The sequence below is a fragment of the Ricinus communis genome, chromosome 8 (genome assembly GCF_019578655.1).
Source record: "Ricinus communis isolate WT05 ecotype wild-type chromosome 8, ASM1957865v1, whole genome shotgun sequence".
Taxonomy (NCBI): domain Eukaryota; kingdom Viridiplantae; phylum Streptophyta; class Magnoliopsida; order Malpighiales; family Euphorbiaceae; genus Ricinus; species Ricinus communis.
Window position 1 is genome coordinate 18,213,600 of NC_063263.1, and position 60,948 is coordinate 18,274,547.

A 60,948-nucleotide genomic window follows, 5' to 3' on the forward strand; every position below is an offset into this window, starting at 1 on the left:
GAGAAAGTCATGGAAAATTTCAAAGGACACTCAATAGAACATTTTCATAGTGTTCCCAATAAACCAATATTTTTCACATTTATCTCTTGCTTTTGTTTCTTCTATATGATGCATAGTTTTTTTGTTTGGAAAAAGTATATAAAATCACTCTATAATTTAACTTGATGATATACTCAAGTGTTTTTTTTTTTTTTTTTTCCAGACATTTAAAGGCATATGTTTTAAAACGCTAGCAATTTTAAGTAAATCCATAAAACTCCATTAAAAAATGTTCACGTGTTGATTATATATCATATTATCCTTAATGCCACATGTTGTATTAGTCATTGAAACATATGATTTTAATTAATTAAAAACAATAAATGCATTTTTAGACAAAAATATTATCGTTGCTTTTGAAAAAGGTAAACAATTTTATCTTTATATTGTTAGAGATCTCACTTGTTGCGGATCATGCAGTTTAGGTTTAATAGGTTTGCTGAGATTGTTGATTTTGAACTAGGAAGAGATTGTTTTAGTGGTTTGCAGGTTTTGGAGCTTCTAATGAGTCAAATTTGTGGTGGGTTTCCTTTATAGTTAACCAAAGTCGCTTCTTTGACAGTGTTGGAATTTTCAGGGAATTTATTTTTCAGTGAGATACTGGTGGAGATTGGAGATATGTGGAGATTAGAATAGTTAAGGATGGCTAACAATTCTTTCAATGATGTACTTCCTGTAGAGATGAAACAATGTAGCTCATTCTGAGTTCTTGATCTTGAAAGGAACGGATTTTCGGGTGAAATTCTTGCATTCTTGAGCGATATAAGAGGTTTAAACAAATTGTCTTTAGAAGGGAATACATTCTTCGATTCAGTTCCAGCAACTTTTAGTTTTACCTAGCTGAAAACCTTGAGTTTACATGATAATGGTTTGAAAGCAAGCTTGCTAAATGAACTTATTATTTTAAGCAATTTAACTACATTGAACCTTAATGGGAAAAAGTTTTCTAATGAAAACCTTAGACATTAACAAAGAATATGAAAATTTTTACTAAAATGAAACAATGCATTTTACAGATACATATGAGTGAGCATCTCATCTCATGACTCATTTTTTTAATAGTTAAATACACATAAGCAGAAAAACACTGTGTTCTGTATCGTGGTGGCCAAATTCTATTTTAGTTAAGAAATATAAAGATTGGACATTTATGAGATAAATTTAATAGTACCCATTAAATTATTAAAATGTTAAAAATTTAGGTATTTTTGGATAATTAAACCAAAAGTAAAATGGAAAAGGTTTTGAAAAATTGAAAGTGATGGTAATGTCATTAAAAAAAATATGTGCAAGGACATGGTGTTTCTAATTGATGAAATCCTAAAAAGTTTCTAAACACCTCTAGTAATATGGACTCTATCCTGAGTTTTATATTTTAAATGCTATATAAAATTGCTCTATCATAAAAAAGTAACAAAAACCTTTATGGAATATTATACAACTTCTACCTCTATATGCAAACAATCTTCAATAATAGCATGAGTCAAATTACTCTTCTACATTTGACTGTATCAAAGACTTATAGATTTTTTTGTACTTTAAAGGAATGCGATAGGCAGTTGCGGTGTTGACAATTGTTTTTTCGAGCCAAAACTTGTCAATCACCTTCATCTCGATAAGTTTATGGTAAAGCCTCTTCCTCTTGTTCATTGCTCTTTTCAATCAAACACTCCTTCAAAAGATACTTGATGTAATTTTTTGCCAACCGAGTCAAGTCCTCACAGGTGATAATATAAACATATTGCAGTAAAATAATTCAATAATATATCAATTTACATAATAGAAGCCATTGTTTCTAGAAAACTTAAGCAATCCATAATACATTAAGGTGACACTCATTTTAAAACATATATATCAGGGAGATGTGAAATCTAACACAAGTGACTTTTGCAAGTGTAAGACAAACAACATAGCCAGATAATATTTGAACCAACTTGGATAAAATTTGTATAGTAAAACATATAAAACATACAAAAATATATACTGAAAGAAAAAAGCAGAAGAAATCAAATTATATATTCAAAGTGGGAAGAAAGTAATATGTTATCAAAGAATAAATAAATAAACTTCATTAATTAGAAACACCATGTCCTTGCAGATACTTTTTTAACATGATATTACCATCACTCTCAATTTTTTTCTCATTTAAGTATTAAATTAAGCTTAATAATAGAATTAAAAATTCATATTCTAATAATTTCCTTTTTCCAATGGCTTTTCTCCATTGACTAAAAGGTCAACTTAAAACAATTTATGATAAAAGATACATATTTTCTCTGTAAGAACAAAGAGGTGAATTATATACAAAATAAAGAAAATCTACTCATCATATAAAAGAAACAAAAGCAAGAGATAAATGTAAAAAATATTGGTTTTTTGGGTCTTATTTTGTTAACTTTTTCTTATATCAACACAAGACATTCCATACAACTTGCAATGCTAGATGGTGTAATATAGAGATTGCAGGTTATCTGAAACACCACAACAGGTAAAAGAAGATTTTATTAGCAAAAAGATAAAAACAGTGGTGGCCAAGACTACTTGAAGACTTTCATCCATGGTTCCTAGAAGGGCATCATCCTCCAATTCTCCAGCATCATCCCCACCAACGCTACTGCCACCATCATGAGGTGGGTTTTTTTTCTACTCTTTCCATCATAAATTTCTTGTTTTGTTTTATTAGTTGTCCTATATATTAGGATTTTAATCTTTTTTACTTGGGCTTACATATTTAATAACAATTATATGAATAACTGTTTTATGAGTGAGCTTATTTAAAGTGATTCAGTTATGTAGAGCCCATAAACTTCTAGATTTGGGTGTAGGTTAAATGGGTGGATACTGTTTTTTTTTACCCATATAGACTTAATGAGATCCTATTAGAATATAAAGACTCATTGATTATTGTTCCTAATACGTCAAATTATATAATAACTTCTATTTTCTACCCATTAAAGATAGAAGGCGAAAAAATCCAAAGGAACTTAGAGATTTAACTGATGAAAGTCATACTTCTTGATTCATGCACTCATTCATCATTCATTTTGCAAAAGATTTGATTGCAATAATGAACATAAGTATTTATGGCTAAACTTTCTTAATAATTATGACATGATCGTTTTGGATATTAAGATTTGATGATCAATATGGATTTTAATATTTATGATTTATATGTGTTTTCTTGGATGATTTATTGATCATTATTATAGTTAATAAAATCTAACAAGTGGTATCAGAGTACATATTATGTCAAATTATTAGGATTAAAAGTTGGATTTTTCACATAATTATGTTTGATTTGCATTATGGAGCCTTACATGTTCATCACGTTTTGAAGTTTTTATTTGATTGGTAAACTTTTAATGTATGTGATTTGCAAGTATATAGGTTGTACGACAATATTATTAGGATGTTTGAACTTTATCAAATATGTAAATTCATGGTTTTACATACACCGGTTGTTATCAAGATTTCAAACTCAGTTAATTGAAACATGTTACCAAAGTAGCCTCTATTATATAAAAATAATTTAATTTGAAACATAAACATTTTGTGTCTTCATTGTTTATACGAATGTTGATTAATCCAAAGGAGGGGTTAATATTTGGCTAACTAATGAAAACACTTGCGATGATAAATTATAGCCGGTCCAAAGAAAGGCTGTTTTTTGACAAGATTAATTATCAACATTTGAGTGTTGCGTTGAGAGTACCATTTACAATTGACATCTTTGTAAAAACACTGAATGTCAAATTGTGTTAGGTATATTATTATGTCACTTTTATGACATGTTTGTTAATTGTGTGATGTTTCTTGTTCTCTATTTAGTTTTAGCAATTACAAATAATGTTTCTGCTCAAATAAATGTCATTTCTATATTAAATGGTATAAATTTTAAAGTCTGGATAAAGAATGTGGAAATTGAACTCGGCTGTATGGATTTAAACCTTGCACTAGGGACAAAGTGACCTACTTTAGCTGAAGATGCTTTAAATGAGGCTAAAGTTGAAAAGTGAGATCACTCTAACCACATGAGTCTAATGATCATGAAACATTCCATATAGGAAGCATTTCAGAGCTCTATTTTTAAGAGCAATAATGCTAAGTAATTTCTTATGGCAATACAATAGTATTTTGCAAAGAATGAGAAATTAGAAATAAGTAACCATTTATTTGCTATGTTTTCTATGAGGTATAAGGGAGTATATTATAGAAATGTCAAACCGTGCTAAAATACTAAAGATAATAAAGTTAGAGATAAGTGCATCTAGTTCTTATTTCTCTTTCTACGCAATTCAATCAATTTAAGGTGAATTATAATACTCAAAAGAATAAATGGACTCTTAATGAACTCAGTTCATAATGTGTGAAAAAATAGGAAAGAATCTAGAGGGATAAGATTGAAATTATAATACCCGGAATTTTTTCTTTTTAATAATAATAATATTAGTAATAATTAATAACGATTTTTATTTAAATTAATATTACTTTATTTTTAATTGATTTAATTGGGATAATTCAAAATAGAATTTCAATACTATATAAAAATAAGAGAATTATTTTTCTATATCTAATTAGTTTGATTTTTAAAACGTAAATTTCTTAGAAAATAAATTATATTTTTTGTCACTTAATTTTCTCCCAATATGAATATATAACTTGAAATTCTATATTTGAGAGTTATGAAAGAATTAGTAAATAATATTTTATAAAAGAATTTATTTAGGAATGATAAATTTTAATTATCTAATAGTGTTGATTTTAATTGGAAAATAGTTAGAAAATTGATTAACTAAGTTTTAGGACTAAATTGACAATTAATTGTGGAATAAGGATTAAAATATAATTGTTTTAGATTGGGGTTTTAAATGAAAATTTGTATGGTTGGTAATTTTGTAATTAAATGTGTCGGTAAGGGTATTTTGATAATTTTACTTTTAAAAAGCAAGGGTAAATAAGTAATTCTATATTTTCAATAATTTTAGTTTGGCCCAAATTAAGTAGTTAGGGACTTAATTGAAAAGCTAAAGAAAAGTTGAAGGGTTAATTAGAAATTTTACAGGGCAAAATTTTTAGTAACTAAAAAGTTGAGAGACTAAATGGTAAAGAAGAAAAGTTTAGGGACTAAATACCGATAAGGAAAGAAAGGAAAAGAAAAAAAAGAAAAGAAGAAGGAAGAGAATTGGGAAGAGAGAGAGAAGGAGGAGAAGAGGGGCGATGTCCGGCACCGTGGGCGGCCATGAGTGCAAATGCTCGATGTGATGGGGAGAGCATGAGTAAGCGGCATCGACTTTCCGACGCCATTCCAGGCATTTCCGGCGTCCAATGGCGGCGAGGTTGGTCTCTTTTTGACCGGTGAGTTGAGAGCTTCCTTTTGGGAGTTGCAGCGTCAGTTTTGGTGGCCGGAGGAAGGAGTTCCGACGAGGTGAAGGCAGCCAGAATTTTAGATTTTTTTGGTGAGTTTCGGCGAGGGATGGATGATCGGATGGCATATCCGGACTCTCCTCAGCTCAAGCTTTCCAATGGCAGAGGTTTTGCGGCGATCGGACTCCGTTTGAGAGTCGATGGCCGAGATCGTCCGTAAATTTCTCCAGATGATCAGGGGTAAGATCAAAGAATCGAAAGCTGGAATCATCATCAGCGAGTTGTCTCGAGTCCGTAGGCTTGCTCGGATCGTCGATCAGACTCCAACGGTTGGAGGCGAGTTGACCGAGTGATTAAGCGTCTCGGTAATTCTTTAGACCATAGATTTTAAAGGTTGTTGATATAAATTATGTGTTTATTTAATTATGTTGAGCATTAGAAAAATATTGTGAGGATTGTTAGTTAAAATAATTAATTGTCAGACCGCCTACCAATAATCGTGTTTTATGTTATGTTGCAGAGTCGAAAAAATTATAGCAATTTTAGTGGTCCGACTGCTGTTAATTAATCTCTGTATATTTGAAGTATTTTCTGGCAGGTCTTGGACCCGTTATACGGGGGGTAGATGTCTGTAATTTAGGAGAGATTCTGCCGAATTTTGGATAGAATTCTTTCGAGTCAAGATTCTTAGATAATAATTCTGGGAGTCTAGGCCTAGGGTTAATTGCCAAAGGTTTTATATTTACTGATTGAATTGTTCCCGTGATTAGATAAATTCATCAGTTCGGCTCACTCCACTCGAGGAATCGGAGCAGGGCTAGGAGGTCGTCAGAACTGTGAGTTAAAATCATATATCTACTTCACATTTGTGTCATGCTAAAGTTTTTCCGGGCAGTTCTGATTAAATGGTTTAAGATTTTAATTATTTATTTAATTATTATTTATATATGTTTCATTTCCTGCATTATAGCTATTGTGATTCCATGTTGAATCGAGATGAGACGGCAGTAAAACATGCCACCTGATGGGTTGCATCAGGACCGCGTGCGCAGCGGTATGAATTTGAGTCAAGTAATAGAAGAATGGTTTAGAATTTGCCCTTGGTCAAGTTTAACTCTCCAGGCTGAATAAAGTGAGTTGCCCGAGTAAAGGTCCCTGGTCGAGCATTGCTCTCTGGGCACTTGCTTAGTTGGAAATTTAAGTGACCATACTAGATTTAAGGATCCTAGTCGAGTTTCGCTCTCTGGGCGCTAGTTATGTTGGAACGAGAGAGCCGAAAGGCTAAGATTGTTTAGTAATGGGGATTAGGGTTCTACTGAAGTATTCTGTCCCGTAACATGTGAAATTTATTTTTCAGAAGCATGGCATGACACATATTTTTGTATGACGTAATATTTTATTTTTAAATTAAATAAATGTTTTACTGAAGTGTTTGTGTTCGTTTTTGGATATATGATTTTAATTCACTCCCGAGACTAACAATCTCAATTTAACTGTTTTTCAGGTGTGGTTAGTTTTTCCGTAGTTTCTTTTCATCTAGCAGCCTGATTCCTTCATCTTCGGGTTTAACGTAATTGATTTTTGGTATATTTGACTTTAAACTTCTAGAATCTCCGCAGTAGAAATTTTAGATTTATCATTTTGAAATTTTATATAAATTCAGGTCTTGCCTATTCATGCTGGTAGTCTAAATTCTAAATATGTAGAATCTGATGGTTAAGGTTAATTGTGGATCAGTGCTATTGGATTGAAATTTGATCAAGTTAGTAAATAGTCAGGCTTACTACGGATTTAATGGCCTTACACCTATCCACTCCCTAGTGCCAGTCACGGGCCTACAAATCAGGTCGTGACAGAAAGTGCTCACTTAGCATTAATCTCTCAAAATAACACTAAGAATATGCAACTGAAACACCTTCATAGAAAAAGATAAAGAAGCAAAGTAATGAATTCATTTATTTTTTTCTGCAAAAAAGAGAGGACACATGAAGAAAGAGTGTTCTAAATACGCCAACTATCGTGCAAAGAAGGATAAAGTTCTCGCTTTAGTTTGTTCAAAAGCTAATTTGGCTTTTGTACCTATATAAACTTTATGGTTAGATTATGGTGCTACTACTCACCTAAGTACGTCTATGTTGGGCTATCTCTAGAGTCGACGACCAATTGATACTGAAAGATTCACCTATGTAGCCAATAGTTCTTGTGAAAGCTATAAGGCTTTTTAGATTAAGCCTAAATACTGATTACTATTTGGATTTAGTTTAGACTTTTGTTGCTCCATTATTTAAACGGGATTTAGTTTCTATTTTCTCTTTAAAAAAATATGGATACTTTTGTGGTTTTGGAAATAATAAAGTTAATATCTCAATTCAAGTTTTATTACTACTGATATTTTAGTTGATCTTCCTTATATGCTAGAAACTATTGCTTTCCGTAATGAAATCATGTACAGAGCATAAATTAACTGAGAAATCTGATTTCCTATGGCATAAGCATTTAGATCATATTTCTAAATAAAAAATTTAGAGGCTTGTGTCAAATGGAATTCTTGATTCTATTGATTTAACAAACTTTAAATTTTGTATTGAGTGCATTAAAGGAAAGACAACAAACATAAAGAAACCACGTGCCAATAGATGTACAAAAGTCTTGGAACAAATATATACAAATATTTGTGGTCCATTCCCTACATTAGCACGAAATAGTCAATAATACTTTATTGTGTTCATAGGCGACTACTCAAGATATGGCTACCTATATTTAATAAGTGAGAAGTCTCAATCTCTAAACATGTTTAAGTCTTACAAAGCTGAAGTCGAACTAACTTGGTAAGAAAATTAAAACTTTCAAATTTGACCGTGGTGGAGAATACTATAGCAAATATGATGGATCAAGTGAACAACGTCTAGGATCCTTTGCTAACTTTCTAAAACAATGCGATATCATCCTACAGTACACTATGCTGAACAAACCTAGCATGAATGATGTTACTTAAAGATGAAACAAGACACTTAAGGACACAGTAAGAAGTATGATCACTCATTCTTCTTTATTAGAATCTCTTTAAGAAGAAGCATTTATTATTATCTTCACAACCTCAAGAAGTGTTATTAAGGAGATCAACCAGATGATTATTACATATTCCTTCTAGAACAAGAAGATTTTACAGGCTTAGCGAAAGATGATCCAATCAACCTTCACGAAGCTCTTCAAAGTTCCAATTCTCAATGTTGGATCAGTGCCATACATGAAGAGATGAGATCCATGAAAGACAATGACATTTGGGATCTTGTAGAGTTGCCTAAATGTGCGAACCCATTAGTTTTAAATGGATATTTAAAGTCAAAGAGACTCAAACGCAATGTTAAAATATATAAGGCTCGTTTAACTGCTAAAAGAATTCACTCAAAAGGAAGGCATTGACTATTAAGAGAAATTTTCTCAAGTTTTATCAAACGACTCTTTTAGGATAATAATGACACTTATTCTCATTTTGATGTAGAGCTACATCAGATGGATGTAAAGACAACATTTCTTAATGGAGACATTGATAAAACGATTTACATAGTTCAGCCAGAAAATTCAAATCTAAAGATTCAAAGTCTATGATTTGTAAATTAAAGAAATCTATTTATAGTTTTAAACAGGCTTCTTGCTAATGGTATCATAAAATTCATCACGTGATTACCTCATATAGTTTTATAGTAAATAGTTGATGATTATGTATATCACAAGTTTAGTTGGAGTCAGTTTATCTTTCTTGTGTTGTATATTGATGACATACAGTTGGCTAGTACAATATAGGTCTTTTGCATGAAATCAAGAGATTTCTCACTAAAAATTTTGAGATGAAGAATCTTAGGGACGCCAATTTTGTATTAGGCGTACAAATATTATGAGATCGCTCTCAAGGTATTCTTCCTTATTACAAAAGGGCTATATAAAAAAAGTACTAAGTAGATGCGGCATGAAAGATTACTCATTAGGAGATATACTTGTAGCTAAAGGAGACAAGTTCAGTCTCAAGCAATGCCCCAAGAGTGACCTTGAAAAAAAAGGAGATGCAGAAGATTCCATATACATCAGCAATTGAAAGTCTAATGTATGCTCAAGTTTGTATTCATCTCGATATAATATTTGTAGTGGGACTATTAGGCAGATACCTAAGAACCTCAGAATGCATCATTGAAAATCAGCCACATGGATATGCGGTATTTATAAAGAACAATGAACTTCATGCTAACATATAAAAGATTGAACAGTTTAGAGATCATTGGATATTCTGATTCTGATTTTATGGGATGCCAAGATAGTAAATGATCCACTTCGGGCTATGTTTTTTTATTGGCTAGAGGAGCTATATCTTGAAAAAGTGTCAAACAAACACTCATAGCTTCTTCAACCATGGTTGTAGAGTTCATAGCTTATTTTGAGGCATCTAATTATGAGATATGACTACAAAATTTAGTCACTGGGTTGCATGTAGCTAATGGCCATTAAAATTATTACATGATAATAAGTCTACAGTTTCATATTCTAATAACAACAGAAGCTCTATAAATTCAAAATATGTTAAAATCAAGTTTCTGTCTGCTAAAAAGAGTTCAGAGTGCTCAAATTTGTATAGAATATATAGGGACAAACTCCATGATAGCATATCCATTGACTAAGAGATTGCCACCCAAGGACTTTCATGAGCACACCGCTAATATGGGTGTAGGCATATTTAGTGATACCCTGATTTATTGGAAGTTTCACTTTTGAATGTTCTATAAATTGATACATATTTATATGGTTACATTTATGCATAATAAAGTTTATGATTCATTTCATTTATTATACCTCTGAGTTTGTTGTGATTTTGGATTGATCTCTCTAAAGAATAAAGTAGAACCAGTTGGAAATAAGCATGTTTGGAGATCACATTACATGTAATTTTCATGCCACTCATCGATACTTGATCTATGTCATGAATATATTAATATGTTGAGCATGGGAGGTTTAGTCATGCCTGTATATGACGAAAGCTGCCATGATCTCATATTGATATAGAACATAGACTAAATTGTACCTAGGGAAAAGTCTAAAGAAGTTTGATATAATTGTTTCAGGTTTCATATGTAGCCCAAATGAGAGATTGTTAGGATTTAATCTTTATTTTGCGGGCTTACATATTTAATAACAGCTATGTTAATAACTATTTTATCAGTGGACTTATTTATAGTGATTCATTTATGTAGAGCCTATAGACTTCTGGATTTTGGTGTGAGTTAAATGGGTGGATACTGTTTTTGGACCCATATAGGCTCAGTAGGATCCTATTAGGTTAAAATGTAAAGACTCCTAGGTTATGGTTTTTAATATGTCAAATTATACGACAGCTTTTATCCTCTACTCATCAGAGACAGAAAACAAGAAACCCTAATGAATTCAAAAATTTGACTGAGAAAAGTCATACTTGTTGATTTAAGCTTCATACAACATTCATTTCACACAAAAATTGATTGGTATAATAAAGACAAGTATTTATGCCTAAATTTTCTTAAAAAATATGACATGATAATTTTAGATATTAGAATTTGATAATCAATATGGATTTTGATACCTATGATTTGTATTTATTTTCTTGAATAATTTTTTTTATCATTATAATAGTTAATAACAGAAAATGCTTGAATATATCAAGCTCACATCATCATATGTCATTAGTTTATGCTGGCATATAAAAGCTGGGGTCTCAAAAATACAATTTAGACTAAAGAGGGCATAATAGTACAAGTATATACTCTTACACAAAAAAGGAGACTAAGGATAATCAAGTAGAATATATCAAATAGACTACGCCAGTAAACTGGGTGTAACTCAGTTCACATCATACTAGGATTATATGTCTAAATTAAAAATTGATCTTATTTGAACTCAAAAATAAAAGTCCTAACTAGACAAGTAAATATCCTAAAAATATAACAAATTCGAGAAAATCAATCCAGAAGAGATTGGAAGTTACTCGTATAAACTATCCTACTTCGAGCAGGATTAGGATGATCCTAAGGGTCCTATATAAAGGCATCACTGCAAAGACCCATAATTACATTTATAATTCAATTTTTTTTTAATTTTCAGAATTTTTTTATTAATTTGATTATCAAAGTGAATAACCGGACAATATTATCTTTCAATATGCTAAACTAATATTTTATAAAAATATTAAAACTTCAACTCAATTAGAAAATCATTGTTGACAGTAACTAACACATGACCCATATAAAGTAAATTAGCTGAGAAGTGGCGATGAAATACGGGAATTTGCATGGACTCAAAATGTCAAGCCCTCTCTACGCATGCTGACATCATATTTATTACCATATGACATGGGAAACACGTTTTGCCAATTTTGTAAGTCTAAATTCTTATGTACATGGCTTAAGTCTAAAATATTGCATTTAGTTTATCAATAATGAAATATTAAACATAATTAGTTGATTAATATTAAATTATGTTAATAATTATTAAAAAATTTATAAATTTATAATATGATATCATATATATTTATAATACATTAATAATCAAGGAGTTGTTTTCAATAGCTAAATTGTCAAGTGCTGTAACTTCTCTTTTGTTGCTCGCTTGCATTCAGTATCCATACATTTACCATTCTTAATGTCTTCTTCCTAAAATTGTATTCTTCAATTAGAACATATGCTCTGCTATTTGTTTGTCCAAATTAGAACTGAGAGAGAGAGAGATCCAAACTTATTTGCATGGTGAAATGGGGTCCGGCTGTCATCGTATGTGTTGAAATAATAAGGAAAACAAGAACAGGTGGATTTAATTCTTACACTTGCATCCTGAAGTGGTTTTTCTTTTGAACGTTTTTAATGACGTAGAACACTTTGGCCGTATTGCATTTGCTCGTGAATGAATTATGTATATTTTAATATTTTTAAACTTTTATATATATATATATATATATATATATATATATATATATATATATGTATATATATTTTATATATTATAAAATTTTTAAAATTATTATTTAATACATTCTGACTTTTCAATTTTATTAAAATTCTTAATTTTCTTAATCTAATGTATTCCCCTTAATGACTTAGGTGTTTTGTAATACTGCGTTTAAGATAAGTGGTATGTAATTTAATTGCTTCAAATTTCTTTTAAACAGAAGATGAATCTGTTAAGAAGGTGAAGAAACAGACATAAACCATTAATTGCTGAGAAACTAGGAGCAATTGTAATCCAACTGTGGAATTGACACGATTAAGAAGCTACTCCTTTTTGTACTTGACTTGGGAAAGTTGGTCTGGTCCATAAATCTTTTTTAGGTATTATTTGATTGTGATGTTATATTTCCCATTAATAAATCTTTGCTAGCAATTGATTGCTTGTTCTTTCCCATTTTGCTTCTATTGCCTGTTGCATTTTACATATTTTCATGAGATAAGAGACATGTTAAAATGGTCAAGTTCTGAATTTAGATCTTCCAAATATGGAGTTTTAGAGGAAACTACCAGCACCCTCCTAAATAAGGAAAATATATCTCTAAACCAACATCACAAAACCCTCATATAGTTCATAGATTCAAACTGCATTTTTTTTAATATGATCTGAGTTCTTTGGTTATGCATTCTAAGTCTTTATTTAAGACCTTTTCTTTGATGAATGGAATGTAATCAATTTCATGTTGAAACAAAGGAAAAGAAGAATACTCATGTCCCATTCAACTAAGCAGCACCCAATAAAAAACAAAAATAATAATAATAATAAAGAAAGAATGAACAAGAGAAAAGGATTGGCAACATGTAATAATCAATGATTAAAGCAATCAGGGGGGAAGAAAACCCAAATTCTTACAATCAAACCATGATTTCCTATCTGTTGCTTTTATTATATTACATCAGCATTTTTGTAACTCAAAATATCACCATACACTCAATCAAATGACACCAAAAGGTATAAAAAGAAAAATTTAAAAAAAAAAAGATGTTAAAAATATAGGCAATAATTCACACAAATCTGTTAAATGGCTTTCTTCCAACAGTGGCAGGCATAGAGACTGTTGAATCCACACTCAAATCTCCTATGGAATGAGGCTGATGTTTATCTAAACCCTTCTGAGAACCTGAATCCTTGCCAGAGAAGAATGACCCTTTGTTCCACTTGAAAGAACCAATGCCCTGAGTTAGAGGGAATGAAAGCCTCCTCTTGTCACTGCTTGGCGTACCAGGAAACCTCTCCTTAGGATTGCTATTAGCTCTTGCTTTGGCTTTAGCTGAAACTGTTGGATTCATATAGTTTGGCACCGAAAAGGGCGGGCAGCTCGTGAGGCTATCGTCATCCTTCAACGGCAAATCAAATGGTGATTCACCTCCACTAGCTCTAGCTCTTGAATACTTTGACAAGCTTGGCGTGGCTGCTTGTGGAGTTCTATGTACTGGAGTTCGTGCCTGCCTTGTCGACATAAATGCAACTGACTTTGAGGATCTTGGTGTGGGAGTATCCATACTGTCAAATGCAAAATGATGTTGTTTGTTGTTGCTTGATGAAGGCCGTGGACTAGGCTTCAGTTCGGAATGCAGCCTTGATGGTGTAAGTTGAAAATGCTTAATGGCTTGGTTATCAGGAGTACTTGAAGGGGGTAGCTGACGTTCTAACCAGTTCCACCACCATGGGAACCCATTTGAACGGATATCTGCTAGAGCTGATTGAGCAGATTTTGGAGTAGATTTCCATAACTGTTGACAAAAAGAATAAACGTTAAGATATGTTCTGCAAAGCAATAGCAGGCTTTCTAGCATCAGTCACAATGACTTCCACCAATTCCTAGAAGATCCAGGGCATAAATTAATGTATCTAATGCCAAGAATGTCTCACATAGTTCACTGGGTGAATTTCAGATCTTGAAGTTCATATATCATGAAAAGTTTGCGTCTCTAGCTCATTGGTTTTGTACATGAAGTTTAAAAGAACACTTAAACTTTCCTGAAAGTGGAGTGACCAAGCTTATTATCTTGTAATTACCTATAAAATTGCTCTTAAAGTTGAACTGAACTTAAAACACCTTTGATAAGAAATCTTAAATGGAGTTCTATTAGATTTGAGCTCTTAAAAACCTGTGTTTTAAACGAAGCATGTTTTTATGCTTCCCCACAAATACTTTTATCCAACACAAACACATAAATCTACTGCAATCCCAGACTCTGCACCAGTTTATCTTTGTAAGTGAGAAATATGAGGACAACATTTCAATGAGAAAATACGAAATCACCCAGAAATTTTTTTCCATGCATGGAAAGTTGAAAAATGGTCTGGCCACAAAAGTCCTGAGAGATGATATAAAACATTCTTTATATAGTCGAAACCTAAAATCAAAAGTTGACTAAAAGAAGTTTAAGAAGTCAAGAGGGTTATATACTATAAATACCTGGTGGGAATATGCATATGCCATGGCTCTCTCTCTCTTAATAACTGCATTGACCTTTCTCTGCAACCTTGCTTCAATCTCCTCTTTTGTTAGCAAGCTGTCGTCCCAATCCTCATTGTTACCTGCCTCAGACTATATTACCAATGGCCCCAATTAGTATTCCTACTAAGCACAATAGATATTTGAAAACACACTAAACAACAGACATGGTACTAAATTTATGCCCTCTTAGTAAATCATCAATCAGTGGATCTACTATGCTACAATTATTAACTATCACGCCACAATGGGCCTAGGGAGTTGAAAGCAACATGATATGTCAATTTTTATCAAGCAACCAAGCCTCTAGCTATTACCAAGTTACAGTTAACAATCTGTTAAAATTGCTGCTAGCTACTAAATCAAACAGCTGATTACATTGAAAAGCTCATAAGATGAGCAAGATAACAGAGAGAAACACAATAAATCACATGAGGAACTTACTGCCATGCTCCATTTGCCCAAGGTACTCTCTACTTCTTTATCATTCCTGTATTGAGCTTGACGTCGAGCTTGGTTTTCTAGCATTTGGATCCTCCGTGACTGTATCTGAGATTGGACACGGACCAACAGCTGCATGTACTTCATTGCATTCGTTGTTTGCCGCTTCACACTCTGTCCTCTTACCACTCCTTGAAGTCTCACCAAACCCTTCAGAGCTCTAAAGCTCCTTCTTGCCTGTGTGACAAGAACCAGATTATGTCAGTTTGATATTAGCCGGACATCATTGCAGTATCCCATATGTTGATCACTCTTGAAAATGGAGTACCGCAAATTAAATCTCAGGTTTAAGTATAAGATATCAATCTTAGTAGCTTCTTGCATTGAATTATGTCTTGATATTGCAAACAGTGTTTTTCTCCAGAGCAAAAAGAGAAGCTTACAATATAGCCTCTATAGGCTGCTTGGATCTTGGTAGCTGAAGCATGGTGATTCTTCAAAGTAGGTTCTGGTCTGTAGTATATCTCCTTATGACGATGAGCATTCTTAGGAGAAGGTGCCCGGGGTGAAGCAACCTTAGGAGATGCAGCTCTGGGAGAAGAAACTCTAGGAGAAGCAGCCCTAGGAGAGGTAACTCTTTGAGAAGGAACCTTTGGAGAAGCAGCTCTTGGTACAAAAGGTGGTGTTCTCGGTTGCTCAGGAGGTGTTGGGGGCCTGAAAATTAATTTATGCTCCCTCTCTGCCTCATCCAAGATCTTCTCAATGCTACTTGGTTCTCTAAACAGGGGAATAAATGAATTGGTATCGCCATGCCTTAGTTTCCCTAGCCCTTTCTTCTTCTTTTCTTTAGTGCTTTTCCTATCTGATTCCTGCAATGTTGTGATAGTAAAGAAGCTAAGGCATCATCCTGCTATCATTTTCAATTATGCCCCTAAAGCAAAGAATAGTATCATTTGTGGTAAAGATACAAAATCCAAAAAAAGGGAAGCATTTAAAATGCTAAACACGAATGGAAAAACTTGAAATGTCATGAAACATGCCAGCAAATTCTCCTTGCCTACATATATAACAGAGACATAAAGAATCTATTGGCCAAGTATGAAAGTCAAGCAACTAATGCATGTCTTTCATCATTAAACCCAAAACAGTGCTTATCAATCACTTTTCACAATCTGTTCAAAGACCGTCCATATGAAACATGAAGCAATTCCAACCTAGCTAAGATATCTGCTCTTTCAGCATAACATGAATAAATCTCAGACTTCAAATGGTTTTTATAATATTTACATTTCTCACCACTAAACTTTTATTTCATCAATATCGATGTAAACATAATTCAGAAAATAAACCTTTTTTTTAGGTTTGAAAAAACTAATTTTCTATCGACTTACATTAGCTAGTTTCTCCTTGGGGTGGGGTAAAAAGACCTTCTTGATTGCAGAAAACCAACTCCCTTTCTTTCCCATGTTCCTAGCATTACTGTCTCCACCTGGATGGGGAAATGAACTGTAGAATTAACTGTCCGCAGCCTGCAGGTCCAAGAACAAAAGTAGTTCTTATCTGTGAATTCATGTGGTTATAAATGTATGTCTATGTATCACAGTTACAATCTTGACATATGACAAAGCATCAACATTGGTGGAACCATTCAGATGTGACAATTCATATAGTTTATCATGTTATTTCCAACGCCCTATTAAAAGCTGAACTGGTTAAAAGCACAGGTACAAAATACTCCCATATCAACTTGATGGAAATTCCTTATCTTTTCAGACCCTTGTCTTCATATATGCTGGTAAATGATCTACACGGACTCATTAACTACTAACATGGCTGAAAGAAGTTGAGTTTGAGGATGCAAAAATAACAGAAAAGATAAGAACTTGAAGAGACAAGTTGGATAACAAGATTCATAGTAATTGGTGGAGGAATATACCCAAAACAGAGGATAGGATAAGAACAAGATACAGGAATCTCTAAATTGGATTAAGATATTCGTACCATAGAAGAAAGACATCCTCCATCTATTTCATATCATAACCAAACAAGTAGGGTTAAATTCCAACTTGTTTGAAAATTGAGGGCTAAAATTAGAAGTAGAATATTAAAAAACAAACATATACAAGCAAGAAAGTACTGCCAAAGCAAAACTGTTTCTTAAAACACTAAAGAAAGATATATTTCTTGTTTTTTTATAAATTAAAAAATTAACAATCAAATCCTAATGAAGCTTGATATCCTTCTAGTGTACAAGTGTTTCCTTGTCCAAAAACCAAGAAAAAGAAAACAATTAAATTATAATAAAACCGCAAAACATAAGGATAGAGAGGTATGAAAAGATGAGGCCATGAGGAGTTGCAGGCAGTTCTACCTCCTGGTGCTAAAAATCATCTTAAAGACAAGTAGAATTCCCCAAGATAAATTTATTCTTTAAGAACTTTTTAAGAGACAATCATATAATATAACTCTCCAAGGAACCAAAACCAAAAAAAATAATTCTGACACTAAACAGACAAAAGTGGATCTAAAGCCAGAAGGAATTTAATAGGAAAATCACCACAAACTGTATGACCATAAACAGTACCAAGCTATCTCAAAAGAAAGAAAGAAAAAAAAGAGAAGGAAATTCTCAACTTTAAAACAATTCAATTGAAACCCTTTAACATAATTAACATGCAAAAGAGAAAAAAGAAATCACTTGATCCCATCATAAACACCATAATTGACAAGTATCCAGAAAAAAAAAAAAAAAGCTTCACCAGAAGAGTAATAAACAGCAGAGAAAAAAGAAACAAAGATAATATGCAAAGAATCAAAGTACCTTAGTCAAGAATCAAGACCCAGTTTTGCAAAAGAAAAAAAGAAAAGAAAGAAAAGGGAAGGAAAGAGCAGCAGCAGCCAGAGAAGACTCTGTCTTTAGCCTCCCTCTCCTTTCCTATAGAACAACATACTTGTTGCTGCTGTTTTGTCTTTTGAAATCTTTTTATTACACAAATTCTTCGATTACTTTGTTTATAAATTTTGTCTTTCAAACAGAATTTTTATTTTAAAACAAAAAAAGAAAAGAAAAGGACAACACTCCTCTCTCTCTTTTCTTTCTTTACTTTCTTGCTTTTCTTTCCAGTGAGAGAAAGAAAAGAAACAACCTTTGAATCAGGTTCTTGAAATTGTAATGAAATCACTTTTTCTTTCTTGCCACCTTTCACCTTTTGTTGATTTATAAATATATTTTAGTTTTTTTTTTTTTGGATGATGATGATGATGATGATTAAGAAAGAGAGCAAGAGAGAGAGATAACCACTTTGTCACTCAATTGCTATTGTGGGTTGAGGCCAACTTCAACAACTAACTTTACTTCAATGGGAAGACTATTTCACACACACCCTTCCTCTGATTCATAACGGTTAGGTTCTCGGTACCCTCTTACAATTATTCTATTTTAATTTTCTTAATCATTATCATTTTAATTATTACCAATTATTACTACGTCTGTATGATACGGGTTTTACACTAAATTTTTTAACATTAAACTAATATCATATTTTCTGAAAGAATAATTAACTCCACATAATAGTTTTCCTGAATTTTATACATTTCTCGTATAAAAAGTCATAAAGATTCTGTTAATATTGATGAACAGTAAATAATAAACTTAATATTTAAATATATTTTTAGTAATAGAGATTGAGGTTCATGGAACTTTTAATTTCTTTCTTACAGATTTGTGCAATGAATTTTTAATTTTGTTAATGAATAATACTGCTTACCGGATGAGTTCGAAAATTCTTATTTGCTAATTGATAATAATTAATAAAATATATTTAAAGATTATAAGAATATAAAAATATCTACTTTTTGTTGAATTTATAATTTTTTTTATTTTTTATTTTTTATTTTTATTGTGTTAAAATACCAAGAATATAGTTTTTTAATTTTGTAAATATATAATTTTTATTTTTTAACTAAAAATAATTACACCATAAATTTAAAAATATATAAAAGATACTTAAAAAGATTCACCTAATAAATTTTTTTATTAATTTTAAAATATTTTTAAAAAGATTCCTAAAAAGTTTATCATACCTACAAGATTTATTTTTATAATTAATATATGATGTTTTTATTCTGACAAAAATCTATTCTTTTCCTATTCTAAATATAAATTATAAAGAATTATTTTCCCTATTATTCCAAGCGTGGACTTATGATCCTATAGAAAAATGAAAATAAATAAAGTCGGCAGGCTTTCGTTAATCTAATGTGCATGTGAAAAAAAAAAGGCAATTTAATCAAATTGCTTCAGTCCCACGCTTAGCTAATTATGATAATATGTCAGATTGGATAAAACTCATTTCTTTGAGAAATTTGGATTGGGACGTAAAAAAAGTGTTTCTTATTATTTTTAATTTATTATTTGTAATTCATAAGGAATTATGCACATTTTTTGTTGTTAATAATATAACTCGAGTTTTGTTGACCTACTCTGTTCAAAAATAAAATTAAATCTTAAACCAGGATTCAAGTTTGGGTCTGGTCTATGCAAGTCGACTGCGCTTTGGTTGGTCTCTTTCTGACCTAATTTCCCACCTCTTTTAATTCTCTTTTGTTTTGTTGCCCATTTAACAGGGAAATATGTTAAATTCCATAAAAACTTTTTATATTCATTCACTTAAAATTAAATAAGTTTATAACTATAAAAATATTATAATTTAATAGAAATTTAGGTATTAAATCTTTTGTTAAATTTAATATTTAATTTTATTGATAAAATGATAAAAATTAAAGGTAAAATATATTAACTTTTTATTATATTATATAAATAAAACTGAAATATAATATATAATATATTTTTTAAAATTATATATATAAATATTGCTATATAGAAAAATATTTTCTTAACATAAGATTTAAAAATTGTATAACTTATTGCAATAGAGAGTTTATTCTTATTTATAATTGATTGAAATTGTGATCAAAATTTTTTATTATTATATACAAATTATTCTTATATTAAAAAATAATTACTGTATATCTGTATTTGAAGTAGGACAAATACGTCGTATGAACAACTAGTGATATATAATTTAAATATTTTATATTTAAATAACTAATAATAGATATTAATAAAATTAATAAAATTACACGTCTAAAATTAATAAATACTTTCATACTTCTTTTCGTATATTAATAAAGAGATTATATCTCTTATTACCCAGATAATTTCTGATAACTTGAATCACAACTACCATTTCTTTTTCCATTTTCTAGTTGGGAATGATATATGGTTGACATGCTTTTGATTACAAAGAGAATATCTTTTTATTTTTGCTTAATGTGTGATATCATTTCCATGTAAATGCAATTAAAAAAATAAATGTTTAATGAAGTCATGTTTTTTGTTTTCTTTGAAAAAAGAATTGTTTGAGAGATTAATGTATAAGGAAAAGTAAGTGATTTTTACTGGAATGTTTTTATCCTTCCTTTACTCCAAAACACTTGCTACCTTTATCCTTCGCTTTGAGTCTTTGACGAATAAGAAAAGGAAAAAAATGATTTGCTCCTAAATTTCAATTTTTTTATTTTATCTTTATTTGGATCTTCTAATTTCAAAAAATGTTTATTATTTTAAATTCAAATCATATACTAAAATATCGGTCTTGAAGATTTTAAGACATTCCTTTACTCAAGTTTGAAAAAGAATATTTTATATATGGAGTTGAACTAAAATAATAATTTACATATTAAAATTGAATTTTACAGTTAGATGATATCAAAATTGAAATCGAGCATGTTATCAAATTTAGGTTTTTTTTTTAATTCATTCGATATTTAATTCATTGAAACTATATAATAGTAAATAGTTAGTTATCTTCTTACAAACAACCGAAATCAAGGCTCTCAAATTCTCAAAAGAGAAAATTAAAATGGTCACAATTTTATTGTAAGAGTAGAAAGTTGGATAAGAAAAGAAGAACCAATGGGACCATTTTGTGACACAAAACTACCCTACAAAGGGAATGAGTTGTTTGGTTGTTTTTTTTTTCTTAATCAGGAGTTCAGGAGCGCGTGAGATTTACCTTCTATAGGTTGGAGTGGGACAATCACTTGAGATATGATGATGTCCTAACAGTCACAGCCCAACAATGTTAGAAAGGGAATTGGTAGAGTCCGGGTAGGGCCTAAGATGATGAGTTGCACTCAGATAGAATCCAATGTGATATCAGCCACTGGATTGGAATATCAAGAAATGGGTCTGAAAAAGTTGGAGCAATAAAGGTTTTTGATGGGGCATCATGATTGTGTTTTTGTGTGGGATTTGAGTTAGGATATTAAAAACTGTTGCTTGCTGTACCATCATCACACCCTGACCCTATCTCTCTACCGCACGTGAGAGTGTTCATGAGGCCTAATTTTAGTATCCTCTCCAAGAAATGGGGCACCTTTGTTCAAGTATACTACACTTGATTTAGAAAATTAACATATTATATAATAATAATCATAATAATCATAAGTTAGCTCCAAACTTTTTATGAAAAATCTAATCAACCATAAACTGTATAATCTCATGGAGCTATTGTTTTGACTAAATATATATCTATCTATTTTTCTGAATTTTTACTGTCTAGTCAGTTTAATATTTTAATTTTTAATTTAATAATATAAACATCTGAACTTTTTAAATTAAATTAAAAAGTAAAAATATTTAAGTATATAAAATAAAATAAAATTTAAATATCTATTAAACTAAATTAAAATATTAAATTACTAATCACTATAAATTTAAAAATATAAATATATCTTTAATATATTTTTTTCCATCATATAAAGATAATAATTTATCTATAACATAATGGGTAAAAACCTACGATTAAACATTTGTCATATGAGAAAATATGTTTATTTTGGGAATAGAGTGAAATTTAGTATTATTAATAGGTATATTTTTTAATTAAAAATATTGTCTAAAATTCAAGAGATGTGATATAAGATCTATCTGTAATTTGACAGATAATTATGTTGCTGTCATAGTATTCACATCATTTCAAAAAATATTGCAGAAACAAGAGTATTTCTGGTTTCTTATTTTTGAAGTTGTTTACATTTTTGGGAAAAGGGAATAAAAAGAATAAGATAAAAAGTACATTCACTCTCCTTTAGATCCAATTCTTAGGGATAACATAATTGTACCTTTTTGTATATTCACATATCTGAAATTAGTTTGACATTTCTAATTTTGGCTACAAGTTTATTGATATTTATAATGGACCAATGTCTATGTTTTTCTTAATTAGGAAAGCATAAAATGATTTAGACTTTTCACTACCAACCTTCTCTCCAATTTCTTTTTTTTGCAAATACTTTTTTATATTTATATAGTCCATCAAGTTTTCTCAATGTAGATGGCTAAGGAAAAATAAGATGGAGCTTGGGTATAGTTTAGAATTGCATTTCATCATTAAGTATAAATGGAATCATCCACTAAATTCTGGTTGTTTATGACTGATTCCCATTACATCAAAACGAAATTGTCATTAGAAATTTTGTTGCCTTGATTTTTAGAATAAAAAAGTACAAAATTATGGTTATGATCCCATTATGATTTGATAATGGAATAAAGGACTAATCCTATGTTTAATTAACCTTATCCCACAAAAATATTCTCTCTTTTCAACTCTAGTATTCCTAGAGGGACCTTAAATTTTTCAATAAATAAAGTTGGGTGTCTCTTTAAGTGTATTAAGATAGTAAAATATGTATACATCTTTTTATGCATGTTCTCTTTATACACTAAAACCAATTAATAGTTCACATATAATAACATCAACAAATTGTAATACCTAATTTAGTAAATATCAAAATATTAATTAATCTTTTATGTATAATGACTAGATAATTATTTCAACATTCAAATAAATCTTGGGTCTTCATATTGTGAATTGAATGATTTAGGGAACTATTTTGGAAGATGAACCATTAAGTTTTGTATAGGTCAAGCTAAAAGTGTCCAACTAGGTGAAATACATTGTTGGAAAGAAGATAAATATAAGGCCACTTTTTTCTGATGGTGTTTGGTGTGATAGGTTTACCTATAAAATTTAAAATTGAAAGGGGGTGTGGTGCTATGTAGCTAGTTGGTGCCTAAAATAAATGGGTCACATAAGAGAGATTAATTCTGCTCTTTTTTAAGACATTGGCTGTGCTCTCTTTAGCACTACCACTTTTTTTTCTTTAACAATTTTTTTTAATGTTAACAAGATAAACTCAAGGGCACCATAGTCTATGTTTTCAAATGGTCATAACAATCATTACTTGGAGAAAATTGATGATTTCTTCACTTGAATAATATTTTGAATAACAGTCAAATCAAAAAAGATATATATTAAAAAGTTGCATTTGAAACTCAGATCAAATCATAAATATTTTATTATTATTGAGATTTTCTATATTCATGTGTTTTATTACATAATAATAAATAGTATTATTTAAAATGAGCAATATGCGGGAGTTATATTATAAAGATATTCAATAAATAAATAATATAATATAATATAATATTAATAAAAAATATTTAACTATTTTTGAATATTTTTATCGTATAATAAAAATTTATGTGTTATTATATATTTTATAATTTAATAGATATTTAGACTTTAAATAAAATAATAAAGTATTATAATAACAATGAATACATAAAGTAATATAGGATTATAATAATAATGAACGCATAAACTAATATATTAATGAAATTAAATTAAAGTATTTATATTTTTTTAACTTTTTATTTTTAATTCTTACAAAAATTTATATTTAGTTATTTGAACTCCCTTATAGGTATATATATATAATGTGAATAATTCATCAAATTTCTTATTGGATTAGGAATGTATATGAAATTATAATAGAATTAAGATTGAATTACTAATTAAGTCTATTAGGATTAGAAAATTAAATTAGTTACATATAGGATTAAGATAAAATTAGGTAAAGATATTTCATTCAATTTAAAATTTTTTCTCACTTTACTTTTATATATATATATATTAACTACCTTTTCGATCTATTGGGCATTTCATAGAAAAAGTTTCTTTAAAAAGAAAAGAAAGAAATAAAAGATTGGAATTGTATGATGAAAATGGCACTTATGTTTATACATCGTATGATAATATTAAGTAAGTTTTTGTATTTTTATATAAATATGTCACAAATAAAAGGATTTACATTGAAATTAGTCAATTTATGAATATGGCGCAGAACACTTTACTTTGTTCCAAAGAGGCTCAACAATTGTTATCTATTTTTCTGTCAAATCAACCAAGAAAGTGAAGATGGAACTTTGAAACTTTCTAAACACCAAGTTAAAAATGACAAAATAACAAAGCTAATGACACAATTTTAGGTTATGATTCAATCCAGGAAAAATAAATTTGCTTACTATCTGATAATGAAGGACTACTCTAAAATATGAGCTAAATAAATCACTAAATTGATAATGTTTGTCATGTTTAAGGTGAGAAGCAGTAACTGATGCAAATTGTTTGATTACCATTTTCCCAAATGCATAGCTTCTAGTGCTTATGAAAGTTTTTATCTTCAATCCATCATTCAACTATTCAAAAACCATTGGGTTTTGTCTCTTAATATATTGAATTAAATAAATTTTTTGATATTATCATATAATAAAAATTAAAATGGTTATTTAATTAATTATATTGGCATAAGATAGTTCAGAATCTTATCGTTTTGATTTAATAATAAAAAATGTCCAAATTTTAAATGTCGATATTTCTCTTTATTAATAATAGTAATAATAAAAGACGTCTTACATTCTCGAATAATAGAAATAGGTTTAAGAGGATGTAAATATAGAGTAGGATTAAATTAAGAAGCTGATTGATATAGAAACAAAATAATTTGGGTAGTAATCATGTAGCAGGAGGAAATGATTAAGGAGGAAATACAAAATCAAGAAGATACAAAAATGGTAGTTGGCAAAGCCAAGAAAGGGAAAAATAGGTGAGGTGAAAGGGGATAAAAGTAGTCATAAAACAACCTAACTTTGTAAAGTGTGATTGATTAAGATTCAGTAACCACTTGTTAAGTCTTAGCCCTAAAGCTATGCATGGGTAGATGAGGGGAAGGGGATGGTATTTAATTGGGAGGAAAAGGGATGAAATGGAATGGGAAGAGTTTTTTTTTTTTTTTCTTGTTATGTTTGGATAATTGAATTTAACTGAGAAGGGGGGAGGAGAAAATATATTCTTAGTGATTGAATGAAGAGTGGTAATGGTCTAAAGAAGAAACATTGTCTTTTAAAAAGTTTTTCTTTTAAAAAGTTTTTATCTAGATTTAGTGTATGTCTCTACCTATATACTAAAGCCATAGATGATTTATATATATTTATTAGTTTAAAATAATAAAGTATGTGGGAATCATACACAAAGTCTAAATAAGAACTTTTTACATATTTTTTTCATTTGTTATCAAACTTAATATGTATTTTTTATTTTTTTTTTCTAAAAGAAAAATTTATGATGAACTAAAATATTTGGTTTAAACATTGCCAACATAGAAGGATGAAATTGTTAAGCTTTGACAAGATTAAGGATTTAAGAAGATTTTGTTTTATCATTTCGATCCGTCAAACTTTAAGAGATGTGAAAATAAGTCGGACTATATTAACATGGAGCTCGTGGTTTCGAAACTGAATCTCTAATAACTTCAAATTTATTTTCTACTCCTATTTTTGCTACAAATCTAAAAATTAAAATATTTTATGGTTTTTGAATATAGTTACAATTAAAATTATGAAACAAAACGAAGCTTTTTAATGATTTTGATTATTAAAATAATAATAATAAGTCACTAAGATGTTTATATCAGTTGTCTAAAAACAATTTTAAATAAATCAAAAATAATATTTTATGTTTATTTGTACTATTTTCATATTTACTAAAATTATAACTAAACTTTAAAAAATAAATTTTAACATGTTTAACATGTTTTTCTTTTTATAAAATATTACTTATTTTTTTGCATTTTTTATTTAAAATTTATCTTTTAAACTTAAAAATATTAAATTAAAAAAAATCTATATAACATCAAGTAACAATATTTTACAAATTCTATAAATTTGCATGAAAATGTTCTCATTTTCTTTGAGAATCAAAAAATAAAAACAGAAAAAAAAAAACTTTTTTACAAAAAAAAAAAAAACTTAACTTTTATTTAGAGCCCTAACAATAATATTATAGGAGGAAAAAAAGGACAACAGCTTTTTTTTTACATTTTTTTCTTAAAAAAATTATGTGTCAGCAAGGTTATTACTAACTTAGTTAATATTTTTAGACCTTGAATAGCTTAAGTTTCCTCACATTAGCAATGAGTTTTTAATTAACAACAAGGTTAGAAGAATAAACACAAAGACTTTAATTGTCTCTTGTTAAGATAAATTTTTTTTACACCAAAATTAATTTTACCTTCTAACTAAAAATAATGAAAAAGGAATTTAATTAGTTATCCTCTTCTTGCCTTCCCTTCTTTAAAGGGTTCATTAGCCAAACAAGATGCCATTGTTCACTTCTTCTTTTCTCCATTTAATTTCAAAGCCATGCATTAGTGTAAAGTTCCTGCCATTTTGTTTTAGAGTGACGTATAAGCAAAACCCATCAATTAGTTTAGCCATTAAGGTTTGTTAACCTAACCTTCTATGCTTTTCAGGACAAAAATTTAAGTTCAAGAAAAAATATTATTTGGGGAAAAATATTTTAGGTAAACCCATTGGCAAGGTAGTTAAAAATCAAGTTCCTTGACTTTTTCTTTTATAGAAAAAACACATGTAACAGAAGCTCAATAATATGGAACTATATTGATAAAAAGAAAGAAAGAAAGAAAGAAAGATTTGCATCCTTATAATATTCATGTGAATTGCTTGCCCATTTAATGAATCAAGAACTATGGTTTAACATGTTTCAATAAATTAGAAAGAAAAAGAAATTGAGTTTGTAAGAAGTGCATTTTCTTTTATTTTATGGATGAAATTCTTACTAAATGCTTTCACCACCCAAACCATCTAATATTAATGGCAGAAATTGCTTGCAACAAGTACAAACCTCTTAGCTGAATAAAAATAAATAAAATAAAAAAGAAAAAAGAAAATGGGAGGGAAATATCAAAATTTACCGTTTGAACACCAATAAACATTCAAACTTTTGATGTAATTTCTTTTTCTTCCTCCTCTTCCTCTTCCTCCTCGGCCATCACCATTTTACTAAGAGGGCTTGGTCCAAGCTTTTTTCTTCTCATCATATTTCTCTTCCTAATAACTTCCATTTGATTTCTCCTTCTAATTTGCATCATTGCCTCTTCCTCCACAACAAATCTCCTCATTAGAACATCGTCTGTCAATGATTTCCCCCGAAAAACTCTTCTTCCTTCCGTGCTATGTCTTGCGCTAGGAATTCTTTCTTGCGTTGTAGGAAAGGGTTTTGATCTAGGGTAACTATTGCTTCTTCTAGGCGGAATGTCAGCTCGAAATACCTCATTGTAGGAAGAGATGGGTGCACAAAGACATACCCGAGTAAACGAAGTGGCAACCCTAAGAGATGTGCATTTTCTTAGTTTCCCTCTATTAGGGTTTGTCGTCACAGTCGTCGTTGTAGTTGTCGTCGTTATTGGAATTTCTGTGGATTTGGAAATACTCTTCCACAATGTTGCATTTGTTGTAGGAATTTCTTTTGGGTTGGAAAGTTTCCATAATGTAGAATTTGTTGATGGAACTTCAGTGGACTTGGAAATTGTCTTCCATTGAGTAGCCATCTCTATTGCTCTTTGATACCAAGGCTTCCTAGAGCGCAAGAAATGCACATTATGCATCTTCTCTAGCTTTGCTATATATGCTTTTCAATGTGCATTATTCAATACTAATTTCATAAAAAAAGCAAATGTATAAAGAAATGACTAAAAAGTTAGATTTAGAAGAACAATTCTGGCATTGTAGAAGCAAGAAAGATTACAAATTATGAGATTCTTCATTCCAACAATATCTCCTTTAATTGTATATTTTCACTTACTTGTATTGCATACAATAAAATTTAACAAATCATTTTGAAAGCCAATGGCAATCTTTTCATCTATTCCCTCTCAAGTAAAAAAGAGAAGAAGTGGGCTTAACTGCTCATATTGATTAGAATATCAGGCCTAAAGCCCATTAGACTTTTTGCATTGCATCTACCCAAAGAGTGAGGGAAAAAGGACATTCATATTGTTTTTCTTTCTTTTTAATTTTCCTTTTTCCTTAGAAAATACCCTTATACTTTTAATTATTTCCACACTTAGAAGCTGTAATTTTTTTTTCTTTTATGCCATTTGGGTATCATGTACAATGCACTCACACTCTTATATGGTATAGACATGGCCAAATGTACTAACTACATTTACAAGTAAAAACCAAAAAAAAAAAAGAAAAAAAAAAGAAAAGAAATAGTCTTTTCCTAATTTAAGCGCACCAGATAAATATAATTTCCCTGTGTTAGTACATTTAGCTGGTCTTTGCTAACAAATATATACAACAAATATTGAAATGAAATTCATCCTGAAAAGTGACAAGGTAACTCTTTTTCTTAAAAAAAAAATAATAATTGTACTCAGCAGAATGTTTTCCCTTTTGTTTTGGTCCAATTTTTTTAAATTACCTTGACTTTCTTCCATTTATTGGGAGCATAATTCTAATTAAAAATGTAGCTTTATGCTATAAGCATTGAACTTAATTGAGAATTTCAGAAAAAGAAAGATATTCTTATCATATAATTATGTAATTCCAATGAAAATGAATTTAAAAAAAATCAATATTTAGATCAGAACACTCACTAATATAAGGACAGGCTAATTTTCAATAATGTAACAAATATTGAGAAAATAGAAATTGGAAAAAAGAAAAAGAAAAAGAAAGGATCACCTTTTGTCAATTGTGTAAGAGGCATGCTGCCTTGAAATTGTCATATGGAGTGAGTGATCAATGATGGCTTAGATAATCATATGAACCTGAGCTATTCAAGCAAAATCTTTGGCTTAATTAGCTAATGGAAGAAGTGACATTAACAGAAGCAAATTGATAAACTCTATCAAACATACATGTAAATTTTCTTGGAAATTCAAGGAAATAGTAAAGATATGTACTCTCTAAACAAAATAATCACTTGCTCAATTGTGAATACACTCTGTATGTCTTAGCTTTATAACAAGAATTGGCAAGAAAGTTAAAATTTACAGAAAGAAAGAGAAAGGAAAGAGGTATTTTACCTTGTGTGAGAGTTCTTGAAATCTTGCATAAACAGACCCAACTGGAGTATGAGCAAGAAAGACTGAATGTGAAAGTAAAGAATGAAGTGTTTTATTTTCATTTGGGTAGAGAGAGAGAAGGAGAGAAAGAAAGAAAGAGAAGGAACAAGAACCCTTCTTTTGGCCTTCAATTTAATGACTGAACCATGGGTTGGCAATGTTCTTCCTTGTTTCTTTTTTGTTTTTCTTTTAAAGAATTTCTTCTTCTTCTTCTTCTTCTTCTGTTTTTTTTTTTTTTTTTTTGCATTCTTTATTATACATTTATATAAACATTCTCTTTTGCTTTGGCAGACATGATTCCCATTGATTTTTTTTTTTTTTTTTAATGTTTTAGAGAGAGAATGAAAGCATTTCAAATTTCAAAGGCAAAGTAAAATTTGTTGCTTTTTAAATTGAATTACTAGACTGCCCTTCACTTGATCACTTTAATTGATTGCTTTTCTTGCGCATAAAAAGGGATCTGGACACTTATAATCATGTTTTTCTTTTTTTCTCCTATTGTGTTTGTGTATCATTCTGAGCAAGAGATGGTATTAATTTGTGTCTTAGACATGCTGTATTGAAAGCATCATATAGGTTAATAAAGTGAATCCCCTCTTTTAGATACTTTATTATTGCTTTTAGTGTTATTTGATATGATCACCATATAGCTATATTAATTTTTATTTATATTCTACTCCCTAAAAAGAAAAATTAACTATTAAGACACTGATTATTTGTAAGATGGATGTAATAATATTGTTGCAACTTTTGTTCTGAATTATGATTTGGCTCACACTTAAAAGGGTAATTTGCAGAGGTAACAAACTTGTTGCCTAAAAAAAAGTTATATCTGTCTATAATGCACTTAAAAGGGTTTACCTATTTGTTAATGGAGGGAAATGGGCATGCTTAAGATCCAGTCTGTTTATAAATAATTTGCTAATGGATGGCATTATGATTCATTTTATGGTTGATATAATATCCAGAAACTAGAACTCAAAAAGCTGCTACAAAGGAGATGAACAGAAAAAAGAAAGACTTGATGATTGGAGATGTTGGTTCAGATATTTCCCACTAGTACAGTTTTAACCCTTTTCTTTATTTTGTCAAAAGAAATATAAAATAACTTATGCAATCAGATTGCATGCCCTTCCATTAGAAAACCATATCCATGATCATGAATGTCCTTCCAATTAGATCAAGGGCTCACCCTTATGTGTCTCTTGTCTTCAACAGGTCGTTAAGGTAACTGAGTTGGAGGGTACTACTGATATTTAATTACAGGAGAATTAAGAGCTTGTTAGTGTCTCTGCTAAAATTTATCAATCAGATTTACTTATTTAATTGGATTTTGAATTTTTATTGTTTATTAAGACTGACAAGAATTAATCACTTTTTAGAGTGAAAATTCATTACCCATTTAAGTTTCTAACTAATAAAAAACAATAACTAATTTAAAAATAAAATTTATATGTTGGAATAAGTGGCATGAGTATGGGCAAGGACATAAGTGGAACCAATTTCCAATAAGAGTGACATAGGCCCATTTACTTACTGCATACACACAACATGACCAATCTTTAATTGGATTGAAAAATTTCTCCAAGTGCAAAAAAAAGGAAAAGAAATGCATTGAAGGAGTGACCATTGTTTGACAAAAACTTTTTCCAGGTCAAAAGGTTAATGGGTTTCCAGTCATCTTTAATTTGCTTTTGTACATTGTAGACCATAGACATGATTTTGTCTGTTCTGTACTGGAAATTAGATCAATCAATGGGGAGGAGGAAGGAAATAGTGATCTTTTGGACTATACAAACTTCATATTATTAATAAGTTTATGGAGAGACTGAAGGTGCAAAACCTGTTTCAGTAAATATATTTTTTTGGTTAGAAAATGAGAATTAGCTATATGGCAAAGAAATGATTTCCTTACATATTATAAACACAATTATTTCCATCCCAACATCTAATACCAAACTTTTTCTCAAGCCTTCAGCTGTAAGATCCTGAGGGTCAGGAGGGAGGCCTTTCATATGGAGCTCTTGTCCAATAAATGGAGGATCTATTTGATGGGTTGGTCACTGCCTCCATGGTACTACTAATTATGAATGCTATTAAAATTTATGCCATTCTCCAAAAATGTCAGAAAAATAAATTCACTCAACTGATACAATCACAAGAAATTATCTTGAAAAGCATATGAATTTACTCTCACTTTATTATAGGAAGTTTGGAGTCACATGAATTTTCTCTCTTTCAAATCAGATGGATATATATATATATATATATATATATATATATATATATATATGTATATTTATAAAATGGAACTTGTTTCAAAAGAGAGAAAAAAGAAAAGTAGAAAAGAAATAAGCATTGCAGTTCTTTATCCATTAGTCATCACAGGAAAAAGGAAGGTTGTAATTGCAGTGCCACTGAGGTATTCACATGTATTAGTTCTGACATTCATCAGAGTGTTGTTGAGAGCTACTCCAAAGCCTGCAATTCTTTTGGCCAATTTAGTACCAAATTTCAGTTCCTTTTGTTATTGATAAATTTATCAATGAATTTAAACAGAAATATTAAATTTCCAACTTGTATCAATAGAATTACTCCAATTTTTTCCTTCCAAAAGAAAAAAAAAAAAAGAATTTACTCTATTTTTTTTTTTTCATTGATTACTGTCATAACAATTTGTTTTAAAAAAAAAACTGGAGCTAAACTATTGGAATTAAGTTGTCATATTAACTCCATTCAGAAAACGTGAGAATGTCAGATAAATTCCTAATCAGCACTTCAATTGCATTTCTACCTCTGTGATTGTAGTTCATAATTTCATATAAAAAAATTGAAGGAATAAAATAAAAAAAATGAAGCTCCAAGATGCTACTTCATCTTCACAAAAGACTCGGCTAAGATCACATTATCCACCATGATATCTTAATTGAATCTGATTTTTCTTCTTCTGCAATGTTGTACAGAGCATGCTGAGATTCTTGGCAACTGAAAACAAACCCATTCAACTAAAATACTCATTCAAACAAGATTGACAGGCCATTCACCATCTTTCCAGGCATTACTGTATCAAAAGCCAAATTTTTATTATTATTATAAAAATTGTTGGGCACAGATGAGAACTGTCTTCTCAGGAGAATCATCCGGATTCAGGAAAGAGAGAGTCAAAAGTAATTAAAAAAAAAAAAAAAAGGAAAATCTATCAGAAGAGCAAGGAAATTGCTCGAGTATACTGTGCTAAGCAAACTGCTTCCTGGAGATGCAATACTTAAGTTTGTGCTCATAAATAGCTCATCAATAGCCAGTAAGCTTTACAAAAATGGGAAATGCATACCAGTTTCTAGACTTTGGAAATTAGCTCTACTTATCAAGTCTGTTAGGGCTACACTTATGATTTCCAACTAAACCTAACATAAAAGTAGCTGAAACAATGCATAAAGGGTTTAGGACACCAGAGCTGGTTGTATATGCAGCTGTGGTGCGAATGACATGTTCTTCGGCTGATAAGTGCTGCAATCAGCTGGTGTAAAAATTCAAGCAATTTCAAGTGCTTGATAAATAAGACAGGTGTTCTTCTATCATTCATATAGAGTACCAGTTCTGGCAGATTATTAGAAAAGCTATGCATTTGAATTTGTCCAGCCAGTATGGATAAGGACTTTATACAGATCACTGGCTATCAGGCTCACCTGAACCTTTCTTGTTCCATCCACCAGAACCAGCTTTCCTCTCTGCTCGCTTTCTCTTGTTTCTTGGAAATTGGAGATCTGAGGCTAAACATGATCTTAGAATTGATTCCCCCGGTGTCACAATGGGTTTTACCATTGGATCAGGTTCTGAGATTGGAACTGGACAGAGGTTGGTGCTTTCTCCTTCTTCCCCTTTTTCTGGTTCATGATGTTTCTCTAGAAGTTGATTACTTGTCCCTATGAAATTGTCTCTCTCCCCCTCAGTTGCATCAGTATGTATCAACACATTGTCCACAATCTGCAAAATGCAAAAAGAATTTACAGACTTTAGTGTTTAAAGGATTTTTGTAGCACACTAAAGTAATGGATTCTTTATCATCATCAATATCTCAACCAAAAGAAACAAGAAGAAGGAGATGCATGCCATTTATCCAACACTTACCATATTCGAATTAAAGTGATCTTAACTTGATAGAAGAAAAAGTATTTGCATGCATAAAGGTTTTTAAGAGCCTCAAAAGAGTTTAAGAGTCAAAGAACTCTCTGCAATACTTTTTTAGATGTGAAAATCACCAAAGGTGTAAGCCAGACACAGATGAAATAAATTTCTTACAATAAGAATTATTAACAGAAGAAATTACAGACATAAATATATTTTTCAACCAATAGAAATCTTCATACTGAATTACTTAGATTAAGAAGATTCAAAATGAAGCCTACATTTGCACGTCACATCGTCCTGGTATCTAGCTATATGCAAAGCGAATAAGAGATCATGCTACATAAGCTCAATGAAGAATGAACCATGTCCCAGTTATTTCAATAAGGGTAGCTGACATTCTCTTAAAACAATTGCACGTTAAGAAAAGGAGTATCAATTTATTAAAAAAGAAGAAAACAACATAAACAAGAACGTTCTAGTTTCTTTATATATTATTTAAGAAACTGTGCTATATAAGCTTAAATGACATTTTCGTGTCATCAGTTCTGAGAACACATTAAATCATATACAAGCGATAGATAGATAGACAGTAAATATTTTGTCTTACAGCTTCACATGAATCTCCAATTTGTGGTTGATGGAAGGTAACATCAGCAGCAGACAACATTCCTACTGTGCTTTCAATTATATCAGGCACGTGAATAGCCTCTCCATAACTTGATAAGGCACTATCAGGCATTACCAAATCTCCAATATCATATCCTGAAATATGATGAGTGGCATTAAGCATAGCTCCTACTGATAAAGTTTCTCCATTGCCAGCAGAGAATGTAGGGCTAGGAGCAGAACTAGTCTGTCCATCGCAAGGTGCAAGAAGGCTTAAATTCTCAGAGGAGGAAAATCTAGCAGCATTTTTTGACATCACTACATCAAGTTGATTCTTCAGCTTCTGAATCCGATTTTGCACTGTTTCAATTTTACAAAGGACTTGCTCCAAGGAATTATCACCATCTTCAAACTCGAAAGATAATTGTTCACTATCAATGCCAAATTTGTCATTGCAATCAGCATGTCGTTCAGTAATTGCTGTTTCACAATTATTACCAAATGACCAGCAATCAACAACAATGATATGCACATTTATTTAAGCATCTGAGTGAAATGATAACAGGAATGAATATCAGAACATGCTAAGAAAACATCAAGCTTGACTGGTTAGGATTGACAGTGTTGAGCAGACAAGAATCCTCGAGAGTTAAACATGAAAAGATTGAACATGAGAGTATTGCAATTCTAAGAACTAGGCAGCTATAGCTGCTGCTAGGACAGTTTGTCATCATATAAAGCAGAAACCAAAGAAAAAAAGATATTACAGAATTCGTTACCTGTATTATCAAAATCATCAATCATAGAACTCCCATCTGGATTGGATCTCTTACTTTCTGCAATTAATCATGAAGTGAGCGTCAACAACATTGAAAGAGAAAGAGGTGCAGATCCCAAAACCTAAATAAAAAAAATGCAAGTACAGAGAAGAAGCATATACCCAGATAAGAAAAGAGGCTATGATGTAACATATATGATGTTGTATCAGTCTTGTCTTCAATTATCCTTCGTCTTCTCCTCTTTATGGCCCTTCTTCTATAACATTGATTTGAAAATGGCAATGACTTTGAACAGAAACCTTCAAGCGGAGATTGATAGATTCGTGAGTGTTTTCTCTGTTCATATGCTGCAAGTTCTCTGGCATATTTCAATGCTTGAGACTCAATTTCCTTGATTTTCAGTTCTGTCCATTTGCAATGCCACATCAGGGGACGTATAAAGCTCCTCCAATGATTAGTTAACTTCTTCTTCCTAGATGAAGGAAAGGAAGTTTAGTAGTGTTGTTACAATTTGAACCTGAAACTACAGAATGAACAAGACATGAAGAGAGACAGTCCAAACTTCGGACAGGTAACCATGAGGGGAAGTCATGCAAATAAGGCCAGAGGGATGTAGACTACTGCATTTAGATGAGAGACACCCTTAATTTCAGAATAATAAGCTTGATGCATGTGCTAGTATTTATATACAAGTGAAAAGCACATCTGATAATTGAGATTTATGATCAAATAGTATACTGCTGAACTAAATTACTGACAATTTACTGGCTGTAAGGCCTTGAGAAATATGAATGACCAACTTTATCATCTGATAGTTTCTTTACATATTGAAGTTAATTTTAAGGAATCACTTCAAGTTCTTAAATGAAGAATGGTAGATATTTATGATAAAATAAACTAAATAAATGCTGGAAGTTGAGATAAACTGTGGCAAGGAAACAGTTAGAGTTGGCATAATAACCCTTTATAATGAAGGAGAGGAAAAAATAAAAAAGATTTAAGGCAAAAGCCTTGAAGTAATTGTTTTCTAACAGCCACCCCTTCTTGAGTTTCTTACAAAGAATATAGCACAATTGCGACATATTATTTATAGATAAATAAAAGAACAATTTTTATTTTAAGGAAGAAAGGATACAGCATAAGAGGATTAGATTTCCTCCTATGTTAAACAGCGCCTAAAATAACACAGGACAAAACTAAAAGCTTTAGAAAAAAAAATAACAAACCCAACAAAACAATAAAGCAAGCATCATAACAATTGGTAAAAAGAAGAAAGACAAGTCCTCAACCAAGCACCATTGACACAGTTAGTCAACCCTAGTGAAGTAGAAACTCTAAAACTAGTTCTGTGGATTCCTATGAATCACCATGCCAAAAACAATTGAAAGCCTTGTCATTACCTTTACTGGGACAAAACTTCCTGGAAGGATACAGTATATTATTTTCTTTTTAATCCTATCTGATTAACTGTAGCATCTTTTCTAAGGGCTGATTATTTCCTTCACTATTATTGGCAGATATTATAAGTCACCGACCATTTCATCAGTCTACTTTAAAGCATGCTGACCTCATCTAATGATTTGAATCAGTAGGAGGTGCTCTAACAGAGCTAACATTTTAACATAAACATTTGTATAACATAGTTAACAAAAACTGGTAGACAATCAAACGCTTCATTAGATCCCCCCACTCCCACACACCTTGTTTGGAAGATGCTACTGAATGCATCATATGTGGATGCCAAATCACTGTCACCAAAAAATTGTGATTCCACTTCATTTTCACTTAGTCCAGAACATTTCTCTGTATCGGAAAGAGTGTTGGCAAATGAGCTTGAATATTCAGTTGCATTTGGATCTTCAGCTTCTTTTGATCTAGCGTCATTGATGTTTTTGCATGTAGTTATGTCAACTTCTACATCCTCGGGATCCTTTGGCTTATTTTGTTCATCAAATAGAGTGCCTTGACTATTAACTGTTTTCTCACAATTATCTATGCACCTTGAACCTATCCCATCTGATTTTACCAAGATGCTTCCATAATCTGTATCAACTTCAACTTTTGTGCAAAGCGGTTTTTTCTGGTCCAAATTAATGTCCATTAATGGCTGTGCAGGAGCCATGGAACAATCTGAGCCAATTGATACCCATCAAAAGCATCAACTTGTTAATGAGCAATGCTGAAAGAAGAAGTAAGTGCCTTTATGGTTAGTGAATCAATTGTGTGAATTCACATCCAGAAATGAAGTAAATACATACAAGTAGACAAAATATTCTAAAAATATATATAGCAATATGAGATTATGTTATAAATCTTCAGGGAAATATAATAGAAGATTAAAAGAAGGATCTATTGGCAAAAAGAACTTGATACAGACAAGTCATTCCAGGAACTACCGAATTTAACCCAAACCTTCCTCATTGCATCAGATGATCAAACGAATAGCACTTTAGGTAATTTTTTTTTCTCCTACTTTGTCCTTCATTCAAATGCTTGTCTCTCCAGGATATCTTAATTAAAAATCATATTAAAAAATTCAATTCTTTAAAGTAATACCATGTGAAACACTTGATTCATGAAGGGTGTATTATCGATGTAACTGAAGTTGCCAATATGGCAAATGTTAAGAGTTCCTCAGAATAACAAAGTTAATGTTAAAACAACACTATCAACACCTAAAATATAATTATATTTCTGAATGCATGCAACGGAAGACTTAATAATTCTTGTAACCTCTTGGCTAGCAAGACTAGGAAAAAAATGAAAAGGGAGAGCTACCCATGTCGAATATAACCAATAGTAAATTCAACTTCCATCATTAAGGGGCCCAATTTTTGTAAGAAGGAACTCACTAATGAACCTGGAACTTTATACCAACCTAACATCATTTAAAAACATTTATGAACTTTTAAAAGACAATCCAGAAAACTAAATTTAAATCACTAATTGCGATGCTCAGACAACACAAAGTTTCATGTCAAATGAAATCAGAGAAATTAGCTCAGATGTTAAAACAAATAAATCAATCATAACTCAAGCTAAGGAGATTATTCAAGAACATGTTCAGCACCAATGCATAGTTTTCTTCTATGATAGATGAAGTATTTACAAGAAATGTAACACAGAGCAACCAATGCCAGTCAGTATCTACAGAAATCTAAGAACAATATGTGACCTTCCTGTCCCACTTCCACCATTTGGCTATCGAGCTATGTGACCTGGCCATCTTGATGCCCCCGCCCCACTAATTACCAATATATCTCAACTGGATAAAAAAGGGCTAGCTTCAAACCACAAAAACCATTCCCACAAATTGAACAGGTTAAGAACATTGACATAGCTTTAGATAATAGATATTAAGAGCATAACTTATGATAGAGATAGCTCTTCTTTTATATTTTATTTTATGTTTGCCCAATATATACAAAACTACACATGTAGAACTCCAAATTGTTTAAAATCAATCAAAAAAGATATACATGAGAAATTACACTCTATATTTATACTGCATTCTACAACTTTATTGAGCTTCAAGCTCCAAATCCACAATTTCTCATTAATCAAATTACATTGTAACAAATGTCTAGAAATAAAGTAGGTCTGCTTCTGGAACAAAGCCACAAACACGTCACACAGCAAGAAATATCACGAATTCATGAAAAAAAAAGGGGGAAAAAGAACCCTTTAATTTGATAACATAAAGTAATTTCAAGCATTGTGCAAAATTATTTCACAGCATAACAAAACAATCCTGCAGCCAAATTTGAATTACACAAATAAATAAATAACAAAGTTGAAAACTTTCCAACAATAAGGTCAAATTATTAAGCTACTTAAACAAATGAAAAGTGATCAAGCTAGTTTAGAAAATCAACATGCATTTCATGCTGTAATACAGAATAATAAACACCTATTAAAGCTTAAAATAAATGAGAAGGAAAAGGAAAAGAAAAAGAAAAACAAAGACTTGAACATGAGCAAGCTATAAAAGAAATGAAACAAAATAAAGATACATGTGCAGACATATATGCCTGTGTATGCATATATATACACACATACATATAGATAGAGAGATACAGAGAGAGAAAGAGTACCAGTAAAAGAGTGAGTGTTAAAGAGAGAGAGAGAGAGAGAGAGAGAAGACGTTGCGGTTGTTGGTTGTAAGGCAGTGCGGCGAGGAAAGGAAGAAACAAAGGGAAGTTAACGTTGTTATTATAAACAAACCTAAAAGCAGTTAGTAGCGTCCTTCACTTCCCGCTTTTGTTTATACCGTACATGCCATTCTTCTCTTATTTTTCATTTTTACCATTTCCCATTCTTTTCTTCTTTCTTCTTTTTTTTCTTTTTCCTTTTCTCTCACTGTTTTATCCTCTCTAAGAAATTCTTATTTAATAGATAATTCTACAATATACCCAAATAATCAAATGTGTATTTATAATAATAAAAACAAAATTAATATATAATATCTTTTTTTAGCATTTATATTGTCAAAATATATCGCATTAATATTATTTTATGTTTTGTTTTTCTAGCCCTCCTTACCGTTAAAAGAAAATTCTTTCTCCGTACAATCTTCTAATTTTGATTATTTCTTGATTTTCTTAAATCCATCGCAATCTTTAATTTTTTTATTAAATACATCCCCTTAGTCTTACTTCTTACTTGTTAAATTTAACAAACTTTTGTGAAATATGATAAAATGAGCACATTTTATGAAAATATAGTACCTCAACAATTCTCAAGTATAAGAATTGCATCCCAAATATATTAAATTATACGCTATAATTCATTTTATTTTTTAGCGAAACGTCAAATGAAAATAAATAAAAAATTAATTAATTAATGCAATATTCTTTTCAGAATTGACAAATTAGTTGGTCGATTTCCAACTAAAATTAATAAAATCCACACTATTATAAGAGTTTCTAAATTGATTAATCAATTTCAGTGAATTTTAAAACATTAAATCTGAAAAAACAAGATAAACACTAAATTCAGAAAAAGTATTGATATGTTATATAAACATAAAGTAAAAACAAACAAAAAAATAATATACTTCAAAATAAACCATAGCATTGCAGTAAATAAAATAAAAATGATAATTTGTTGTAAAAATAAACTAAAAAATAACATACTTGAAGGTATAAAATAAATACTTTATACTTTAACATAAAAATATTAATTTGTTGTAAAAAAATTGAATCAAACATAAGTAAATAAATAAAATAAAAAACCAAAAATACAAATTCTTCTTTTTAGAAATTTTAATTTTTTTTAATTCTTCTTTAAACATTAACTTCTTCAAACTTTTAACGACACATTTCTTATCCATTCATCCAAATCAATTGAAGCACCATATTTTGAAACTGGAAGCTTCAATTTCTCAATATTTATGAAATCGTATCGAATCGAAAACTTGAATGAGAAAAAATGAAAAGAAAAAAAAAAAAAAAGGCAAAACGCAGTGGCAGACAAGATGATATTTGATACTCATTAAATTATTTCTACCATCTAATACATATGACATACTAAAACAACACATAATTATATATATATATATATTAAATACCAAAGATTCTTAAAGTAAAATACTCACACATAGCATGCATCCAAATCTTTACATTCTCTTCCATGGCCAAGATTACCAAAAATAAAATAAAAAAATGAAAAAGAATAAAAGATTACAATATTGAAGAAAAATGAAGCTTTAAATAGTAGACAAATTGCAAGTAACAAAAAACGTTAATAGAGAAAGACTATAGCAACAATCCGTCAAAATGAAAAACATTAAAATTCCATAAAAAATAATTAAAAAAATGAACATAAAAAAAAGATTATACAATAAAAAAGGAAAAAGAATCAACAAAAATTACCATATTTTCTGAAATTCTCTTTGTGTTTTTAGTATGATTTTCCAAGGCTTGCCTTCTCTCTGAGGAATCTTTATGATTCTTGTTTTTTTTAGAGATAGATAATGGTTCTTTAAGCATAGATCCATGATCATATGCCTACACTCATTTATGGGTAGAAGGAAAAGTGCTCTTCCTTATATTCCAAAGTTATATATATTCTAAGCTTAAAGTAAGATTTAAGAGTGAGATCTTAGTGCTTTCAGCAATTTTTAGATGCTAATTACTTATTACCACTATCCCAAGATGATTTAAAGTCTATAGTTTGATTCTCCATTTCTCATCCTTTTAGTATATTATTTCACTCTATTGTCAAAACAATTTATTATAATAATATGAAAAAGAACTAATTTGTTCTTAAAGATATTATCAATTTTTTGAGGAACAAACTACAATGACCCCTCAGCCATATTAAAAATACTTTATTCCCCCTTCCAAGTCATATTAAAATTAACATATATATAAAATTCATAAAATTTAAATAGATAATAATTTACGAAGATTTTGACAAATAATTATAAATTTATGATAATTTAATTATAAATCTTAGAAAATTATATTTGATGTCTTTTATAAAACTTAACAAAATCCCTTGTGATTTTATTTTTATTGCTTACATTTTTATTGAAAAATATATATTTATGAAATTTAAAACTCACAATAACTTAATTTTAAACTAAGAAAAGTATACCAAATATCCTACATAATTTTTTTTTTAAAATCTAACACTGTTTATGATGTAAATATTATATTGTGAAATTTAAACTTTTTAATAATTTAATAAATTACAAAGTTATATTAAACATATTTTTTTGCTTACAAAGAATTTTTAGAAACATCATGTTAGTTTTATTATAAAAATATATAATAACTTGTCATCGTTATCTTATTTGTAAAAAATTTAAAGTTTCTTATTTAAAGATTTTATTACTATAATTTTTTATTATAGTTTATTCTGTTATGCAAATACATTTAACTAGTTTATTTATGGATAACAAAAATATAAAAAAGAATTCTAATCTTAATTTCAAAATATAAAATCCTATTAGTATATTATATCATAACTAGGCATTGTAACATATTTTAAGAGCAATTTGCAGTATTAAAAAGTAATATGTTTTAACTAACATAATATTTGCTTAAACTTTTTAGAGAATTATGAAATAGTATATTAAACTAAATTTCAAATGAATCATAATGTATTATTGGAAAATAAAGAATTAATTTGTGTATTTTACATTACCTTAAGAGCTTGCAGTAATTTACCTTATAATTTAATATTTTGAGCAGAAATTATTCCAAAATAACTAATGCAAAATTTGGATTAATCTTTCGAAGTTAAATATACTTTTCTTGTGAAGCTGGTCGACATCTCCTGTGGAGTTATTATATCTACTTTCACCCCTCAGGGTGTAGATAAGGGCTTACTCTTCCATGAAAAAGCATGATTCTCAAGTTTTTTTTATTTTTTATTTTCTTTTATTTTTCTCTGGTTTCTTGTCTTCTATCAGATAATACTAAATTTGTGTTGATGTAAACCCATTAGCTTTGGGTGCATGACTTGTTACTTTAACTATGAAATGCAATATTCGTTGAAAAAAAAAATTGATCATTGATCTTCCTTGAAAATCAAACTTGTGTACAATTCTGTTTTTACGTTTTATCATGGTTCCTATTTCTCATAAAACCATATTCTTGCTATCATAAATATTATCATTACCATATTGTTTGCAATTTTATGATACATGGTGTGGCAGGGGAAAACAAAATTTATTTGAAAATACATATCCAAGGTTCTTCTGAATAAAGGATAGAAGAAAATTCTTTGAAAAATTTGCAATTTATTAAAATATTAGATTGGTTTTCTAATAGCAACGCTAACCTGGCCCGGCAACTATTTGGAAAATGACAATCTGAGTAAATTCTTCCTTTTTTTTCTCTCTTTTTTGAATTGTTAGGACTGGAGATAATATAACAAAAAACTATGCTCATAAGATCGGAGAGGTCAAAAAAACTTTACAATCTGAGTAATGGGGGCAAGGGTTCCCCCACCATTACTCCAATTCTACAAAAAGATTCCAACTGAAGAATGAATACCAATTCAAGCAATCAAACCTGGCAGGTCTTATTTCCTCGTCTTTCCTCTCTTTCCATTTTTACCAAATTTCTTCTTACCCCCGGCACCCTTGCTCTTCATATGAGACATTTGGCTGGCCTTCTTCTGCCTCTCCTTGCGAACTTGTTCAAGACTTTTAATTTCTGAACGCACATTAGCATTAGGCATGAAGTTCTGCTTCTTGCCACCTTTAAACTTTCTATTATTACCTCGCAATCGATTGTCTCCTGCAAATAAAATATATTTAGAAATGAACTGCGGATTTGCAGTAGCAGGGGAAGTTGGTCGAATATCCACTATAGGCAAGTACTCAGCTGGGGAGTGATATTGTTCACAGGATAATCATTGGATGTGATTATAACACATCACTTTAAAAACCAGAGATGCTTTATCAATATGCTTTGGTAGGAAACTAGGAAAGACTGGGGGAGAAGGAAAGAATTATTCATGGCAAGTGAAGTTATGTAGAAACATTCATCGCAAGGTGAAGTTATTTTTCCATCATCTCGTTTGGTACAGAGGACAGCATAAGAAAGAAGGGACAACATATTTTGAAGGGAAAAATCATTAAAGTAACGTTTCCTATTCCTCTTCTGGTCCTTATTATTTTCTTCCTCACCTGCCTTGCCTTATATTTTCATCCAATTCTACATAGTGGAAGACAGTTTCTACAAACCAAGATAAGCCCTTCAAGTTACTATTCTCTAAAAAAAATACCATCTTACGACTGACGCAACATTAAAAAAAAAAAATACACTGATAAAGAAACTTGCAGTGCACTTGACAGTGAATGCCATAAAACAATAAAAATTGCGGAAGGTTAAAACAAAACAGCAAGCAGAAGCATTCAAATTCAGAGAAATACCTGAGAAGGTTGAGGTTTGCTCAGCATTCCCTTCGTCACTGGCTCCTTTAAGAGAGACTTTTCTGTGTGACCGTTCTTTCCACTTCTTGTATATCCCGGTTTTATTGGCTTTTACTTTTGCACCACCTTCTGTTTTTACCTAGAGCCAGCCAAATTCAAATTACAGATGAATTATTTATAGCAATAAATATGTACTAAGAGCCATTAAAATAAGAAGATGTAGCAAGATTCAACCAAGTAATCAGACTAGTTCTCTTAATAATCCCAAGAAAACTTGTGTTTCTTATGTGATCAAAGCACATTACCAGCCTTCACAATGTTTATTGCTAGATGCAAAACATCAACACTAAAATCACACATTTCCACAAAGAGGTCAAAATAGTACCTTTCCACTAGCTGTAACACGTTCACCATTATTCAATTTGATGTACTTTTTACCCCTCTGCCACAAAAGGATTCGTGAATTATATGGGGAAAAAGTTTATTTGTACAATAAAGTTACATAACTTCACCATTTAAATGTTTTTAAGTACCTTATCCCAATGGTATACAGTCTTCTGTTTCTGCATGCCCCCGCTATCATCAGCAACCAGATCTAGGACAGCAGCTTCCAACCTAATAAAAGATTTCCTTCAACCAGTGAGAAAAAGAAAACTCACATATCAACTAAGTTAAGATCATGCCACATCCATTCCTGCGCTGCATACAAAAGTACCCAACATGAATGTATATTGAAGTTTACCTATTTGATCCAAAGCCTTCATTAGCTCTAACTGAAAGGCCTGCCTCTGTATGCTGGGTGTAGTACCAAATTAGTTAGCCAAGAATTGCAATAGCTAAGGTAATCTTTTAATATGTTAATATATATCTTAATCAAACGAACAAATAGAATGCCTCCCATATGAATTGGAAGTGTAAGAAATGAGAAATTCCAAAAAGAATAAATAAAGATAAACTGTATCATGATAAAAACAAAAATATTCAGATCTGAAAGTGAAGAAAATGAATATTTCATAAAAGATTACGACAGGATTATGATAAAAGACAAATGTTGGAGAATATTCAGGAAAATTGAAGAAGGTAAAAAGCCCTTTAAAATCTTAGTTAGAGAACATCAATGGTAAATTTACAACACAGAATTAAAAGTATACTAGATGTAAAATGCAATTGAAAGCTTATAATCAAGAAAGAGATTAGATTGAAGAAGGAAAAGATAAAGCATATAACAGGAAATTACAACATACATGATTCGTTGGTACTGAACTTATATAGTACTCCTCATCTTTGAAACTTTTTGCTTTCCTTTTAGAACCACGAGCTTCTAACATCCAAAACACTCATCAGCACTTAATATCAGAAGAAAATATTATGTCCACTAGAAGATATTTTATTTCATTATAATATGATTACTTGGAGACTGAGACATAAAATAGAAATTGATCCATTTAATTATTTGTGAGAATTGAAAAGACCTTTTTTCTCCTTCCCGCTTGAAGAAGGAATTTCAGATTCAACTTCCTGCAGTACAGAAAGGTATAAGTACAAAAAATAAGAATTCTACAACCAGCAAACATCAGGCAAGTATATATAGACCATGCATCAAAGTCAAAAATAGGTTAAAAAAATTCAAACTACATATGATGAGGCATTATAACTACCAATAAAGTTATAGGCCAAGGTGTGAACCCCAATTCAGCAGCTAAGCTTGGAGAATAAAGATGTAAGCCCCACGACCTCCACCAAAATCCAGACAGGAGGAAATTAGACCACTCATTACTGATTGAGTTGCCTACTTAGTTTAATTTTACCACTCAGCAATCTATTATGAACATTGTTATTCTCTAACATTATAAGACTTGTGCAAAAGCGCAACTATGAATAGCGTCTTACTTACACATGCTCCTAAAAGCTATTTTCCTCAGGTGAATCACTATAAAAGAACACATCCCATATAATGTAGGAATCTCATATAGTGGTTGATTATCTCATGGAATTGAATCCAGTTGCCAAGAAATATATTAGATTAGAGACTAAGAATAATGCCTGCAGTTCAAATATGTAGCTGAGAGATTCAAAATAATGCCTGCAGTTCAAGTTGTAACTAACATAATTACCTTGTCCTCTTGCTGGATAGAACGATGCTGATGTACCAAATTAATGATCTTCTCATGAATAGCTCTTTTCCTCTTCATCACATCAACCCATTGACTAGAAGGACCCTGCAACAACAATATCACTTGATGTAAGAAACATGATTATGACTTTAAATAAAAGAGAGACACACCCATTGAGTTCATATTAATTTGTCTTTATTTTAAAAGTTATAAGCTGAAGTAAAAAAAACAAGCTAACAACGGATATGAAGGAGCCTCCAGAATAGCTGAGATGCTCCAAAAAACTCCAACTAGACTTAAAAAACAAATTAGAAACAAGTTTAATAATAAAGAAAAAAAATCCATGAACCAAAGATCAAATACAAAATTTCCTTGGTTTTAGTAACAAATGAGAAGTAAATATGCCAACATATAGTTGTTAAAGGTGCAAGACGCAGGGGTGTGCTTTACCGAAGTGGGCAGAGAAAAAAAAGGACAAAAATTCATACAATAAAGTTAATAAGACTCATAATGTAACATGTGCATTAATCATAATATGTTTGTTAAACCTAAAATACATGCACAAATATAAACTTATATAGCATGGTTTTCTATATCCAAAAAAAGGAACATTTTTTTTTTCCTTGACAACCAACACATTCTGTTGTCTCCCACACTTTTTCTGACATGCAGAAACTCTTCTTTTCATTTCTTGAAGCGAGTAGATCTTGATGAGCTTATTGTACATCTTCTTTTTATTTACCATTATGTGCCAATTCAATCAGAAGTCAAACAAATAATTGGATCAAATATCACCGAAGAACCTTTTTCGCATCTCCCCAACTCCTCTAAGGAATGCACCTTAGTGCCTAGGTGCACGCCTCAGTGAAGTTGCCCGCCTCAAAGGCTTTGAGGCACAAAGACTTGAGCCTTGTGCATCTTGAAGTATGTTTAACAACTATGTTCCAACTTAATCTGACTAAGTGATTATCCTAAGGAAATATATGGTTTCGAAGTCGTGCTAAGAAAATATATTGAAAAATAAAGCACATGCTAGCACAGTTAAGAAATGAGGTAACTTACCCTCGCATTCTTTGATTTAGCAGCTTCACCTTCAGCTTCCAGTATAGTCTGTTTGGGTCTAAGACAATCCAGGCATTGTATGGTTAAAGTTAACTGAGAAAAACATCTTCCAAGATATTTATAAGAAAAAAAATTTTAAGGCTCACCTAAATGCTTTTAAGCGCTCAGAAAATGCGAGTGCAGTTAACTCACCACCTCCCAAACCATTTTTAAAAATTGGATGTATACCTTCATGGGGCAAATCTTTTACTCTTCTAATGGACTCCTTTGCAGGTAAGGGTTTTGTCTTTGTATACAGCCTAAAAGCATTTGTACAGGTTTTCTGCAAGGAAGTCAGTTCTGCAGATGAATCAATAACCTCTCGAACTCTATCTGAAACGAGATCGAGAACCGTCTGCGGGAAACGTCCATAAATAGTTTCCCCATTTGCAACTGCTTCATTAATTTTCATCATAACTCGATCCATGTCCTTCACAACCTCTTCCTCAGTTGGAGCAGCCCTGATTGGTTTAGAAAGAAATAGATGAAGATCCAAAAGGTAAGGCATATCTTCAGATGTCACAAAAGAGAACGCTGTACCAGTCCGACCTGCCCTTGCAGCTCGTCCTACACGATGGACAAAAATTTTAGGTTTTGGGGGGAAGTCCCAGTTGATGACATTATCAAGCAAGGGGATATCAATCCCCCTAGCCGCCACATCTGTTACAATCAACAACATAGTTTTTTGTGCCCTGAACCTCGATACATGAATCTTTCGTGCATCTTGATCCATATCACCGTAACATACAGAAGGCTCGATACCCTCTTCTCGAAACAAAATATTAAGGAACTCAACATGATGTTTAGTGGACACAAAAATCAAAGTCTGCTGGTCAGAACTAATGTGCTCCCTAACCAAATATAGCAGTGCCGCATATTTTTCCTCTTGCCGTAAAGTGAAAAACACAGTCTTCAAATCAGGGCTAATCTTAGTATCCACATCAAGCCGAACAAGCTGAGGATCTCTTAGACCAGCCTTAGCAAACTCAGCAAGAGCACTTGGCAAAGTTGCACTAAAAAGCAAGGTCTGTCGATTCTCACTCAACTGGGTAAGGATTTGATGCAACTGCTCAGCAAAACCCATACCAAATAGACTATCTGCTTCATCAAAAACCACATATTCCACAGTCCGTAATGACATATCATCAACCTCAGACAAATGGTGCATAAGCCTACCAGGAGTTGCAATTATTATATCAGGATTCTGAGCTAATTCCTCAAACTGACTTTCCATGCTATCACCACCAACCAATAAACTAGCTCGAAGATCTGCAGCAAGAGATAAAAAGCCTAAAATACTCCACATTTGTTAAACATTAAGGCCTAGTTTGGAATTAACCATTTGCAGGAATTCATTTCTATTGAATACTTGCAAAAGCATATCACTTACATAGCATTTGGTAAGCTTGAACATGCAAGGATTCAATTTAACTTAATTCTATTTGATCAATCTTCATGTTTGGAAATGCCATAGTTGTTAGATTTCTTTTTTTTTAAAAGAAAAGAGCATTTTGAAAATAATGAAATCAGGGCATATATGCCAATGATTTTGCAGGAATTCAATTTATTGATTTCAAACAACGCCTTATAGCATCTTTCAAAAAATCAAAATGCTTTGAAAAGCCTTCTTCCTTTTCTTTTTTTTCTTTGAAACTAAAAGAATTGAATTCTAGCAAATTATAACTCTACAACCTTTTCAAAGTGGAGAATTAACAAAATAAAATTCATTCAATTTAATTCTTACCATTTTAGACTTTCCAAAAACTATGTAAACAAAGCACTCAATAAAACAAATAACTGATCAGTAAAAAAAACTAACCAGTAAACCTGCCAAGCTCTTTAGTAAATTTCAAAGTCTGCAAAGCCAAGTCCCTAGTAGGTGACAAAATGAGAGCTCTAGCACCACCTTGAGACACATGTTGTTTCAATCTCTCAAGCATAGGAATTAAAAACGCTGCCGTTTTACCAGAGCCCGTACGAGCCATAGCGACAACATCGGAGCCGGAGAGAATGATAGGCATGGTCTTGCGTTGGATAGGTGTAGGGACACGGTAACCTTTCCGCTTGACTCCATTGTATACATTAGGGCTTAGGTTTAGGGATTCGAAGCCACCTGATTTCGCTTTCTTTTTGAGGTTTTGCTTGTGCTTTAGCTCTGCTTTTGAGCTTACTAATGGTTCTGCTTTTCCCATTATCGGAGATGGTGGTTGCTTTGTTTTTTAAATGCTGCAGTGAACAGATTGAGGATATGATTGTTGAAGAGACCGATATGTGTTTCTAGGGTTTTTCTTTTGTCATGGGAACTCACCAACGTTAGGGTTTTAGTTGGGCTGCAGACCAACCTTGCCGTGCTTCGACTAGGTTGTGGGGTGCAATCTAGCCGAACTGGAGCTGAGTCACTAAAATATTTTATATTTTATGTTTTATGAAACTAAATAAATTTAATAATCTTCTAAAAAAACAAAAGTTAAATCTAATAATTATTAATTCGAAATAACTACCAATTTATTAAAATATTTAGGCTTAATTGCATAAAATAATTATGTTTTGTACTTATTATAAATCTAACATATCATCTCTAATTTTCAATGTAAAATTATAACATGCCGTAACTTTTAATGATAAAAAAATAAAAGTAAATTAATGTTAGAGTTATTGAATCACATTATATAATATTTAAAAGATAATATTTTACTAATAAAATTATTAAATTAGTCTCTTATTTTTTATTGTCGCCATAATTCACGCTACATCAGTAAATTTAATTATCAATTTCACTAAAAGCTAAAATTGAAATCAATATTAAAATATAGTACTGAAATTAAAAATTTAAAACACACATGTTGGATTTTATAACAATTAAACCAAATATTTGTTATGAAAATTATAACATATTTAATATAATCTAAAAAAATTCTAATAAATAAATTTTAAAATATTTAAACTTTATATATTTAAATATCAAACTAATAATATATATATATATATATATATATATATGATATACCAAGTTCAAACATTATATTACAGAATGTTGATTACCAAACTAGTATCCCCAGACCCGTCTACAATGAACCAAAGAAAGATGATGATGATATAGAGACCGTCTCTACCCCCTCTTCACCATCACCATCTGCAATAACACAAAATCTAGAAGCATAAATCAACATGATTTCAAAAGATTTTCAAATCAATAAAAAGCTTTTACATGAAGATTTCTATTCAAAGAAAAACCATTTTAAAAAACTTTGGTTTTTTAAGCATTTTTTACAAGAAGAAGACAGTATTCAAGAGAGATACTATCAATTTTGCATAAAAAACAAGATCCAAATCAATTTTTTTGATTGCTTTCAGATTTATTACAAAGAAAATAGTATTCTTTATTCTTTCAAAAAAAAGCTTATTAGTCCTGTTACTGTAAGAAACAAGGCTCCAGAGTGGAAGGTCGGGGAAAACCAAACCATCCAGTCTGAACACCCTCCCCTTACGGAGAGAATGAAATAGAGGCTACACCTTACAAATTGATAGGAGAAGATCTTGAGAAAAATGTCAAGAATATTGTTCAGCAGAACAATTTCTCGAATACCTATCTTAACACAATAGGAAAGCAGCTTGTTAGGATAGAAAGCTAGATCCAAAAACCTCATGTAGTCTTCACCTCTCCAATCCCCAACACTGATCATCCAAAAGAGATAAGCCAATCAGAAAAGCTCAAAAATCCAGTCTTTAAACCCTACCAAATCTCAAAACCTAGCCAAGATCAATTTCAGAAGCAAACTGAGTTTGCTAGAGCAGTCAGGGAACAGCTTAGCAAATTAGCTACTTCTGAGTCTTCTAAAAACCTAGTGTCAGATACTCCTCAAAGCAGTAGAAATATCAGTGCTATATACCAAGCCCAATACGATGAATCCAATGATTCAGAGCTTGAAAGTGTCACTTAAAAACCCTCCAACATCAACAGATTGGGATGGCAAGCTCCTAGATTGACATGGCATACTTCTAGGAATACTGCTCCAGATCTAGGAATAGAAAATAGGAATAATATCCTAACCCAATCTAGATTCAATGCCTCTTCCGTCTATGAATGGAATGTCAGAATACAACATTCTTGGTCTCTTATAACAGATGACCATGGCAGTCAATGCTTACAAAACCCAAAGTGGTACCTCTGATAGAGCTATTGCTGAACTCCTTATAACTGGATTTTCTGGCCAGCTTAAAGGATGGTGGGATTACCATCTCACCCAAGCATAATAGCTCCAAACCCTAGGTGCTATACAAACCACAATAGAAGGAACCCCCATCTTAGATGAGCTAGGAAATCCTATTGAGGATGCTGTGTCAACCTTAATCTTGACGATTTCCCTCAATTTCATAGGAGACACTTCTCTTCTAAAAGATAAGAATGCTGAGCTTCTTAGCAATCTAACTTGTAAAAAGCTTAGCAATTTCCAAGCTTATAAAGATACCTTCCTGACCAGAGTCATGCTTAGGGAAGATTCAAACCAACCTTTATGGAAAGAAAAATTCTTAGTTGGCTTATCTAATATACTAGGTGAAAGAGTTAGAAATACCATAAGAGAAGCCCATAATGGTCAGATCCCTTATGATTTCTACACTTATGGTGAATTAGTGAGCCTTACCCAGAAAAAAGGATTGAAGATTTGCCATGACCTTAAACTCCAAAGACAACTCAAATGGGAAATGAAGAAGACTAGGCAAGAACTAGGTAGTTTTTGCAACCAGTTTGAATATAATCTCATAGAACCTTCCCCTACTTGCAAAGGAAAATGCAAAGAAGATTTTTCCAAACCTTTTAAGAAAAAATGATTTTTCAAAAATAGAAGAACTCCCAAAAACAAAGAGAATTTTTACAAAAAGCCGTCCTCTTCTAAATTTCCAAAACAAAATCCCAAAAAAGATTTTAGCAAAATTACTTGCTATAAATGTGGAAAAAAGGGTCAATACTTCAAAGTATTGCAAACTTTCTAAAAAACTTCATGAGCTCAATAGAAGAAGATGAAGATGAGCAAAACTCTCCGTTGATTCCTTTGAATCAGAATTTTCGAATAGTGAGGAAGAGTTTCAAATTGATGAAATCAAAACCTCATCCGATTATTCAATCGACCAAGATATTCCAAAGAATATTAATATGCTAACTAGATAACAAGAAGCTCTTCTCAAGCATATTAATGACCCCCGAGATCTAAAAAATAAGTTTTGAAAGAAATCTTAAAAACAAACCCTTGTCCTCTTAGTAAGAACACTTAGATCTTACTATGATCTTGAATAAAGGGAAAAGTTAAAAACTCTCTTCTACCGCCCAAGAACTTCAAAAGAAATCAAAGCCATCAAAACAGAGGCTCAAGATTTGAAAGAAAAACAATAAAATGATTATGTTTTGCTCCAAAGCTTGATTCTCAACAGAATGTATGATGATTACGACGAGAAAATGATTTTCAAAATCTTGAGGTTTCCGAAATGTTCCAGAAAACTTCCTTAATGTTTTAAAAGAAATTACTTCAAGAAAATATTTGATCCAAATAAAACTCATTTTCCTTGGTGATTTCCAAATAGAAACTATAACTTTATTTGATACAGGAGCGCAGCCTCATCCAGATCAATGAGTGTTCTAAAAGGTATCATCGAAACAAAGAAAGGCTTACCTCGCCTAATAGTTCAAAGATTAGAATTGAGGTAAAATCAAGTTGTCGCAATTCTAAATAACAATATTGTTTTAAAAAATATTTTTATTCTTACAAAGGATTTACAACAAACAGTTATCTTGGGAACTCCTTTCAAAGTAACTACTGCTGGTATTATTTTTAAAGCTAAAGATTCAAAGATTGTTTTTCATTTTATAGAAAAATCCAAGAAGAGAAATCTCAATCTTATAAAAGCCCACTCAATTCATAATTTTGAGATAAATGCTTTGATTAAAGGAAAACAAACCCAGCTTTTCCACTTGAAACAAGATATGAGTTTGAAAAGAATCCAAAGTCAAATGCAAAATGATTTTGTCCAAAGAAAAATCTCTGATTTGCAAAAGAAGATTGAAAATGAAGTTTGTTCTGATCTTCCAAATGCCTTTTGGAGAAGAAAACAGATGGTAGATTTACCATATGAAAAAGATTTTTGTGATAAACAAATTCCCACCAAAGCAAGACCCATCCAAATGAATGAAACCCTAGAAAGCCATTGTAGATAGAAATAAAAGATTTAGAGCAAAAGGGTTTGATTACCAAATCCAGATCCCCCTGGTCATGTGCAGCTTTCTATGTCAACAAAAACAGTGAGATAGAAAAAGGAACACCTAGGTTGGTGATTAATTACAAACCTTTGAATAAAGCCCAAAAATGGATTAGATACCCAATTCCAAACAAAAAAGATCTTCTTCAAAAGCTTCATTCTGCTTTTATTTTTTCAAAGTTTGATATGAAATCAGGATTTTGGCAAATCCATATTCATCCTAAAGACCGATACAAAACTGTATTTACAGTCCTATTTGGCTAGTACGAATGGAATGTAATGCCCTTCGGATTAAAAAATGCTTCATTTGAATTTCAAAAAATCATGAATGACATTTTCAATCCTTATTCAAAGTTTTACATTATCTATATCGATGATGTATTGATATTTTCAAATTCTCTAGAACAACATTTCAAACACTTGGAGACATTTTTCTATATTGTTAAGAAAAATGGTTTAGTGGTTTCAAAATCCAAGATATCTTTATTCCAAACAAAAATTAGATTTCTTGATCACTATATCTCCCGGGGAACTATCACCCCAATTGAAAGGTCTCTAGCCTTTACTTCAAAATTTTCAGACAAAATTTTAGAAAAAAACTCAATTACAAAGATTCCTTGGTAGTTTAAATTATGTGATGGATTTGTATCCGAATCTGAACTGTCTAGCAAAGCCCCTCCATGATAGATTAAAGAAAAACCCCCCTGCATGGACCGATGAGCATATAAAGATTATCCAAAGCATTAAAAAGCAAGTTTCTGAAATACCATGTTTACACCTAGCTGATCCATCTGCATTCAAAATTGTTGAAACGGATGCATCAAATCTAGGATATGGTGGGATTCTTAAGCAAGTCCAAAATAATAAAGAATGTATTGTCCAGTTTACTTCTGCACACTGGAATGATACACACAAAAATTATTCAACTATAAAAAAAGAAATTCTTTCGATAGTTTTGTGCATTTTAAAATTTCAAAGCGATCTTTTAAACCAATAATTTCTTTTAATGATTGATTGTAAATCTGCTAAAGAGGTTTTACAAAAAGATGTTCAAAACATAGCTTCAAAACAGATTTTTGCCAGATGGCAGGCCATTCTTTCTGTTTTTGATTTTGAAATCGAATACATAAGAGGAGATTCGAATTTAATTCCAGACTTTCTAACCAGAGAGTTCCTTCAAAAACAGGAGTGAAAATATCGAGAAAATCAAAAGCAAAAGAAGAAAAGTCCACAGCAAATTCAAAGCCTATTCAAAGTCCAAAGAAGGAGATTTTACCCTCCTCTTCAAAACCTATCCGAACCTGGACCGAAATCATCCAGGAAGAAATTGATAAAAGCAAGGTAGATCCGGCCTAATAACAATTACAAATTCAGGAATGGCTTGCACAGCAAGATCCTGAATTTCTAAAAAGGATCGAAGAATATTCAAAGCAAATGATACAACTTCATTCCGAAGTCTCTCTAAAGACATCCTCTCCAAAGACATCCTCCTCTTCCAACAAAGGTAAAGGTATACTTTCTATCCCTTTTTCAAAATCTGAGATAGAAATTTTCCCTCAAAAACTATCTCAGAGCTCTCAAAGTATTTCAAAGCCCAACTCTCAAGAAATAGTTTTGTCACAAACAAAACTTTTCAAAACCAATGAGTATATAGAAAAGCAGAATTTTCAAAGCATTTTAACTATTGAGGAAGGATTCTGTACAGAAAGCCCCTCAAAACTGATTTCAAAAATTTTTCCTCTAGGATGGTATTTCAAGCCCTGGAATATATCAAAGCCTCAATCTTACTACCAGTCTATCCTTGAGGTAACTGGTTCTGCAAAGTTCAAACACTTCAAAAAGCACAAAGACCATAAAGACCCTGCATATTCCACATGCACCATACAAAGAATCCTCCACCCTTCAGATTGGGGAATGAATTTACATTCATCAAGATTTTTTCCAACTTCCCTCCAAAGAACCTACCCATCAAGCCTAAACACTTCTTTCAACTATTGGGATTACCAACAAGCTTGGTTTAATACCTTTCTTCTTCAAAACGAAGGACAAAGCCATTCTTGGCTTTTCTACTTCGACACAAGCTCAATCCAAACTTCAAAAATCCCATATTGATTTAAACAATGGTGGAATTTTTATGGCAATGTTCGTGAGACCATAATTCCAGAAGTTCTATCTCTATTTAATCTATTCAAAGCCCACTATAAACCAAACAAAATAGAAAGACGTTTTCCCCCTTTACTTCTATTTTGTTTAAACTTTTTTCTCCCCTGGGTATGTGTATGGTATTTCCATTTCAACCAAGCAGCAGATGGAGAAATCATTCTTGCCCGAAGATAGTCAAATGGTGGGATAAATTTAACCACCAAGAAAAATTATCTCTAAAGATGGTACAAAGTTTTCTTTCAAATAATAGCTTCTTGCCACCTCCGAAAGAACAGACCACTTTCCTGGCACAGAAGTCCTTCATTATTCCAAAGCTAGCGGCGGCTCAAACAGAAGAAGATTTCTTACAATTGATCAAATAGTTGTCGGAAACCGCCTCTTCCAAAGGAAAGTCTAAAGCTTCATCTTCCTCTTCTAGCACCAGCTTAGCAGCAATAAATCTAGATGGTGACTCGAACGAAGATGACTGTTTCGGGATATTCAAGCCCATCAAATGACATCTCTGTAAAGCCCTTGGGTTGAAAACCAAAAATGGCAGCCAAAATATTTATGTAATGGGCCAAATGCCCAATAATAATAATAATAATAATAATAATAATAATAATAATAATAATAATAATAAAGAGAGTCATTTAAAAAGAAAAAGAAGACAAAAGACTTTTTAAAAAAGCAAAAGATTCTTCACTTAAGCATGGCAGACAACTTCTGCAAAAGTCATGGAGTCTCTTCCTCCATTATCAAAAGCTTACAAAAGACGTGGAGCCCCTCACTCCACTATGAATAGCATCCAAAGAAGAACATCCAAAGCTTGAAGGCTGAAGACCTCTATAAATAGAAGAGTTTTCCAAAGAAGAAGGCAGACTGAAAAATAACAAGAGACTATTGTATTCTTCAAGTCATACCATTAGAAATATAGTGAGAAAAGAGAGAGTGTAAGAGTGATAGTGAGAAAACCACCTTCCTCTTGTATTCAATTCCTCTTGTAAGTTATATTTCTTTTGTTTAAAGCTTTCTTTGTTTAAAGTTCTTATTCCAAAGTTTGTATATTTGTTCATCTATTAATAAAATTTATCATCTTATTTTCCATTCTTGTTTAAAATTTAACAAGCGTATGCTCTGTACTTGCCTCGTCTGAAGATCCTGCACACCAGAAACTTGTTAGTCTAATGTCAAGAATTCGTATTAATTTACATCAACTTACATTTATATAATATATCATATATAATATTTTTATAAAATTTGACTTAATATTTCTAGATTGCTCTTTTATTAATAAAATAATTTTATAAAAATACTATATTTTATATCAGGTATATAAAAAAAAAAAAAATCGGATGAGATATTTAGTATCTTTTATATATATATATATATATATATATATATATATATATATATATATTCTAAAATATATCAAATTTTTTTGACATAAAATGTATAATTTTATAAATTTTTTATATTAATTTATTAATTAATAAATTATTATCATAATTAAATAATATTTATAATCTTATAATTTTTTTATTAAAAATATTTAAATGATATTGATATTTGTATCTCTCTTCTGAATCAATTTAACTCTTTTCAATTGTTATAATTCTTTCATCTAAATAGTTCATTGGTGAGTACCTCTCGTTCTCAATTGCCCAATCATCATTATCCATAAATTGAAATTATTATTCTATTAAAATGATCAATTTTAAATTTTATACTTCGCATTATATCTGTTATTGTGAGTTAGGCTTTGATATGAATTTATTAAGTTTAATTTTGTAAAATTATAAAATCTGAAAGTGGTCCGATGTAAGCCTACCTTATAAATAAGTTTATTAATAATAATAAAAAAATTACAAACACTAGCACTAAACTTACTCATTATATTTTATCATTATTAATAGGCTTAGTTATTAAAAAAATTCACGTTTTAACAATTTTACATAGTTCTTTCAACTTTTGCAAAAAACTTCCCAAGTTCTTAATCTTTCTCAAAACAACTATCTGACGATGGAGGTTTGACTATTGCAGTAGTCTGACTCCTATATGGGAATTAAATAAAAGAAAAGCTTATTAAATCTTTTTGTGCCCAAGTCATAAACTAGTTCATCAACAACTATCATACCTCCAAACTACCCCAAAAGAATCCATAATTTTCAATCTTCTCTGCCTTGAAACCACCTCTACCACCACTGACTACCATATTTTTATTCACTGCATGTGGTTGTTTTGGCTCTTTTTGTTCTCCTCCTATTATTTTGGTCAGCACTAAGACAATATTTCTTTCTCTTCCAACAATAATAACGTAACCATCACTCTCCAGACCCAATTGCTCCTTTCTTGAATCCATTTCCACAAGATTATCAATTTTTCAGAAAACTAGAAAACACTTTCTTGATACCATTATTCTCTCTTTATGATCTTTAAGATTGCACTTCCTTCTTCCTTTTCCTTTTTTTAGAACACCTAACAACTTCACTTTCTCTCTTATTGTCTTACCCGTTGCCATTTAGGTCCTTGTAACTCACCAGTAGCCATTGGAATCTTTATCAAACTAGACTTCATAAATCGTCTCCTAACACAAGAAATAAGTTTCTTGATCTTTTAGCAAATTCTCTATTACAATAAATGGGTATTCTTGTTGATTATAAAATAATGATATCGCTGCTTAAACTTGTTCTTGTACTGATTTATACTTTGTATATGTAATTTTACAATTGGGTTAAAAATCTATGCTTTGTATGTTTAAGTTGATGATTGGATAAAAATTTGTGCTTTGTATTTGATTTGATAAACGTTGTTTACAGATTATTGATTGTGATATTATAGTAATTAAGATTTTTATTATTGATCTAGGTTTTATTTTTTGAGATTACTGGATAATAAATAAGGGATTGCATTTTGTACATAGTGTTTAATTATGCTCGGCCATAGTATTATTGAGTTTTGAAGTTCATAAATTCATAAAAATCAGTTTATTTAAGAAAAAAAAGGAAGAAGAAGATGTAGATATTTTTTAAGAATAAAGAACTGTTAAAACAATGAGTTTTAGTAGTTCATTTATGACTTAACACAAAAAAATGTTAAATAAGATTTTTATTTTTTTATTTAATTACCATGCAGGAGAAAAACTATCGTGTTAGTCAAAGCTCAATCACTAGTTATTTTTAAGAAAAAAATCAAAAGTTAGTTTTACTTTTGTAAAAGTTGAAAAAAATAGTTAAAATTACAAACAATGAAAAATTAAGAAAATTTCAATAATTAAGCCTTATAAAAAAATTCGAATACTCAATATTATCTTGTACTACTGTCCAACACACCTATAACACTTCTTAAAGCCTTCAATTAATTTACTCAATCAATTACCATTGAAGAATATTAATAATATTACACTGCATTGTGTTTGATTGAAATCCATAAAATTTATGAAATTCATTTGTAAATTTAAAATTTATGTGATATGAATGAAATAAAAAATTAATTTATAATTCTACATGGTTATAACTAAACTAAATTCTAACAAAATAGGTAGAATTTCTAAATGGATTTCATATTAGTAAGTCAATATATTATATGACACTAAAATATTTTCTTTCAATTTTATTATTTTCATTTTATTTTTTATTTTTTATATTTTTTTCTCAAATAAAATGAGTTATTTAATGGATTTCGAACAAATATAACATTAATAATATATTAAATATGATATTTTATTTTATTAAAATGGCTTAATATGAAACCTTCAAGTTAAAAGAGTTAAAATAATCCTCCAATTATTTTTTCAGAGATTCTCTTGCTTTTAGATTTATTTTGGAGATGTCATTCATTAATAATGATATTCATAGAGAAAATTATCTAATATTTTTTAATTAATAATAATAACTTGGAAATAAGCATTATGCTATATTATATTTATTAACAATGTATTTTTTTTTTTCAAACGACTCTTGATGTATGACTAGACATTGCATTTGCTTTTAGCTTCATTTATCAGTTTATGCATGATTTAAGTATTGAAAAACTTTAAGATATATTATGAGTAATTTATATTATATGTGACCAAAAGAATGAACAACTTCTATTATTGGTTGGTTTAGTAGGTTATGGTTTTTATATTTTTCTTGGAAAACATTAGCTTCGTATTATTCTAAGAAGCATTGTTTGATTTTACAACATCAAAGATTAATTGCATATGGTTGAAGTTGTCAATTTTAATGCTATAAGACATGTTGCTAGTTTTATAGTTGATTCTTTGGCTAAATTTGGTTTTTCCTTGTATGGCTGCTATGCTCATTGGAAATAAAGTCACAGGGTTGGTTCTATGATGTTATTTTATATTATATTTTTATAATAGAATAATATATTTATTTATTTATTTATTTGAATATTTTATATTTTAAAATTAGTCATTAATATTTAAAATTAATTTAATATATATATATTGATTTAAAATATAAATGCAGATAATATATATAATTTATTAAATTGGACATTCTTTTTTTTTTTAAATTCTTTTTTCTTACAAGTTTTTCTTATAAAGTTATATTAATGAAGCGACTTTAGATAAAAGAAAAGTTTTGTACTCAATTCTCCATTAATGAAGTCCTTTTTCTAGAAAGAGAAGATGAATTTTCCATTGAGGACTTGGCCTTTATCATTCATATACACAGCTGTTTCCTATTTTCTTTATTATATGTTTATACCTATTAGTTCCTCATATAGCATGTTTTTGTTATACATTAAACATTATGATGGTTCTTTCCATTTTGTGAAAAAGATAAAAAGTATTAATAATACAAATAGTTTTTCTTTTTTAAATAACACAAAAAAAAGGTTTGACGTGTCATACTTGTCAATTAATTAAAACTCATTGGTATACAATTTTATAATTAGGCTACTTGTGGTGGAAATATATATATATATATATATATATATATATATATATATATATATATATATATATATATATATTATTTAAGATCAACAAGGCAAATTTGTACATTGATTGCTACACGGATATCAAGTTTAGATAAGGATTATATATAATGATTAAAATAAACTTTCAAGGCAACAATCATAAAATTGTAATAAAATAAAACTAATATCATAATACAGTTTGACTTATCTAAATTAGTAATTTCCGATATTTACTAAATTTATATAAAATGTGCATTGCTTAATATTTCTTTTATTTAATAATTAAGATAAAATATCAAAATCATTTAGCAAAAGATTATGTTCCTCAAAGAACACATCCTAATCTCA

General features: G+C 30.5%; 4 protein-coding genes across 14 annotated transcripts; all 4 read right to left on the minus strand.

Annotated features, from left to right (window-relative positions):
* Positions 1-13,213: 13,213 nt before the first annotated feature.
* On the minus strand, positions 13,214-18,711 carry LOC8271761 (protein IQ-DOMAIN 14). 4 transcript variants are annotated; one of them, XM_048377911.1, is made up of 6 exons: positions 18,627-18,711; positions 16,717-16,854; positions 15,769-16,194; positions 15,329-15,562; positions 14,846-14,977; positions 13,214-14,156 (listed from the first exon to the last, which is right to left on the minus strand). In XM_048377911.1, the coding sequence occupies exons 2-6, from the start codon at positions 16,789-16,791 to the stop codon at positions 13,428-13,430; spliced, it is 1,596 nt and encodes a 531-aa protein (XP_048233868.1). In that variant the 5' UTR covers positions 16,792-16,854; positions 18,627-18,711; the 3' UTR covers positions 13,214-13,427. The 4 variants fall into 4 exon arrangements, with proteins under 4 accessions (XP_048233868.1, XP_048233867.1, XP_048233870.1 ...); XM_048377910.1 differs by lacking the exon at positions 18,627-18,711 and adding an exon at positions 18,147-18,613; XM_048377913.1 differs by lacking the exon at positions 18,627-18,711 and adding an exon at positions 18,472-18,493.
* An 8,666-nt stretch (positions 18,712-27,377) lies between these two features.
* LOC8271764 lies at positions 27,378-30,274 on the minus strand. 6 transcript variants are annotated; one of them, XM_015727047.2, is made up of 3 exons: positions 29,624-30,274; positions 29,280-29,370; positions 27,378-28,212 (listed from the first exon to the last, which is right to left on the minus strand). In XM_015727047.2, exons 2-3 carry the CDS (start codon positions 29,302-29,304, stop codon positions 27,527-27,529), a joined length of 711 nt encoding a protein of 236 aa, XP_015582533.1. In that variant the 5' UTR covers positions 29,305-29,370; positions 29,624-30,274; the 3' UTR covers positions 27,378-27,526. The 6 variants fall into 6 exon arrangements, with proteins under 6 accessions (XP_015582533.1, XP_015582532.1, XP_015582535.1 ...); XM_015727046.2 differs by having other exon boundaries at positions 29,280-29,365; positions 29,624-30,273; XM_015727049.2 differs by having other exon boundaries at positions 27,378-28,169; positions 29,624-30,270.
* Positions 30,275-32,726: 2,452 nt separating this feature from the next.
* Positions 32,727-39,672, minus strand: LOC8271765. Of its 2 annotated transcripts, none has more exons than XM_048378285.1 (6): positions 39,270-39,672; positions 36,876-37,354; positions 35,337-35,647; positions 35,176-35,232; positions 34,398-34,876; positions 32,727-33,646 (listed from the first exon to the last, which is right to left on the minus strand). In XM_048378285.1, the coding sequence occupies exons 2-6, from the start codon at positions 37,295-37,297 to the stop codon at positions 33,329-33,331; spliced, it is 1,587 nt and encodes a 528-aa protein (XP_048234242.1). In that variant the 5' UTR covers positions 37,298-37,354; positions 39,270-39,672; the 3' UTR covers positions 32,727-33,328. The 2 variants fall into 2 exon arrangements, with proteins under 2 accessions (XP_048234242.1, XP_048234243.1); XM_048378286.1 differs by lacking the exon at positions 39,270-39,672 and adding an exon at positions 38,351-39,209.
* A 3,326-nt stretch (positions 39,673-42,998) lies between these two features.
* On the minus strand, positions 42,999-49,680 carry LOC8272106 (putative DEAD-box ATP-dependent RNA helicase 29). Of its 2 annotated transcripts, none has more exons than XM_015727042.3 (11): positions 49,100-49,680; positions 47,388-48,549; positions 47,242-47,299; positions 46,180-46,284; positions 45,538-45,583; positions 45,310-45,383; positions 44,808-44,860; positions 44,599-44,680; positions 44,451-44,507; positions 44,066-44,204; positions 42,999-43,427 (listed from the first exon to the last, which is right to left on the minus strand). In XM_015727042.3, the coding sequence occupies exons 1-11, from the start codon at positions 49,470-49,472 to the stop codon at positions 43,210-43,212; spliced, it is 2,367 nt and encodes a 788-aa protein (XP_015582528.1). In that variant the 5' UTR covers positions 49,473-49,680; the 3' UTR covers positions 42,999-43,209. The 2 variants fall into 2 exon arrangements, with proteins under 2 accessions (XP_015582528.1, XP_002531894.1); XM_002531848.4 differs by having other exon boundaries at positions 45,310-45,386.
* Positions 49,681-60,948: the final 11,268 nt, after the last annotated feature.

Excerpts from the sequence above, each read along its gene's own strand:
- LOC8271761 (XM_048377911.1), bottom strand. The coding sequence starts at position 16,791 with ATGGGAAAGAAAGGGAGTTGGTTTTCTGCAATCAAGAAGGTCTTTTTA. Across the intron at positions 16,195-16,716 it reads CCAAGGAGAAACTAGCTAAT|GAATCAGATAGGAAAAGCAC; the intron begins GTAAGTCGATAG and ends ACAACATTGCAG. Across the intron at positions 15,563-15,768 it reads CAGCCTATAGAGGCTATATT|GCAAGAAGGAGCTTTAGAGC; the intron begins GTAAGCTTCTCT and ends CTTGTCACACAG.
- LOC8271764 (XM_002531845.4), bottom strand. The coding sequence starts at position 29,724 with ATGAAAATAAAACACTTCATTCTTTACTTTCACATTCAGTCTTTCTTG. Across the intron at positions 28,170-29,623 it reads TTCAAGAACTCTCACACAAG|GAAGCCTTGGTATCAAAGAG; the intron begins GTAAAATACCTC and ends CTTGCGCTCTAG.
- LOC8271765 (XM_048378285.1), bottom strand. The coding sequence starts at position 37,297 with ATGGCTCCTGCACAGCCATTAATGGACATTAATTTGGACCAGAAAAAA. Across the intron at positions 34,877-35,175 it reads TGATGATTTTGATAATACAG|CAATTACTGAACGACATGCT; the intron begins GTAACGAATTCT and ends ATTGTGAAACAG. Across the intron at positions 33,647-34,397 it reads TTGGAGATTCATGTGAAGCT|ATTGTGGACAATGTGTTGAT; the intron begins GTAAGACAAAAT and ends TGCATTTTGCAG.
- LOC8272106 (XM_002531848.4), bottom strand. The coding sequence starts at position 49,472 with ATGGGAAAAGCAGAACCATTAGTAAGCTCAAAAGCAGAGCTAAAGCAC. Across the intron at positions 44,681-44,807 it reads GAAGGCTTTGGATCAAATAG|GTTGGAAGCTGCTGTCCTAG; the intron begins GTAAACTTCAAT and ends ATCTTTTATTAG. Across the intron at positions 43,428-44,065 it reads GCAAACCTCAACCTTCTCAG|GAGACAATCGATTGCGAGGT; the intron begins GTATTTCTCTGA and ends TTTTATTTGCAG.